Here is a 52,879-nt window from a genome sequence, read left to right on the forward strand (position 1 = left end):
AACGACCTTCCTCCATCAGTATCTATTGCTTTTCCTTTTATCATTTTCTGCTCCTGAAACTCTGCTGATTCCTCTGTTCTAGAGAGGAAGGGAAAGACCCAATTACTATGTGAACTTCTCTATGTGGAACTGTTCTACACAGCATTTCCACAGAAGGCCTCCAGTAAGTGTGACACACACCTGTGAAACATGTCGTTTAGACAGTGCACACTACTCGAAGGGGCTCTTTCCTGTCAAATGTTCCAGACACGAGTTCCCCAGAAAGCCTACAAACTCATGGAAGCTGGACAGTCAACTACTGAACCACCCCTGGGTCAGGGAAGAAATAAAGAAAGAAATTAAAGTCTTCCTTGAATTCAACGAAAATAAAGACACAACATACCCAAACCTATGGGACACTATGAAAGCAGTGCTAAGAGGAAAGTTCACAGCTCTAAGTGCCCACATTAAAAAAACGGAGAAAACTCACATTGGAGACTTAACAGCACAGCTGAAAGCTCTAGAAAAAAAAGAAGCAGACTCACCCAGGAGGAGTAGAAGACTGGAAATAATCAAACTGAGGTCTGAAATCAACAAAATAGAAACACAGAAAACAATCCAAAGAATCAATGAAACAAAGAGCTGGTTCTTTGAGAAAGGCAACAAGATTGGCAAACCTTTATCCAAACTAATCAGAGAGAGAACATGCAAATTAACAAGATCACAAATGAAAAGGGGGACATAACAACAGACACTGAGGAAATTCAGAGAATTATTAGGTCTTACTACAAAAACTTATATGCCACAAAGTTGGAAAATGTAAAAGAAATGGACTTGTTTTTAGATAAGTACCATTTACCAAAATTAAATCAAGACCAGGTGAACAATTTAAATAGACCTATAAGTCATGAGGAAATAGAAGTTGTCATAAAAAACCTCCCAACCAAAAATATCCCAGGACCTAATGGTTTTAATGCAGAATTTTATCAGAACTTCCAAGAAGAGCTGATACCTATACTCCTTAATGTGTTTCACATAATAGAAACAGAAGAGTCATTACCAAACTCTTTTTATAAAGCTACAGTCACCCTGATTCCAAAACCACACAAAGATCCAACCAAGAAAGAGAATTACAGACCAATCTCACTCATGAACATTGATGCAATAATTCTCAATAAAATTCTGGCAAAAATAATCCAAAAACATATTTAAAAAATTATCCATTATGATCAAGTAAGCTTCATCCCAAAGATTCAGGGCTGGTTCAACATAAGAAAATATATCAATATAATCCATCATATAAATAAACTGAAAAAAAACCCCATATGATCATTTCATTAGATGCAGAAAAAGCATTTGACAAAATTCAACACCCCTTTGTGATAAAGGTTTTGAAGAGGTTAGGGATACAAGGATCATACCTAAATATAATAAAAGCAATATATAGCAAGCCAACAGCTAATATCAAATTAAATGGAGAGAAACTCAAAGCCATTCCACTAAAATCAGGAACAAGACAAGGCTGTCCACTCTCACTATATCTCTTCAACATAGTTCTTGAAGTTCTAGCAATAGCAATAAGACAACATAAAGAGATCAAGGGGATTTGAATTGGAAAGGAAGAAGTCAAACTTTCGTTATTTGCAGATGATATGATAGTGTACATTAGTGACCCCAAAAACTCTACCAAAGAACTCCTACAGCTGATAAATACCTTCAGTGATGTGGCAGGTTACAAGATCAACTCAAAAAAATCAGTAGCCTTCCTATACACAAAGGATAGCAGAGAGGGAAATCAGAGAAACTTCACCTTTTATGATAGCCACAAATAACATAAAGTATCTGGGGGTAACTCTAACCAAGGAAGTGAAAGATCTATTTGGCAAGAACTTTAGGCATTGAAGAAAGAAATTGAAAAGGACACCAGAAAATGGAAGGATCTCCCATGCTCTTGGATGGGTAGGATCAACATAATAAAAATGGCAATTCTACTAAAGGCAATCTATAGATTCAATGCAATCCCCATCAAAGTCCCATCAAAATTCTTCACAGATCTTGAGAGGACAATAATCAACTTTATGTGGAAAAACAAAAAACCCAAGATAGCCAAAACAATCTTATACAATAAAAGAACTTCTGGAGGCGTTACCAACCCTGACTTCAAACTCTATTACAGAGCTACAATAATGAAAACAGTTTGGTATTGGCATAAAAACAGAGAAGTCGACCAATGGAATCAAATTGAAGACCCAGATATTAACCCCAAACCTATGAACACCTGATTTTTGACAAAGAAGTTAAAAGTATACAGTGGAAGAAAGAAAGCATCTTCAACAAATAGTGCTGGCATAACTGGATGCCAACCTATAGAAGAATGAAAATTGATCCATATCTATCACCATGCACAAAACTCAAGTCCAAATGGATTAAAGACCTCAATATTAATCTGAACACACTGAACCTGATAGAAGAGAAAGTGGGAAGTACTCTACAACACATGGGCACAGAAGACCACTTCCTACGTATAACCCCAGTAGCACAGACAATAAGGACAACATTGAATAAATGGGACCTCCTAAAACTGAGAAGCTTCTGTAAAGCAAAGGACACTGTCATTAAGACAAAGAGGCAACCTACTGATTGGGAGAAGATCTTCACCAATCCCGCATCAGACAAAGGTCTGGTCTCCAAAATATATAAAGAACTCAAGAAACTAAACTTTAAAATGCTGATTAACCCAATTAAAAAACGGGACACTGAACTGAACAGAGAATTCTCAACAGAAGAAGTTCAAATGGCCAAAAGACACTTAAGGTCATGCTCAACCTCCTTAGTGATCAGGGAAATGCAAATCAAAACAACTTTGAGATACCATCTTATACGTGTCAGAATGGCTAAAATAAAAAAAAAAAACACCAATGATAGCCTATGCTGGAGAGGATGTGGAGTAAGGGGAACACTCATCCATTGCTGGTGGGAATGCAAACTTGTGCAACCACTTTGGAAATCAGTGTGGCAGTTTCTCAGGAAATTCGGGATCAACCTACCCCAGGATCCAGCAATACTTTTGGGAATATACCCAAGAAATGCCCAATCATACTACAAAAGCATTTGTTCAACTATGTTCATAGCAGCATTATTTGTAATAGCCAGAACCTGGAAACAACCTAGATACCCCTCAATGGAAGAATGGATAGAGAAAGTGTGGAATATATATGCATTAGAGTACTACTCAGAGGTAAAAAACAATGACATCTTGGATTTTGCATGCAAATGGATGGAAATAGAAAACACTATCCTGAGTGAGGTAACTCAGACCACAAAAGATGAATATGGTATGTACTCACTCATAAGTGGATTCTAGCCATAAAAAAAGGACATTGAGACTATAATTCGTGATCCTAGAGAAGCTAAATAAGGTGAATCCAAAGAAAATCATATAGTTATCCTCCTGGATATTGGAAGTAGACAAGATTGCCAGGCAAAAATTGGGAACTTGGGGCTGGGGGGGTGGGACTTAGGGGAAATGGGGAGAGAGAAGTGGAAAGGGGAGGATGGGGAAAGATTGGGGGAATGGGATGGTTGGGATGGAGGAAGGGTGGATATGGGAGCAGGGAAGTAGATATCTTAATTAAGGGAGCCATTTCAGGGTTGGCAAGAAACTTGACTCTAGAGGGGTTCCCAGATGTCCAAGGAGATGTCCCCAGCTTGTTCTTTGGGCAGCTGAGGAGAGGGTGCCTGAACTGGCCCTATCCTATACCCACACTGATGAATATCTTGCATATCACCATAGAACCTTCATCTGGCGATGGATGGAGATAGAGACAGAGACCCACATTGGAGCACTGGACTGAGCTCTCAAGGTCCAAATGAGGAGCAGAAGGAAGGAGAACATGAGCAAGGAAGTCAGGACCGCGAGGGGTGCGTCCACCCACTGAGACGGTGGGGCTGATCTAATGGGAGCTCACCAAGGCCAGCTGGAACTGGGACTGATGGTGCATGTGATCAAACCGAACTCTCTGAACATGGCTGACAATGAGGGCTGACTGAGAAGCCAAGGACAAAGGCACTGGGTTTTGATTCTACTGCATGTACTGGCTTTGTGGGAGCCTAGCCTGTTTGGATGCTCGCCTTACTAGACCTGGATGGAGGGGTGTGGACCTTGGACTTCCCACAGGGCAGGGAACCCTGACTGCTCTTTGGACTGGAGAGGGAGGGGGAGGAGGAGCGGGGGAGAGGCAGGGAAATGGGAGGAGGGGGGAGGTGAAATTTTTTTTTTCTTGCTGATTTTTTTATTAATTAATTAATTTAATTATTAAAGATTTCTGCCTCTTCCCCACCACCACCTCCCATTCCCTCCCCCTCCCCCAATCAAGTCTTCCTTCCTCCTCAGCCCAAAGAGTAAGCAGGTTTCTCTGCCCTGTGGGAGGTCCAAGGACCACCCACCTCCATCCAGGTCTATTAAGGTGAGCATCCAAACTACCTGGGCTCCCACAAAGCCATTACATGCAATAGGATCAAGAACCCATTGCCATTGTTCTTCAGTTCTCAGTAGTCCTCATTGTCCATTATGTTCAGCGAGACCGGTTTTGTCCCATGCTTTTTCAGTCCCCGGCCAGCTGGCCTTGGTGAGTTCCCGATAGATCATCCCCATTGTCTCAGTGTGTGGGTGCACCCCTCGCCGTCCTGAGTTCCTTGCTCGTGCTCACTCTCCTTCTGCTCCTCCTTTGGGATCGTGAGACTTCAGTCCAGTGCTCCAATGTTGGTCTCTGTCTCTGTCTTCTTTCATCGCCTGATGAAGGTTAATATTCAGGGGGATGCTTATATGTTTTTCTTTGGGTTCACCTTCTTATTTAGCTTCTCTAGAGTCACGAATTATAGTCTCAATGTCCTTTATTTATGGCTAGAAACCAAATATGAGTGAGTACATCCCATGTTCCTCTTTTTGGGTCTGGCTTACCTCACTCAGGATAGTGTTTTCAATTTCCGTCCATTTGTATGCAAAATTCAAGAAGTCATTGTTTTTTACTGCTGAGTAGTACTCTAATATGTATATATTCCATACTTTCTTCATCCATTCTTCCATTGAAGGACATCTAGGTTGTTTCCAGGTTCTGGCAATTACAAACAATGCTGCTATGAACATAGTTGAGCATATACTTTTGTTGTATGTTTGGGCATCTCTTGGGTATATTCCCAATAGTGGTATTGCTGGGTCAAGAGGTAGGTTGAACCCGACTTTCCTGAGAAACCGCCACACTGCTTTCCAAAGTGGTTGCACAAGTTTGCATTCCCACCAGCAATGGATGAGAGTGCCCCTTTCTCCACAACCTCTCCAGCAGAGGCTATCATTGGTGTTTTTGATTTTAGCCATTCTGACCGGTGTAAGATGGTATCTTAATGTTGTCTTGATTTGCATTTCCCTGATTGCTAAGGAAGTTGAGCATGATCTTAAGTGACTTTTGGCCATTTGAACTTCTTCTGTTGAAAAGTCTCTGTTCAGCTCAGTGCCCCATTTTATAATTGGATTGATTAACCTTTTACGGTCTAATTTCTTGAGTTCTTTGTATATTTTGGATATCAGACCTTTGTCAGTTGCGGGGTTGGTGAAGATCTTCTCCCAGTCAGTGGGTTGCCTTTCTGTCTTAGTGACAGTGTCCTTTGCTTTACAGAAGCTTCTCAGTCTCAGGAGGTCCCATTTATTCAATGATGTCCTTAGTGTTTGTGCTGCTGGGGTTGTACGTAGGAAGTGTTCTCCTGTGCCCATGTGTTGTAGAGTACTTCCCACTTTCTCTTCTATCAGGTTCAGTGTGTTTGGACTGATATTGAGGTCTTTAATCCATTTGGACTTGAGTTTTGTGCATGGTGATATATATGGATCTATTTTCATTCTTCTACAGATTGACTTCCAGTTTTGCCAGCACAATTTGTTGAAGATGCTCTCTTTTTTCCATTGTATACTTTTAGCTCCTTTATCGAAAATCAGGTGTTCATAGGTTTGTGGGCTAAAGTCAGGGTTTTCTATTCTATTCCATTGGTCGACTTCTCTGTTTTTATGCCAGTACCAAGCCGTTTTCAGTACTGTAGCTCTGTAATAGAGTTTGAAGTCAGGGATGGTAATGCCTCCAGACAATCCTTTATTGTATAAGATTGTTTTGGCTATCCTGGGTTTTTTGTTTTTCCATATAAAGTTGATTATTGTCTTCTCCAGATCTGTGAAGAATTTTGATGGGATTTTGATGGGGATTGCGTTGAATCTATAGATTGCTTTTGGTAGAATTGCCATTTTTACTATGTTGATCCTCCCAATCCAAGAGCAAGGGAGGTCCTTCCATTTTCTGGTATCCTCTTCAATTTCTTTCTTCAAAGACTTAAAGTTCTTGCCAAATAGATCTTTCACTTCCTTGGTCAGAGTTACCCCAAGGTATTTTATGCTATTTGTGGCTATCGTGAAAGGTGATGCTTCTCTGATTTCCCTCTCTGCTTCCTTATCCTTAGTGTATAGGAAGGCAACTGATTTTTTGGAGTTGATTTTGTATCCTGTGAAAATTTTTAATAAAAAAAAAATAAAACCCTGACTAACACAGAAAAAAAAGGGCAAATAGGTTGAAAGGGGCTTAATAAAATGAGAATCAAGCATAAATGTTGAAGGTAACATGGATATTGCTCGGTAGCGTGTGTTGTTAGTTGTCTGGGTCATTTTGATATAGGAGAAGCTTGAAGGAGAAGCATTGATGCTGTAAAGAATTTACAAATAAACATTCTTCAGGAAATATTAAGTTCCAGGAAGTAGAATTGAGTTGAAGGAGCGCTGCCTCTGATATGACCTCAAGGTTAGTGTACTGACCACACTTGTTAGAAACACAAAAGAAAATTTTGTGCCATAATTGAAATGGTAGTGTGTGCTGCCATTGTAGGGAAACCTACCCATGTGGAGGGTTTGACTAGTTTAACCGTGCACTGATACAGAGGATGTGAAATAGCAATGTAATTAATATAACAGTAATTGTACCTATTGCGTAGCAGGTGAAGGGCTGGCTCCAACAAGGAGCAAGCAAGCGTTACATCTCTAATGCTCAGACTTTCTTTGATTTCCCATAATCACAGCTTTGTATGCTACTCTTATTTAATAGAACCTCTGCTGAATTGATTATGTCTGTGTTTTCCTTCGGGGTTTTGTAAGCCAGATGATTTGGCCACAGGTTGGAAGACAAGTCACATGATTGAGACACGAGCAGACAGTCTGCAAAAGATTTGAATAACTGCTTAGACTTGACGGCCTTAAACCTGCTGTCCTAGCTTCAACAAGATCCTTTTACCCAGGAGATATACGCCGGCTCCACCCTGACTCCTGCGACTCCAGCATTTTCCAGCCCTTGCTGAAGCCAGCTCTTCCTCAGGTGTGCAGTCATAGGGCAGTCCTCTTTGTTGGAGACATGAATGGATGGACATGCACACTGGCTATTTCATTCCCCTTTGTGCTTTTGTAGAAGTGCAGTGGATTTGTGTAACCTTTTACAATACCTGTATTTATTTTCCCATTAGAAATTTGATAACGTACCAACCAGGAGCACATGTCTTCCTACACAATGTGCCCATAAGCGCTGCTTTTGTAGAATAGTCTACATTCTTGAACTAATTAGGGTCCATGCTGGACTCTTTACTCATTCAGCTAAAGAACTGAACTTTTCTTTTTGTTATTAATATCCATGACTTTTGCTGGCTTTGTACAATTATGACATGACACTTAGGCTTATCTTTAGCTCTGTGCAGAACATCTCATTCTGACGTCCACAAAAATTACAATACATATAATTTATAAAAAACCTTCTAACTGTAGAATCTTTGCTTTCACGCTCAACTTAGTCTGCTTCTGAACATGCCGACATCCTGTTAGTATGCTTCTTTCTGTACACATCAATTCCCGTTAGCCTGCTTCTGTACACACTGACATCCCGTTAACCTGCTTCTGAACACACTGGCATTTCATAAGTAATGCTGTGTGGGAGGTTTGTACATTGTCCTCATGTTCACAAACATAGAAACCATTGTAATTGGTCCAGTAACATTTGAGGAGACTAACAGAATTGGTTGTTGCTTTTAGCTCCTCTTTTATTGGTTTCTGCTCTAATTCATTAATGTTGTGCAATGTTTTGGAAATGGGCTCTGCCTTCCCACATTCTTTTCAAAGACGCTGGTCAACAACCCATGTGTTGCAATGTTCCAGCCTGAAACCTGCTTGGACAGCTAACCAAGTCCTATTTGTTCTCTGGGAAGAGGGCAGACAGCCTGCGACGGCAGGAATCCAAATAGGGTCCCAGTGGTCAGGCAGGGAGAAAGGAGGACTGGACAGAATAGAGAGGCTGCTAAGAGCAGCTGCTGAATTGGCTTCCAGTTCTTGTCAAAACGACCCCTCCGATTCTAGAGGGAAACTCGAATCATGAAGCTAATTACTATACTGTTCCTCTGCTCCAGGCTGCTCCCAAGTTTAGCACAGGAAGAAACCACCCAGAAAATCGACTGCAATGATGAGGATGTGTTTCATGCTGTGGACGCTGCTCTGAAGAAATACAATGCTGGGAACAAAACTGGCAACAAGTTTGTGTTGTACCGAGTGACAGAGGGCACTAAAATGGTGAGTGACTGCTTAACCCTGAGATCACTTGTAGTTCGTGCTCTCTGGCATGGGAGTAGAGGACGGGAGGTGGCCAGTCCTTAGGTAAGCAAGAGAGGCTTCCTGAGTGACCCTAAAAGCCATTTCCTGGGAAGAGAGAAACAGCAGCAGGTGGAGATGTTTGAATGGGACAAGGCACAGGGCAACCCAGCAACTTAATCAGCCTTGGGTCTGTGAACTCAATGACCTCCCAGTCTTGAGTGAGAGTTCTGCATGGGCAGAATAAAGGGAACAGGAAGAGAGCTGCCATCGTTGCCTTGGACCAAGTGAATACCACCGAGTGTGTGCAGCTGATTCTTCGAGGTTTATAACAAAGTGTCCATTAGTTTTCTTCAGTCTGGGGGGATGCAGGGAGGTTGAGGCAGGGTGTCAGGCAGCCTCAGACTGACCACGAGCTTGCTGTGGTGCTGATGATAAGTGTAAACTTTTCATCTTCCCGTCTGCATCTCCCTAGTGCTTTGATTACAGGCGTGTGCCTCCATGCGAGGTTCATGTGGTGGCAGAGATTCAAACCCAGGGCATGCTAGGTAGGCAAGGGCTTCACCAGCTACCCCCTCCCCCAGTTCGTTTCAGCTGGATTTGACTATGCTTTCGTTTCTGCCTTAGTCCACTCAGGCAGGAGGCAAATGCAGACAGGATTTATAAATCAGACAAAAACAAAATCATTAAGAGTTTTAAAAATGGTTGGGTGAAAGCCGGGCAGTGGTGTGCATGTCTTTAATCCCAGCACTCAGGAGGCAGAGGCAGGTGGATCTCTGTGCATTTGAGGCCAGCCTGGTCTATAGAGCAAGTTTCAGGACAGTTAGGGCTGTTACAAAGAGAAAACCTGTATGGAAAAAATCAAGATAGATAGATAGATAGATATTGATAGAATAGATAGAAGATTGTTACATAGGTAGGTAAATAGATGAGATTGATAGATTAGATTAGATAGATAATGATGGATAGGTAGAGATTGATAGATATAGATAGATAGACATAAAATAGATAAATAGATGATAGATGAATGGATAGACAGATAGATGATAGATGAATGGATGGATGGATAGATAGATAGATAGATAGATAGATAGATAGACAGATAGATAGACAGATAGATAGACAGACAGACAGATAGACATACAGATAGAGTTCACAGACTAGAGAGGTGGTCGGTGGTTCAGGGCACTGACTACTCTAGTAGGAGACCTGGGTTCAGCACCCATGATCATTCAGAACCATCTATAACTCGGGATCTGGGACCTCTTTTGGCCACGATAGGTACCAGGAACACACGTAGTAAATGTATGTATACTCAGGGAAATACTCACACACTTTTAAAACTTTTTAAAAATGTAGAAGTTTTAAAAAATATATAATACAATAAATTTTACTTTTAAAGACTCTTTCTTTGGATTGGTCCAGTACTTCAGCAGGAGAAAAATCCAATAACTTGACATGAGAATAAAAAGAAAATCCCAATGGACGTAGACTTGTTTGTTTGTTTTCTGAAGGTAAAACGAAGCCTTTTGTTTCTCGCTACAGCACAGCTCGCATTCTCCCCCCAGACGCTCTGGGCCACTGTGCACTGCTGTCTCCATTGGATGATGGTTGGGTACACGGGAGTCTGTTCTACGATGTCCCTGTAGCCGGCTACCCTCCCGGACACTGGGGATTCAGCCCAGGGCACATGTCGCCCGAGCTCTAAGCTGGACCCTGGCCTTTGGGTTTTTTGAGGCAGGGCCTCCTTATGTTGTAGCTCTGCTGGCCTTGAAGCCAAGGCCCTCCTGTCTCAGCTCCCCAAGTGTGGTACCTGCATTACAGGCTTCGCACTATGCCCACCTTCAACCAGACATTTAAAGACCCAGATATGTACATGTAAACTAGATTTCACAAAAAGAGGGCAGGGCTAATACTATGGGTGCTGCTTGGGAACTGCGAAGAGTATAAGGATATTATGAGCATTCTTCCAAGGAGTATTTATGCAAAGGTTTATATTTTAAGAAACACAATGCTCCTTGAGTCTGAGATGGTCAGGTATTCATAATGCATCAACTCCCACATATTTGCTGCCGGGTCCACTGAATGCCGCCACGTGTTACCCTTGCTTTCCTCAGGTGGGTTCTGACACATTCTACTCCTTCAAGTATGAGATCAAGGAGGGCAACTGCCCTGTTCAGAGTGGCCTCACCTGGCAGGACTGTGACTACAGGGACGCCGAGGAAGCCGTGAGTCTGCTCTTCCTTCCAAAGTCCCCAGCCTGCTGCGTGGAACCCCCAGGGCTCTGTAACATTTAAATGAGAGTGTCAAACTGATAGATCAAACATAAAACTTGTACACATGGTGGGGTACGTCTGAGGATTTGATCCCTATGGGCTTGTTTAAAGCCGGGGTACCTGTCTCCTCAGGCAGCCATCAGTCCTTTATGGTGACAAAATTCAAAACCTTCCAGCCGTTCTGCAAGAACAATATAAAATCCTTGTCTGTATTCACTCGGTATTCTCGCCAGCCCTGTCCTGTCCGCAGCCTCCGGTGTTCCGCTCCTAGCTTCTGTGACATCACCTTTGCTGGCCTTGCTGGCCTGTGCCTGATGCTTTCACTAACCTGCTGGTTCCAGTCCCTTCCGTGCTGCAAGTGACAAGGTTTAATTCTCTAGAATTCTTCCATTATGTATACATACCAACTTCCTTGCCCATTATCATCGACAGACTTTCTTAAATACAAGGGCATGCTTTCTATTATTGAGTTTGTTTATGAAGGATGCACATAAACCTCTCACTATATAGAAAATTTAGCCTCATTCTGTCTAAATTCTTGTGAGGACAGAAAAACCAGGGATATGTCAATCAAAAACAGTCTTGTTGTCCTCCCATGAGAAGATGGTCCTAATAACCAACCAAAGCTTGTGTGTCAGACCCCACAGAGACAACAGATAGACATTTGGGCTGAGCCCAAGGTCTAGTGAAGAAAAATATGGGAACTCCAACTATACTGGGCCTAAGTACAAATCTTGACTTTGCCTCCTAGTGGTAGGAAGTCACTTGGCCTTCCTCAGTAGGTGCTCTAACCTTACTAAAATGAGACAACCTTGGTCTCCCGGGCTGGAGGAGGCTGAAATGAGATAAACTAAACAAAGGATTCTGTTGACAACAGGCATCTTCAAGAAACTCTAGATCTAGCAGCAGATGGATGCCTTGCATGGGTGAGAGGGAATGGCTGGCAGTCATCTGCCTGAGAAGCAGATAATTCTCATAAGCTTGGACTCCCCTCCTAGATGGGAGGTCAGCATCCTCCCGAGTGTGCTCACACTGTGGTCCTCCATGGTTGTAAAAGAGCACAGGGAACCCCAGATTAGGAGACCAGGATTGCCGTGCTGGCTCTGCCCCTCACTGAGCCTGTCTGGCATCTATGCCCTGCAGAATCTCTCAGAGCTGCAGGGAGGCATGGGGTGAGTTCTAGCCTCACATTATAGCTCCTGATACTCAGTACAGTGGATAAGGCTGAAGAAGAAGACAAAGAGCACAGTTCAGCACCATGCCTGGACACAGCCACCATGGAAGACTGACTGTGTGCTGCTCCACTGGGCTCTTTCTGTGTGTTTGCATGTTTACTCATTGCAATGACCTGTTACATGCATGTGGTGTATTTCTACAAGATGGGAAAACACAGGCACTGAGAGGCACCAGGGCAGAGGGCACGCAGCAGCATGGAGGGGGATATTCTAAGAGGTTTAACTAAAAATTATGCAGAGAACATGAACCCACTGACAGTAAAAGGGACATCAAGGAGGAGGCTTAGCCTGTTTTCCTGAGGCACAGCGTCTGTCTTGGCAACAGAGAAGCCTCTCTAGGACTGCACATCGAGGCTCAAGTACAGAAGCCTTACTCTGCCTCTCCCTGACCCTTGAAGATCAGTGGCCTGTGGGAGCAGTCACTAAATATTCATTCCTATGTCTCTAAACTTTGTTAGAGGACTGGAGAGATGGCTCAGGGGTTAAGAGCTCTTGCAGAAGACCTGGATTGGTTTCCTAGCGCCCAGATGGATTCCATAACTGTCTGTGACTCTAGTTCCATGGGATCTGATGCTGTCCTCTGGCCTCTACAGGCACCAGGATACATCCAGGCAAAACATTCACGTACATAAAATCAAATAAATCTAAGAAAAAAAAACTATTAGAAAAAAACCATTAAATCACAATTAGCAACAAACAGTACTAGCTAGATGCATCCATGAGAAAGAAAGACTCGACCAAATGGCCTCTCTCTTTTCTTTTAGGCCACTGGAGAATGTACAGCAACAGTGGGGAAGAGTGAAACTGAGAAATTCTACGTAGTTACCCAGACTTGCAATATTACTCCAGGTGGGTGATACATCAGGGGGACTTCCCTAGTGGTGACAGAGGGTAGGAGCCTGCACTGGGCATTAATTATGCGTATGTACCAGGAACACAACCCAGACCAGACTGCTTTACCTTTGCAGACGGTGACAATGCAATGCCATCTGCCGTGTTTGCACTGTGGCAGATGTGTGGGCAGAGTAGCCCTACATAGGTTTTTGGATTGGGTCAGGCTGTGTCAATCATCCCCTCAGACCTATCCTAACTCCTGTGTTGTGTCAGCTGGGATGGTGTGGGTGGAGGCTGACAGAGGATGAGGAGACTTGGACTTGCCTCCAGTCCCACAGCGCCCCCTACAGGGAGGAGGCTTGGACTCACCTCCAGTCCCACAGCGCCCCCTACAGGGAGGAGACTTGGACTTGCCTCCAGTCCCACAGCGCCCCCTACAGGGAGGAGACTGTGGGCTTTGGGGTCGGCTCTGATCTGAAATCAGTCCAGGTTTTTATCATCTGCACTTCCTGTTTTCCTTGTCTAGAAACGGAGAGAGTAGGACTGCACACTTCACAGGACTGGTGTGCTAGGAAATGAGATGATGAAAGACGCAATGTCTGGGCATCATCAGACGTAGACAGCAGATGCCAGCGAGAGCTCACGCTCACCAAGCACTTGGGTGCTGCTGTGGGTCTAGGGACTTTACATGTATTAATTACCTCACATGGATCATGTGTTACCTCATTCGACCATTACAGCTCCCCAGCCCCCACACAGCATACCGACAGCTCTTGCCAGCTTCTTCCTTCCAGCTCAGGCAGCTTCAGCATTTTCATAGACATCCTTTCTGATCTCATTTTATCCTCCTGGTTTTCCTAGCTCCTGCCAACCTCCATGAAATGCTGTCTACACTCTTTCTGTTCTACCTGGTTGTCATTCCTTCATGGAAGTGACAATGTGTCCCTACACCCTAGTTCAGCACCTGGCGTGTGATAGCAGGGGCAGATGGACTTCAAGGAAAGGCTCCTCTTGAGCTGACTAACAAGAAAACCTCTGGCCTTTTATGCTGGTTGTCTTAATTAGAGTTTCTATTGCTGTGATGAGACACCATGACCATGACAATTCTTATACAGGAAACCATTTAGTTTGTGCAGGTTCACTTACAGTTCAGAGGTTCAGTCCATTATCATTATGGCCGGGAGCATGCAGTGTGCAGACAGACATGGTTCTGGCTACATCTTGAGCAGAAGGCAGCAGAGAATGGACCGTGACACTGGAGGGTCATGAGCTTAGGAAACCTCAAAGCCTGTCCCCACAGTGATGCACTTCCTCCAACAAGGCCACACCTACTCCAGCAGAGCCAAAACTCCTAAGAGTGTCACTCTGAGATTGTGGGGACCATTTACATTCAAACTACCACACTAATCATAGGAACACAGAGACGAGTGCTGTCCTGCCAGCTCACAGCCTTTCACTTTCTACCTGCCAATGATTTCTTTTAGATGATGTATGACAAAAAAAAAAAAAAAAAAAAAAAAAAAGGAAAGAAAAATCTGTTTGGTATGGTTTTCCTCCAAGAGTTAAAGATCAGGTTGACTTTGTCAGGATTAATGACAGGAAGTAAATGGAAGGAGGCATAAAGGAGATTTAATTAGCACAAAAGATTATGATATATCTGTAATGCTTCCCTTTTATAAAATGGTGAGTTAATACATTACTGTGATCATTAAAATAAAGGCCTAATGATGTAGCTCAGCTAGTGTTCACCGTCCTGGAGGAGGTGGGACCTGTGAGCATGGAGTTGTTAAGTGAGGCAGACTAAAGTCTTCTGCAATAACCAACTTCATTCAGAGCCTCAGACGACTTATACCCTGACGGTGAAGAAAGGTCCCATGAGGGCCTTGAGACGTGGCTCAGATGTTCAGAGCCCTGGCTGCTCTTCCAGATTCCTATGTTCAACCCTCAGCTCACAGTCATCTGCAATGAGATCTGGTGCCCTCTTCTGGCAGGCAGGCATACATGCAGCCAGAACACTGCATGCATAATAAATAAGTACATCTTGTTTTTTTTAAATCCATAGAAAAGAGAAAGGCCACATCAGTAAATTTCCCATGAGCACATGCTGTATATAGTCACAAGGACAAGCCACACTGTGGCACTCATGTGTTTCTCGATAGAGACATACCAAGGAGAATTTCAATATTTAATTGACTAACAAGAACAAGCAGTAATTTGCTCGTATTTGCTATGGGAGCCCAAAACACATTGCAAGAACAATTCTGTGTTTTGAAGCAACTGAGGTCACAAGACCCTTGTCTTGTTTCTTGTTGTGTTCTCATTGACACTCAGAATTCTCCTCACACAACTCTGTTCCTGTACCTTTTTCTGAAAAGCCAGTATGTATGCCTGAATGCCTGGGTTCAATCCCCATCACATAAGTCAGGCACAGAGGCCTGCAGAGAAAAGTAGAGGAATGAGGATCAGACTTCCCAGGCCATCCTTAGTGTTCTTCTCTTCTGTTGTCTTGTTCTTCGTCTTCTTAGTCTTCTTAGCAGCGAAAAGGAGGACACAAGACACAACAAAACCCACGTGGCGTGCGAGGTTTATTGAGGCGTGCAGGAGAGAAGGGGAAAAAGAGAGCGAACAGACAGTGTTTCAGCCTTTTTAAAGGGTCCCCCACGTGCGTGCGTCAAACTCCATGTTCTGCACCTGTGCAGCCTTTGCGTGGAACGCTAGGGGCTCCTGGGAAATGTAGTTCCCCAGGCAAGCTACGCTCAGGGGCCTTCTGGGGAATAACACTTAGCTACACAGATAGTTCCAGACCAAGATTGGGGTATATGAGACCCATGTCTAAGAAGTTAAATAAAAAATATAACATAAAAAACTATTCTTAATATTCTTCACTTTCCATCTGACTACACAGGAGTCCTAGACTCTCATCTTGTTTAACTCATGTAGGAGTAATTTGAAAGTCAGTTATCAGGAGCTTCTAAATGTTTTGAGTTTGGGATGGTGCATATGAGAGATGGAACAATTGTATTCTGTCAATTATATTTTAAATAAATGCTGATTGGTTAGTAGCCAGGCAGAAAGCATAGGTGGGACAACCACACAGGAAGTAGAGGCAGGTCAATGAGAACAGGAGTATTCTGGGAAGAAGGAAGCTTTTTCTGTAGTTGTTAGCCTGCCAAGAAGAAGCAAGATATGACTGCCTTGCTGAAAAAGTTATCAAGCCATGTGGCTAACATAGATAAGAATAGTCAGTTTATATAAGAGTTAATAAGAAGCCTGAGCTAATGGGCCAATCAGTTTATAACTAGTGTAGAACTCTGTGTGATTTCTTTGGGACTTAATGACTGCAGGAACTGGGCAGGACAAAAAACTCAGACAATAAATGGCATCCAATGTAGGTCAACTGCATCCACATAAAGCCTGACAGAGTTTGGGAAGTAATTTTAGACAGCAAAGAATAGAGTTAAGCACAGCTCATTGAAACAGCATTTTCCCAGGGGTCTCTGCTAGCTAGAGGCGAGTGCTCTCATTTAAGAAAGGCTTCCTGACTCAGCTTTAGTTGCAAAACCTTGCAGCTCTTTTAAGAGGCCACCAAACACTTAAATGGTGTTGATGAAAAGCTGACCGCATGCTTTTTGGTTTTTAGCTGTAGCAGGAAAAAAGCTGCACCATTTTAAAATGACGCTTTCTGGGCCGTTCTGCCTGCACAACACTGACTCTTTCAGGCTGGAGGCCTGCTACAGAGCATTTGAGTGTGGTTTGTGAGCACTGTTGCAGCTTGCTTGGTGGCAGAGACCTTGGAACGTCATAGATTTGGGGCAATATACATGGCTACAGCTGGTACATCTACCATAAGGCTGGAATCTCAGAAAGCTAAGGAATGAGCTAGATCCAGCTGTCAAAGCCATGGCTTTAATCCTCTCCATATTGATTAGCAAATTAAAGACTCATGTGGTCAGAAAAAGAGAGAGAGAAATATAGTAAAGAGAGATTCAAAGACAAAGAAAACCTCTAAATGTTTTGCAGCTTGTTAAAAATATTTGCAAGCTTGGGAGGGTAAATAAAAAAGGTTAAAGACCTTAAAATAAAAAAAGGAAGTAGTTGGGTATGGTGGCACATACCTTTAGTCCCAACACTTGGAAGACAGAGGCAGGCAGACCTCTGTGAATTCAAGGCGTAGTGGCACACGCCTTTAATCCCAACGCTTGCTTGGGAGGCAGAGGCAGAGCGATCTCTGCGAATTGAAGGTGTGGTGGCACACACCTTTAATCCCAGCACTTGGGAGGCAGACAGATCTGTGTGTGTTTAAGGACAGCCTGTTTGACAGAGTAAACTCCCGGACAAATTTTGACACAGAGAAATTCTGTGTCAAATAGCCAAAAATGAAAAATGAAAATAAAAGAAATCGAAGTTAAAATAAAGCCACATAAAGATGAAAAATACACATAGAGTCTGGACACTGTATGTTATTATATTCTCATTGAATTGTTTGAATGCTGAGGAAGGAGCAACTGCTGCTAAAAGATATTTGTTTATAAATGCTGCTGAATTAACCCAAGATAGGCATTTTGAAAATACCTTGACTTCAAAATTGAAGTCAAAAGGTATGTTACTTTGGAGAAGAGATTTTGCTTTTGTTTCCACAGGAAATGAGAGGCTATGGATTCATTCTGAGTTAAGAAAAATCAGGTTCAATCAAGGAAGAGCACTTGAGAAATTTCTGGTAGGAACAGATGGCCCAGATGTCAGAGTTCTACATCCAGAACAGATTCAAGATGCTGCCTGAGACGATCAAGCTTCACAGGATACTCTAGTCAGGACTTGATCATAATTCTAAATTTTCTTTAGGTCCCTATAAGATTATCAGTGCCCCCAACCAGCAGGAAGTAGCCCGGAAAACTATGCCCATATTCCCAAAAATGGACCATGGATATCTTCCTTTATTTTTAAAAAAACGGGGGGAAGTAGTGTGGGACAATTGTGTACTGTCAACTATATTTTAAATAAACGCTGATTGGTCAGTAGCCAGGCAGGAAGTATAGGTGGGACAACCACGCAGGAAGTAGAGGTGTGTCAATGAGAACAGGAGTATTCTGGGAAGAAGGAAGCTTTTTCTGCAGTTGTGAGCCTGTCACAGAAGAAGCAACATAAGACTGCCTTGCTGATAAATTATCAAGCCATGTTGCTAACATAGAAAAGAATAATGGGCTAATATAAGTTGTAAGAGTTAATAAGATACCTGAGCTAATGGGCCAATCAGTTTATAATTAATGTAGATCTCTGTGTCATTTCTTTGGAACTTAACAATTGCAGGAACTGGGCGGGACAGAAACTCAGACAATACAGAGGCCTGTAGACAGTAGAGGAAGGAGGATTAGACTTCCCAGGCCATCCTTGGCTACACATAGTTCCAGACCAACACTTCTTAGACATGGGCATATGAGGACCATCTCTAAGAAGTTAAATAAAAAATATAACATAAAACTATTCTTTCTTTTCTCCACTTTCCCTCTGACTACACAGGAGCCCTAGACTCTCATCATGTTTAACTCCTATGGTAGTAAAACTCCTATGGAAAGTCAGTTATCAGGAGTTTCTAAATGGTTTGGGTTGGGGACAGAGTATATGAGAGATGTTTTCAGTTGTTAACGCTGTCTCTTTGTCTGCTCTTTGTCAAGGTAATGGACCCATATTGACAGCCCAGTACACCTGTTTGGGCTGTGTACACCCCATACTGCCTGATAGCCCTGAACTGGAGCCTGTCCTGAAACACGCAGTCGAGCATTTCAACATCGACACCAGGCGCTCCCACCTCTTTGCTCTTAAAGAAGTAAAATCAGCCAAGAGACAGGTTTGTTTTTTCAGTGTTTCATGACATGATATGGTTAAAAATTTGTTAGATTAGCATCTTGTCACATAAAATAAACCTGTGTGGTTCCTGCTGTTCCCCCTGCCAGGAGGAACCTGTTTGGTCTCATGCTTAGTATACTGGAGTGTTCCTCTGCATTTTCACAAGAATAGCTCTTAAAACAAGGGGCTTTCTCTAGGGCCCAAGTGAGCAGAGTGACCCATACAAAGGGAAGGGTGACTCACATATTCTTCCCTTGGAGCTTGCTTGTAACAAATAGTTCAGCATTCCATGAAATTATCATTCTGGTTTTAGGATTTTAAAAATCCGTATTACTATCTTGTTGTTATTAATTAAATACTGCCTCAAAGTATTAAATTGGTCCTAAAAAGATGGACATGAATTCCTGGGTACACCCTAAATTATACTTGACACTCGCTCATGGTGGTGAGGTGGAAAAGCTGTCTATTCCACAGTCATCTGATTATCTATCTATCTATGTATTTGGGTTTTTGTTTGTTTGTTTGTTTGAGGCAGGGTGTCTCTACAAAGCCCTGATTGTCATGGAGCTCACTGTGTAAACAGGGCTGGCCTCAAAATCACAGAGATCTGCCTACCTCTGCCTATGTATCATTCTCTACCTTCAGTTTAACTTGCCACAGCAAGAGATTTGTATTTTACCCATCTGTGTCCATGGACAGAGGTCAGCATGAGGGTGGTATGTGGTCAGTATTGAGAAGGTAGTCAGCATGAAGCTTGTGGTCAGCATAGGAAGGGTGGGTGGTCAGGATGAGGAAGGTGGGTGGTCAGGATGGGGAAGAGGGGTGGTCAAGATGGGGAAGGTGGGTGGTCAGGATAGGGAAGAGGGGTGGTCAGGATAGGGAAAGGGGTAGTCAGCATGGGGAAGAGGGGTGGTCAGCATGGAGCTTGTGGTCAGCATAGGGAGGGTGGGTGGTCAGCATGGGGAGGTGCTCACCATGGAGATCGTGTATATTCAGCATGTAGTTGGCGGTCAGTGTGGGGCCTGTCAAGAACAAAGCAGGAGAATTTCACTACCTGGTGATCTGAGACCAGTAGACTCACCAAAAAAGGTCATTCCCATTTCTCATTCCTCCTGTATAGCCAATCCTATTGTTTCACAAAGCTGGGGGAAACATGCCCTTTTGGCAACCTGGAAAAGGAAAGATTGTGGGGCTTTTATTTCAAGAAATATAATGCATATATGTATATATAGGTGTGTGCTTAAATATATATGTATGTATATATATACAATTTACAATTACATTGGAGTGTTTGTGTGTATTTTGCAGTTACATGGAAGTGTGTATGTGTGTTGTGTGTGTGCACACATGTGCGAAGATACTTAATTTTTACTCAGTAATCCCTTTGCCTGGTAGCAATGATGGTGTGTATTCCCTGAGCTCAATCTAATTCAATGTTTAAAGATGTTTATAACTTTTGCTCACTGTGATTAATGTTCATGCTGAACTTCAAGTTCTCACTCAACCTAAAATCATTTCAGGTGGTGGCTGGACTGAAATATGAAATCACTTACTCAATTGTGCAAACTAATTGTTCAAAGGAGCAGTTTCTATTCTTATCTCCAGAGTGCAAATCCCTTGCGGATGGAGTAAGTAGGCAAAAGTTGAATGATCGTCTTTAACATTTTGTTAACAGCATGATGGGACTGTCAACCCTGTGGTAAGACTGTCCCTAAACCTGAGATATGGTTTGGTAGTTCGCATCCATGGTCACAGAGGATCTCTGGGCCCCACGCTGCTGGGTTGAGACACTCCACACGTCACACTGAGTATTTACCGTCACCAGGGATGAGGCCAAGGGCTTGGGCTGCCATCCTCTCGTTGTCTCCTCTGACGTCATGTGTGCTCAGTGTTCCACAGGCTCCTCCAGACCCCGGCTCCTTACTTCAGCTCTTCCCTTCCTGGTTCTTCATCTTCTCAATTCTACATTCATGTTAGTTAACACATTCTGGGATTCTAGCCCTCTGTGGATGACATCATGGTACTCACTGGCCTTAGCTGAATGGGAGAGCTCCAGGGTTAGTGAAAGACTCCATCTCAACCAATAAGGTAGAGAGAAACTAAGAAAGGCCTCTGACATCAACCTTTGGATTCTGAATTTGTGTACAAACACGTTCACGTGCATGCACACAGATGAAGGTATGCACACCTAATATACAAACAAATAAATCAAGCTACACTAAACAGAAAATTAGTAGGTGTCCTTGCAATTACACTTCTAGATGTCTCCCCAAAGGAACTCAAAAGGAAGTTCAAACAGAAAAAGTCGTGTTCCCAGCAGCACTACTCATAGGATCCAAAAGTATGAATGACCCATGTGCCCATCAACAGGGGTTCTACTCAGTTCTGTTGCTGTGATTAAATACTGACCAAAAACAACTTGGGAAGGGAAGGCTTTATTTTATCACAAGTCACAGTCTCTCACTGAAGGAAGCCAAGGCAAGAACTCAAACAACAGCCCGGAGGAATGAACTGAAGCAAAAGCACAAAGCTGCTTACTGGTTTGTTGACCAGGCTGATTCTTGTTCCTCTGAGGGGCTCCTTTCCAGGGGGTAGGACCATCCACAGTGGGCTGGGACCAGTTATGCCAATCATTAATCAAGAAAATGCTGGGGCTGGAAAAAGGGCTCAGCACTTAAGAGCGTTTATTGTTTTCCTGAGAACACAGTTTGCATTCTCGGCTGAGCCAAAGCCTTTTGGAACTTCAGTTCCTGGGTTTCTGATTCCCTCTCAAGGTCTCAAAGGGCACCAGGCACATGGTAGACACACGCATGTAGGCAAAACACTTGCACATATAAAATAAAATTTAAAAAGAAAGAAAAAGATATTCCACAGACTTGACAACAAGCCAAACTGATGTAGGCATTTCCCAGTTGAGGCTCCCTCTTCCCACGTGATTCTTGTTTGCGTCTAGCTAATAAAAAACTAACCAGGACAGCAGGTGAATGGATGAATGACATACTGTGTACATACACCAAAGGATGATGCACCTACAACATGTGTCAACTCTGAAGCATGGGATAAATGAAGTGAGTCAGACACGGAAGTATAAATATTGTATGAAGCCATTTATATGTAATATATAAGGTAAGCAAATTCATAAAGACAGAAAGTAGATGAACATTCAGAGGGGCCAAAAAAGGGTAGGATGCTTGTCTATTGCTTACTGGACTTAGAATTTCTGTTGGGGTAAAATTACTTTTCAATGCAGCAGTGAAGATTTTATAGCATGGTGAATTTTAATCAACAACAGCTAATTTTACAACTTTCAATGTTTTAAGTGGAAAAATCTACATTTTATATCTAGACATCCTATCTATCTTTATATCTTATTTCATATTCACACAATTTATTCCCCCAGGCTAAGCGAGAAACCTTAGTGCAGAGTCTGGAGAGGTGGCTCAATGATTATAAGGAAGCCCTATCTTATAGAGGACCTGAGTTTGTTTTCTAGCACCTCCATCTCACATCAGGAAGTTTACAAACTTCTTTAACTCCATTGTCAAGAGATTCATCATCCCACACTTGTGAACACACAGAAACACACACACACACACACACAGAGAGAGAGAGAGAGAGAGAGAGAGAGAGAGAGAGAGAGAGAGAGAAAGAGAGAAACCCACTCACTTATACATTCACCATGTAGTGAACATTCTTATTTCATGTCCCTCTGTGTTTTTTGGTTTTTTTTTTTTTTTTTTTTTTTTTGGTTTTTTGAGACAGGGTTTCTCTGTGGTTTTGGAGCCTGTCCTGGAACTAGCTCTGTAGACCAGGAGTGCGCCACCACCGCCCGGCTCCTCTGTGTTTATTTGTAGCCATAGATACTCTCATGTGCTTTTGGTTTTCTTTTGCTTTCAGCTTCTATTTTTTCCCCTTTTCCCTATGCAAGAATTTCTTAAGCAAGACTACTGTCTTTGATTTTTATTAGTTGTTTGTTTTCAAAATTGATTTTAATTTCTGATTTTGAACCACCAGGATGTTTGGAAGTGTAGAGATAACGCCTTTGTGGATATCGATCAAAAAATTGTTGACTTCTCTCAGGACTGTAACATCTATTCAGGTGAGACAGCACATAGGGGGCCATGGGGAAGCAATGGGGTCTGCCTTCTGACCCAGCTGCAGCATGTCTGTAAATGGCCAAGTCAACCCAGGACAGAAGGAACAGTGTGTGCTCTCTGGGTCAAGGCTATCTTCAGGGGCAATGCCAGCTGGCTTTCTTTTCCTTTTCTACAAATTGTTCTTAAATGTGGGGTTTTGAGTTGGAGAAGACTCATTTTAAGCCATCCACAATGGAATCCCTCCAGATAAAGATGGATTTCCCAGCATGTTAGAATGGAAGTTTGTCTGTGAAAAGCTTATGGCTAAATTGGCATTTCTCAAAAGAGAGCTGACTTCTCTCACAGTTAAAACAGTTCTGCACATGTCATAGCCGGAGGCAGCGCTGTGCACAGATCGTGATGTGAAGTACCAAGACACCGCTGTCCACTGCAGCCGTGCTGGAGGCTCATTTATTCATTCCTTTACTTCACCACTGCCTTCCTCTAAGTTCCACATTTCTCCCAAGCTTACACTGAAGACGCAAAATTTTAAGCTGGATGCGGTGGCACACCCCTGTAATCACATCTCTTGGGAAACTGAAGCAGGGGAGCAGAAGTTCTAGGCCAATTTTTGTTCCATATAGACTTCAAGGCTGGTTTGGGATGATGAATTTTCTTTCACTCTAACCTCACGTTGGGCACCAAAGGTTGTTTCTTACTCTTTGATTCTTTTTTTTTTTTTTTTTTTGGTTTTTCGAGACAGGGTTTCTCTGTGGTTTTGGAGCCTGTCCTGGAACGAGCTCTTGTAGACCTTTGCGGTGCCTGCCACCCAGCCCCAAATAAATCACACACGGAGTCTTATTCTTCCTTATAAATGCCTGGCCTTAGCTTGGCTTGCTTCTAGCCAGCTTTCTTTAATTCAAATGCTCCCATCTATCTTTCCCTGCTATGTTTTTTTCTTTTCTTACTTCTGTGTCTTACTTTCACTCTTCCTCCATGGCTGGCTGGGTAGCTGGTTTTGTTTTCTCACTTTTTGATCTCTCCTGCTCCTTCTCTCCTCCCAGATTTTTCTTCCCTTTTATTCTCTCTGCCTGCCAGTCCTGCCTATCCTTCCTCCTGCCTTGCGCATGGCCATTCAGCTCCTTATGAGACCATCACATGTTTTAGACAGTCAAAGGATCAGAGCTTCGCAGAGTTACATACATGCAATGTAAAAGACTGCAACAATCTTTGTATCACAGCATAAACAAATGTAACACATTTTAAATTAATATTCACAACATTGGGACACATCAGAATATGTCTGGAGGGGGAGGGGATCAAAAGAAGAAGAACATATGGCTCAACATGGTCAAAGACATGCTTCCCTAAGCATCTGAGCTGCAAGGACAGAGAGAGAGAAAAAGAGAGGAAGAAAATGAGTGTCTCATGAACCACCATCCCTTAACTCTGCTCTGCTCATTTCCCACCTTGTGAAAATGAGGATGCTGGGCCTCTGTGTGAGAGGATCCTGACTAGACTACTCTTTGGGTATACCTACTTACTATAAATCTGTTTTCTTTTTCAGGACAGTATTTGACACACCCACTTCCTGCGAAATGCCCTGGATGCCCCAGTACCATACCTGTAGATAGCCCAGTGTTGACAGAGCCTCTCGGTCATGCCATCAAAAAGCTTAACACAGAGAATAACCATTCTTTCTATTTCAAGATCCACACAGTGAAAAAAGCGACATCCCAGGTCTGTAAACACACAAAGATGGGGAGGTGTAGTCTGTGTGCAGATTGATTGCTAGTTTGATTGCTGGTCTTCACTGTGGTTGGGGAAACTGTACTTTGTAATAGGATTTCATGGTTCAAATTTCAACTCCCAACTCTGCTCTGTGCTTGAGGGTCTCAGACAAGTATTTTTCAAGTTCTCTGTTTGTCAGAAGGTGATATCGCATGTCTTTAATCCCAGCATTCAGGAAGTAGAGGTAGGCATATCTCTGAGTTTGAGGCCAGCCTGGTCTCCAGAGCTAATTCCAGAACAGTGAGGGCTACACAAAAAAACCCTGCCTTGAAAAACAAAAAGCAAAACAAAACAAAGCAAAAGCTCTGTTTTCTACCTGAAAATGTCTGGGGCGAAGCTCAAATTAGGCAAAGTGTGCCAAATGACTTTCAGACTCCAGAAAACGGTACAAACCCTGGAAACCACTATAGAGTTAGCAAAGTCCTGGGGAGGAAGAGCGAGGCTTTTACTTTCACTCTTTGCAGGCTCTTGTCTCATAAGAACATTTGTGTAAGGTGTTGTGGTGCACACCCATTATCCAAGCTCTCAGAACCTGAATCAGGGGGATTGCTACAAGTTCTAGGTCAGCTTGGACTACATAGCAAGATCTGATTTAATACACACACATGCACACATGCACACGTGCACATACACACACACAAAGGGGGGATGGAGGCGTGGGGAGGGGGAAGAAATGCTAAACCCCTTGGACTAAGCCACATCACTAGTCATTCACTAAGAACCTATAACTCTCACATGGCCCTGTTCTTTCTCCCTCCTCTCCCTTTGCCATGGATGCCCTCATGTCTATATCTCTAGGGCCTCAGCTCCACTTTCTCGCCCTATCATAAAAGCTAGTTACCTTCATCTGGGATCAGAGGATCAGCTATAAAACAGCCTCTATCCTTGGTGACTCTGTGTGGTTATGAAAATCTCAGCCTTTGTGGCACCATCTGTAAAATGAGTAGCTGGATTAAAAAAGCCAGACCCTCAAACAGTGCTGGTAGTCTATAATCGTATTGTGCAAGGACAGATTCCTACTCTAGAGACTCGAGCTGCCTTACCTAGATACAAGGTAATCAAAGTAGAGCCAAACTGTTAAAGAAGCCAATGTGATCTTTGTAATCTAGTAAGAAAATGCCCACCATTTGGCTTAGTAGTTGGATTTCTAGGCATCTGAAACAAGAGGCTTCATACATAGCCATAGTCATTCTCGTTTCGGTTATAGGAGCAAAAGATGTGGTAAAATGTCACACTCTCCAGGTGAGTGTGGTGGCTCAGATGGCAGGCACTTTCTGTACCCGCCCGACAGACAGCCTGAATCCCATCCCTGGAACTCACGTGGGTGCAAGGAGAGAATCAATTCCGCGGAGTTGTCCTCTGACTTCCACACATGCCATGGCACACACAGACTCACTCCACCCCACCACATCCCTACTGATAATAATAACAGGACCAACAATATGGGAATGATTAAATGAAGAATACCTTAGGCAGAGACTTAAAGGCATCTCTGTAAGGAGTGTTCGGTGCAGGAATGTCTTGTGATTAGTAGCCAACAAAAAGCAGACTGTAAAAAGGAATCCATGAGTTGGGGTTGTGGTGGTGCTCGCCTTTAATCCCAGCACTCAGAAGGCAGAAGCAGGTGGATCTCTGTGACTTCATGGCCAGTCTGGTCTACAAAGTGAGCTCCAGGACAGCCAGAGCAGTTACAAAGAGAAACCCTGTCTCTTAAGAGAGAGAGAGAGAGAGAGAGAGAGAATGCACTGATGCCACAGCTGCGCCTACAGAAAGCGACACTGAAAAGAGATGATTCAGTGGAGAGCTGTGTGCCTCCCCTGTCCACAGTGGTGGATTTTAGAATGTGGCATAAGGGTCTACTCATTCTCATCTTTCTAGTTTCCTCAGTGTTTTCACCAAAAAGAGTAGACAAAATTTATTAAAATGAATCTCAACTGACATTTGACCTCTGTGTGATGCTCACAGCACTGAGACTCACTGATGTCACAGGCCGGCTCCCTCAAAGGGGCTGCTGCTTTATACTGTTCCTCTTTGTGCTTGCTTTATTCTTGTCTGATGGTTCTGCTGTCCGATGAAATTTCTTTATTCTTAGTGATGTCAGAATTGTGTGTCATGTACTGCACATATGAGGCTTGGGTCTAGGAGCCCTTCATTCATCCGCCTTCTTCTACGTCACCCCTGCATGTGCGTGTGTGTATGCGTGTTTGTGTGTGTGTGCATGTGTGTGTGTATGTGTGTTTGTGTGTGTGCATGTGTGTGTATGAGTGTGTGGGAGTGTGCATGTGTGTATGAGTGTTTGTGTGTGTATGTGCATGTGTGTATGAGTGTGTGTGTGTATGTGTGTGTGTGCATGTTTGTGTGTGTCAAGAATGACAAGGGAACATTATGAGATAATACTGCAAACAGGAAGCAGACAACTGATTACCCTCTGTATGCTGTAAATATGTTTTATTAGTTTGGTCAATAAAGAAGCCGCTTTGGTCTATGGCAGCACAGAATAGAACTAGGCGGGAAAACTAAACTCAATGCTGGAAGAAAGAAGGCAGAGCCAAGCAGATGCCATGTGTCTGCCAAAGGAGAAAGACAATGGAAACTTACCAGTAAGCCACAGCCTCATGGTGATACATAGATTGATAGGAATGGGTTAATTTAAGATGGAAGAGCTAGCTAGGAATATGCCTGAATCATTGCCCAGTGTTGTAATTAATAGAGTTTCATGTGACTATTCAGCTGGAAAACAAAAAAGCAGTCTCTGTTACAGACAAACCTTCAGTTAGCTGCTAAATCTACTAGAATATAGTATGAATTTCATTTGAAAGCCTCTGTTTGACTTTAAACTGGTCATCAAAGCAGCCTTTGAAGTAGCAATTTACAGGGACTCAATTAGCTGATAGGAACTTGTTTTGATGCAGACTCTTGACCAAGATCTTGCTAAGTTGCTAAAGATATTTTATATAGTTTTAACCTTGTCTTAGCTTTATTTGTTTAGTCTTATTAGAGTGTGCATCCACTCCAAACTGGATTGATAGTTGGGACACCAAGCTCTGAATCCAAATCTCCCATGAGTGAGGTTTCTGCTGCTTCTTGTCAATTGTTCCTACCCCACTGCTTATGGCCCTGGGGCTGTGAATGATGATTCTCTGGAGCTGTGGACGGTGTCCCCTGGGGCTGTGGAAATTGTCCCTGTCTCTGCACAGATGAACAAATGCTGAAAATCTGTGTGCACAGTTTTGAGAATGTTCTTTTAACACAAGTCCTAAGAAGAAATGTAAAAAAAAAAAAATTGTAGATATCTGATTTTGAGGGATTTGTTTATGTGTTCATTTGTGGTGCTGGGGACCAAACCCAAGGCCTAGGGCTTGCTGCACTGAACTAAACCCTCAATTCAGTTTGCATGTACCTGTGACTTTTGAAGCAAACTGTCATAGTAGTGTTATGGAAACAAAATGGAGAGGTAGGTAGGTTCAAGAAAAGAACTGAGGTGAGTGATGCTGGCACACATCCTTAATCCCAGAACTCAAGATGCAGGTGGATCTCTGGGAGTTTGAGGCCAGCCTGGTCTACAGCTTGAGTTCTAGGAAAGCCAGGGTTACCCAGAGGAACTCTGTCTCAAAAAAATCAAGGAAGAAAGGAAAAAAGGAAGAAGGAGAGAGAGAAAGTGAGAAAGAAAAAAGGAGAGTGTGTGTGAGAGAGAGAAAGGAAGGGAGAGAAAGACAGAGAAAGAGGGAAGGAGGGAGGGAGGAAGGAAAATATGGAGGGAAGGAGGGAGAGAGAGAGAGAAAAGAGAGAGAGACAGAGAGAGAGAGAGAGAGAGAGAGAGAGAGAGAGAGAGAGAGAGAGAGAGAAGGGTTTTTTTTTTTTATTTAGGAATGAACTATGTGCTTGGAGAGAGGACCTCATGACATGGGCACTAGGATCCAGCCCTTGAGGCAGGAGACCACTAAACAGGATGTAGTCTTGATTCTCCTCCTCCCAGCATGGACCAAGTGTGCACTTGCTCAACAGTGGGTGTCTGCATGTCCTCATCCTCGCTGGTCTGGAAAACTGCGGATGATGTTGCTCTCCTTTCCCAAAGCACCCCTCTTTGCTTATTAGTAACATTAAACCTTTTTAATGACTGGTACACATTGTAAATTTTTTTCTCAGATACTCAGCCCAATGTCTAATTTTCAACGTCGGGCTTTATGCTCATGACAAACTTTATCCTGCATCTCAGTTTTACCCGTTTGCCTTTTCACTTTGCTTATTGTTCTATCTTATCATTTTTAATAAACTTGAATAAACAATAAAACATCACACAATAAAATTAACCACACCCAAAGTTCTTAACGAACTTATGCTAATATAATTGGCATCGAAAGAGAGGCTGTGAAGCTTCATGTTGTTCTATATTTTCAGCATCAAATGTATTTTATGTACTTATTTATCCCCCAAATCAATAAAACAGATAGATAAAAAGATAGATAATAGATAGATAATTGATAGATAGATGATAGATAGATAGATAGATAGATAGATAGATAGATAGATAGATAGATAAACAAAATTTGGCACCGTGGCTTCAGACTTCGTGCGGTGCAAACCTTGATCAGAACACCAGTGGTGGTGGCAGAGTGGGTGCGGTCTTGAACCCCTACTAGCTGTGCTGCATCCCCCACCCCCAAGCTCTGAGTTAAGTTGAGCTGTCAGCACCAGGAAGCCAGAATGGCAACTCACACCTGTAATTCTAGTACTTGGAAGGCTGAGGCAGGAGGTTTGTGATTTTGACAGTCACTAGCTACAGACCACTCTGAATTACATAATGAGATTATTTCCCAAATAAAACAATAAAAATTTAAAACGTTGAGGATAATACTCAGTAGTAGGTCCCTGGTAAATGCTAGCACCCCTCTCTAGTACAACAAAGATAAAACCATAAAAGCATAAAAAACTGTAAAAGGTTTCATATGTTTTTTATGAAATGGGATTGTCATATAAGTGTGTAATTCTCCTTTTTTTTCCAGTAAGAACTGTCCTTCCAAGTAAGTATGTACAGATGCATTCTTTGCAATAGCTGTGTAATACTCTAAACAAACAAATATACGGTTCAAACCTATAATAAATAATTGGATCACAAAATTGGGCTACTGTTTATAGACAAGATTGTGTTGTGTTTAAAACTGTTACCAAAGACAATGAGAAGGACCCTAAGAGGGACAGATATGAATGTACACAGAAGGAGAAAAAGACAAGATCCCCTGAGTAAATTAAGAGCGTGGGGATCACAGGATAGGGTAGAAAGGGAGAGAGGAGGAAATGAGGGGAGCAGAGAAAATGTTTAACTCAATAAAAAAATTAAAAAAACTGTTACTAAATACTTACTGGAAGGGATGCTGAACAGCTCAGTGGTTTAGAGGACTGACTGCTCTTATGTAGGACTGAAGTTCAATTCTCATGACCAACATGGTGGCCCTCAACCCTTGTAACTCCAGATGTTCCTCTGAGCTCTGAGGACACTACTACACCAATGTGTTGTACAGATGTACATGCAAGAACGCCCATACAGCCAAGTGGTAGTAGCACATGCCTTTAATGCCAGCACTTAGTGGAGGCAGAGGCAGTTGGATATCTGTGAGTTTGAGCCAAACCTGGTCTACAAAGCAAGTTCCAGGACAGCCAGGAGAGTTTCATGGAGAAACCCTAACTCAAAAAAAAAAAAAAAAAAAAACACAAATTAATAATAATAATAATAAGAAGCTATAGATAATCTAAATATTTTCCGAATTGCATATTAATCTACATAAGAATTTACTGATTCAGTATTTGGCAGCAAGACAACAAAAAATGTTTAAAGAAAATATTTTGAGGTTGCTCTCCCATACCTCGGATTGTATTGTAACTTAAGTCCTGAGTCCCTGGTGAACGCGGTTTGCAGTTCTTGAGTCTTAAAATTGATACGTGTGGATGAAAGTAAATACTGTAGCCAGTTTTTCTTGTACATAGTAAAGGACTCTACCCAATTAATATCTAGAAATCCTAGATATGCATACAAACCTAAAGTGTGTATCAGATACTGGTAGCTTGGGGAGTATGACAATTAAAATGATGAGTACATAATCAAAATGTCAGGGTTCTAACTTTAAACTCATCAGAGTAAAAAAGGATAGTTTGTTACATTAATCCTTATTAAAAACTTATATTGGTTTACCCTGTAAAGATTTGTTTCTTATACCCGTTTAATAGAATGCTGATTGGCCAGTAGCCAGGCAGGAAGGAAGTCTAGGTGGAATGATCAGGCAGGAAGCAGAGGTGGGGCAACAAGAACAGGAGAAATTTGAGAAGAGGAAAGCTCAGTCTGTAGTCGTCACCCAGACGCAGAGGACACAGATGAGAACGCCTTGCTGATGACAGGTACCAAGCCACGTGGCTAACACAGACAAGAATTATGGGTTAAGATGTAAGAATTAAGTAATAAGAAACCTGAGTTAATAGAACAACCAGTTTATGATTAATGTAGAACTCTGTATTTCTTTGGGACTGAATGGCTGGGGGACTGGGTGGGACAGAAACCTCTGTCAACATTGTTCTAATTAACTTTACAGGTGGTAGGTGGAATGAGGTATTTTATTGACTTCATAGCCAGAGAAACCAACTGTTCAAAGGCGAATAACATGGAACTGGGACCAGATTGTGAGGTCAAGTCCTCTGGTGTGAGTAGCAGGGGGCCTGGGTGATGCTTTAAAATTCATTGCTCATGGGCCTCATGACTAACGATTTTCCTCTTGGTTTCTGCTTTCCTCATCAGAATGGTCTCAGCTGTAATGCTGACGTATACATGAGACCTTGGGAGAACAAAGTCCAACTGACTGTCAAGTGCCAAGATATACAAATGGTAGGAGCTCAGTTGCGGTCAACTTGGGGTCAATTCTACCTATGATTCCAAAAAGTCATATCTGGGTATTCACAATGAATCATTACTGAAAATAAACTGGGGGAGGGGTATCTCTTTTAAAATAGTAAGAAGTTCTACATTTTTATGCTGATCTACCCTGTGTTTTAATAGGTCTTCAAGGGGCTCACACACATGGTTCATGTCTGTAAGGGTGACTCTACATCATCCTTTCCAGTCTTTACAGAGTGCCCCAGGCAAACAGTGCTTTGTGAGTTGTCAAAGATGGGACACTAAGATTTGAACTGCCAGCCAGGTCATGGTGGCTCATGCCTTTAATCCCAGCACTCAAGAGGCAGAGGCAGCCTGGTCTCCAAAGTGAATTCCAGGACAGCTAGAGCTGTTACACAGAGAAACCCTGTCTCTAAAAACAACAACAACAAAAACAACAACAAAAACAGGACAAAGAAAAAGATTTGAAAAGCTGTGAGGCTCCAGAGTGAATTACATCACTATATCCCTTGTCCCTGGCTCTGCAAAGCAAATGTCTTGCACATTCTCACCAGTCTTTAGGGCTCTGGGAGGCAGTCCTGCTATTTTTATTTTACAGAAAAGTGAAGGTAGTTTGTACAGCATCGAGTGCAGGTCAAATCAGAGATTACCCTTTCCATCCTGATCCTCACAGCTAGAAGATCTGACTTGAACATTGACTTCACCTGTCTCCTCTCACAGGTGGATTGTATTCATGAAACCATGCTTTTGTTCAAGTTGCCACCTCTCTTATTTAAAAGAAAGAATCCCTGAAATGTGAATGAAAGGAAGGGATTCCCACACCATGGAACAAATGGTATCAAGGGATTCCCGTACTGCAGAGCTGCTATAACATTGGATTTAGAAAAAGCAAAATATCTACAGGCAGGAATAAAGTCAAGAGTAGGAAGGGAAAGTAAAGATACGATTTTACAACCACGCCATGCTGTGAATGCATGCATTGCTGCTGCTGGTGTTTACTGGAAGCATTGCGCTCTGAGTGTGTCTTTCATTTCAATATTGTCTACATTTTAAAATAAAGAACCAGTGACACCAGGAAACATTCTCACCTTGTCAAGCAGTTCATCATTTTGAAAATATTGAGCATGAATATCAAATTAACAGTTTTTCTATACTTACAGAGGCTTACAAACACCTGTGAGTACAAGGGCAGATGCTCAGCTGAAGAGCCAGTGCCTGGGAGTGATGAAAAATCTTCACAATAGCCCCAGCACGACCCCAAGTGGACAGAACAGAAGAATCATGGGATACATGTAAATGGAAGAATGTCCCTTCATCACTCTGCCTCTGGGTGAAATAAAATTCAGACTTGATGAGTTCACAGTGGTCTCCTTTAAGCCACACCTGTACTGTAGCAAACTGAAGCCGTCAGCCACAGAAGCTTACAACCCCACTTTGGAATATTCCCTCTAAATTAGACAGCCATGCATCTAATGGACTTCCTTCTCACTGATACTCCATGTGTGCTAAGGGAAGAATTAGGGAGTGCCATTCTGTCAGTATCCAAAGCTTAGCTCTTTGTTCTTCACCCTGCTCCTGCTCCCCAAGCCCATGCTAGGAATGATTAGACTTGCTCAGTAATATTTCTAAATCTGGGCATTTCCCAGATAGAAAATAATCTATGTCAATTTGATATCTACTAACTTCTCATAATCATAAAATGTCCAGTGACCATGATGGCATATACTTGTAATACCGGCAGCACTGGGGAGACTGGGAAAGAGAATTGCTGAAAATTTGAGGTCATCCTGGGTTACATAGTGTAAACCAGCCTGGGATATATAGAGGAACATGGTCCTGCCACTCCTCCGCCCAAAGGAAAAAAAAAACTAAACCCAGTTGTGTAACTTTCCCATAATCCCAGAAACTGGGAGAAAGAGGCAGGTGGATCTCTGAGTTCAAGGCTAGCCTGATCTACAGAGTTCTAGGACAGTCGGGGCTACACTAGAAACCCTACGTGCCCTCTGAGGACCTACTTGAAAAAACCACTCTCTCCACAAATAGAGTACCCCACTTTCCCTTTGCACATGAACCCCACCCTTGGAGGACCTACCTGAAACACCTGTTCCTTCCACAGATAAAGCCCTCACCCCAGCTCCATCTGGTGTTTCAACCTGAGCCCAGCACAGCAATAGCCAATATCTCTTAAAACAAAAGCCCTGTAGAGAGACAGACATGATAGTACATGCCTTTAATCTAGCACTCAGGGGGCTCTCTCTGAGTTAAAGCCATCCTGGAAGTCTGCAAAGCAAGTTCCAGGCCAGCCAGAGCTGCATAGTGAGATCCTGTCTCAAAAATCAAACAAACAAAAAACAGCTCTGGAAAGAATATATCTCAGTGTAATAAAGGCCACATATGACAAACCCAAGGCCAGGATCATACTAAATGGAGATAAACTTGAAGCAATAATTCTTGCTTGGTTAACTGTTTTGTATATATAATTTTACTATGTTAAAGTTAATATCTTCCTTTTTATTTAGGCAGACAAGGGGAGGTGATATGGAATTCCCCTCTGTATGCTGTAAATATGTTTTGTTTCTATTGGTTAATAATGAATATGATTTGGGCCTATTGCAGTGCAGAAAAAAACAAGGCAGGAAATCAAGCAGAGATAAAGGAGAAAAGAAGGCAGAGTCAGGTAGATGCCATGTAGCTGCCAAAGGGAACAGAAGCACCTCCAAACCGCGCCAGTAAACCATGAGCCTCATGGTAATACACAGAATAATAGAAATGGGTTGATTTAAGATATAAGAGCTAGCTAGAAATATTCCTAAGTTAGTGGCCAAACAGTAATATAATTAATATAGTTTATGTGTGATTATTTCGGTTCTGAGAAGCCAGGAACAAATGAACATCCTCTGCCCTCATACAGCCATTTGATTTTTATTTTTAAAGATGCCAAGGTTACACACTGGAGGAAAGATATTTCTTCAAAAATGGTGTGGAGAAACTGAATTTCCACACCAAAAAACTAAAATGATATTCTTATCTCTCACTCTACACAAAATTCTGCTCCAGATGCCTCAAAGATCTCAGTGTAAAACCTGAAACTTCAAGAAGAAAGAGAAGCGCATACACAACAAGATACAGGCATGTGGAAGGGCTCTCTGAGTAGGACCCATGGTGCTCAGCAAAGAAGGCAAATGGGACAAAGGGGACTTCAGCTTCTGTAAACAAAGGAAACACTCATGTGAAGAAGTGGCCTTCAGGATGACTAGTTACACTTAAACAGAGGGTGAACATGGTGGCATGCAGGCAGACATGATGTTGGAGAGATATCTGACAGTTCTACGCATTGCACAGGCAACAGGAAGCAAACTGTATCATTGGACATGGCTTGTGCATATATAAGACTTCAAAGCCAGCCTCCACAGTGACACACACAAGTATTGTAGGAGCTGCGGGCTGCGTTCCTGCCACCAGCTCCCGGCCGCCTGGCTAGCTTATGCCCCAAAATAACAACACACAAACTGTATTCTTTTAAACACTGCCTCTTCTAGGTTATATCTCACATATTAATTTAGCCCATTTCTAATAATCTGCGTAGCACCACTAGATGCGCTTACTGGGAAAGATTCAGCATGTCTGACCTGGCGGCTGGCTGCATCACGTCTGGCTCTGAGAGGATCTGCCCTGCATCTGAGCTCACTTCCTCTTCCTCCCAGCATTCTGTTCTGTTTACTCCACCCACCTATGTTCTAACCTATGAGGCCAAGCAGTTTCTTTATTAATTAACCAATGACCTTCCTCCATCATTTCCTTTTTTCTGTTTAAACAAAAAGGAATGGCATTCACTTTATTATAGCAAAATTACATATAACAAAACAGTTATCAAGCAAGAATTACAGTTACAATATTTACATCTATTTTATCTTTTATCATAACAAAGGAAAACAGCTATAACTATCTATCTATTCTTCAACTCCATCAAAGACTCCAGAAGGATATATTACCTAAGTAAATGAGAAGTAAGCAAATTACAAAACTCTAGAAATCACAGAGACATCTCGCTGCCTGGACAGTCACCCAAAGTTCCTCTGTACTGTTGGGGCATCCATCTTCGGCCTACAGGTCCATAGTATCCAGAGACATTTCCATGAAGCAGGAAATTTCAAAGGCAGTTCAGTCACTATCTGCTGTGTCCTGTAGAATGTCTCGCAGACTTCTTCATGAATCAGGAACCCCGAAAGATCATCTCACCTTTAGGCAAGTTCAGTAGTCCTCTCTCTCTGCGGGTTCTCTGTGTCCAGTTTATACAATAGTCCAGGCAAGAACAGTTTCTTGCCCAAATGGCTATCAAACTCCATAAGGTGCCTCTTTGATGCCCATCTTCTTCTCAAAGTAGATTGGTGCTGCCAGGAGCAGACGTGTCTCATTGTCAGAAAAACCCTAAGTTATTAAAACACTTAAAATGCCATATTTTATAATCTTTAAAAGATATGAAGAATTCCTATCTAAAATATATCTATGTACATCTAGAAAATCTAACTAACATGACTACAAGCTTGACTATTATTGATTATTATCCATTAACAACCTATATACATTACATTTTTAAATGAACTACACAATCACAATACTTTAATCAAGGTCAGAAATACATATACCTATAACAAAATTGACCTTAAAATCTATAGCAATGCAAATTATTCATACCTATATCATCTCCCTCTTTAAATGTAAAAGAACATTTTTAAACAATATTTGGGAACATGGGCACAGTTTTTTCTCTCCAAACTGCTTCCTGCTGAATGGGGGTGCTGTTAATCAGATCTTTCATTGTATAACCTGTGTGCTAGGTTCCTCTCAGTCGGCAGTTGAGAAAAGTAATTTTTTGAAGGTGTTCACTGCAACCTTTCAGGAGGGCATGGTCTATCATACCATATTGGGATGGAAGCAATCCACAGGGTCTCATCATCTTGTGAAAACAAAAGAAGAATCTCTTTTCCAAAGTATCGTATTCTTAGATCCAAATTCTGAAGTCATTTTCAAAATATCTATGTTGAATTAGTTCAGCAGCATTTATAAACAAATATCTTTTTTTTCAAACTTTTTTTTATTATTATTCTTTTTTAATTAAAATTTCCAACTGCTCCCCATTTCCCATTTCCCTCCCCCTCCTCCCACATATTGCCCCCTCCCCTCACTCCCCTCCCCCATCCCCACTCCTCTTCTCCTCCCCCCAGTCCATTCCCCCTCCCTCTCGATACTGAAAAGCAGTCCAGATTCCCTGCCCTACAGGAAGACCAAGGTCCTCCCACTTCCATCCAGGCCCAGGAAGGTGAGCATCCAAACAGGCTAAGCTCCCACAAAGCCAGTTCATGTATTAGGATCGAAACCTAGTACCATTGTCCTTGGCTTCTCATCAGCCTTCATTGTCCGCCATGTTCAGAGAGTCCAGTTTCAACCCATGCTTATTCAGTCCCAGTCCAGCTGGCCTTGGAGAGCTCCCAATAGATCAGTTCCAATGTCACAGTGGGTGGGTGCACGCCTCGTGGTCCTGATTTCCTTGCTCATGTTCTCCCTCCTTCTGCTCCTCATTTGGACCTTAAGAGCTCAGACCGTTGCTCCAAATTGGGTCTCTGTCTCTCTCTCGATCTATCGCCAGATGAAAGTTCCTGTGCCATTCTCCTTGGCCTCTCGTCAGCTCTCATTGTCCGCCACATTCAGAGAGTCCGGTTTTATCCCATGTTTTTTCAGTAGCAGTCCAGCTGGCCTTGGTGAGCTCCCAATAGATCGGCCCCACTTTCTCAGTGGTTGGGTGCACCCCTCATGGTCCTGACTTCCTTGTTCATGTTCTCTCTCCTTCTGCTCCTCATTATAACCTTGGGAGCTCAGTCCGGTGCTCCAGTGTGGGTCTCTGGCTCTATCTCCATCCATCGCTAGATGAAGGTTCTATGGCGATGTGCAAGATATTCATCAGTATGATTATAGGATAGGTTCATTTCAGGTTCCCTATCCTCAGGTGCCCCAATGAACTAACTGGGGACATTGCCCTGGGCATCTGGTAGCCATTCCAAGTTCAAGTCTCTTGCCAACCCTTAGGTGGCTCCCTTACCTAAGGTATGAGTTTCCCTGCTCCCCAATCCAACCTTCCTTTATCCCCAATCACCCCGATTCCCCCAGTTCCCCTCATCTACTCCTTCGCACTTTTCTCTCCCCATCACCCCTCATCCCCATCCCACCCCAACCCCAAGATTCCAATTTTTTGCCCATCAATCATGTCTATTTCCCATAGCTGGGAGGATATCTATATGTTTTTCCTTGGGTTTACCCTCTTGTTTAGCTTCTTTAGGATCACAAATTATAGACTCAGTGGCCCCTATCCATGGCTAGAAACCAATTATGAGTGAGTACATCCCATGTTCTTCTTTTTGGGTCTGGGTTACCTCACTCAGGATCGTATTTTCTATTTCCATCCATTTGCATGCAAAATTCGAGAAGTCATTGTTTTTTACCGCAGAGTAGTACTCTAATGTGTATATATTCCACACTTTCTTCATCCATTCTTCCATTGAAGGGCATCTAGGTTGCTTCCAGGTTCTGGCTATTACAAATAATGCTGCTATGAACATAGTTGGACAAATGCTTTTGTCATATGATAGGGCATCTCTTGGGTATATTCCCAAGAGTGGTATTGCTGGGTCCAGGGGTAGGTTGATCCCAATTTTTCTGAGAAACCACCACACTGATTTCCAAAGTGGTTGCACAAGTTTGCAGTCCCACCAGCAATGGATGAGGGTACCCCTTTCTCCACAACCTCTCCAGCAAAGGCTATCCTTGGTGTTTTTGATTTTAGCCATTCTGACAGGTGTAAGATGATATCTCAAAGTTGTTTTGATTTGCATTTCTCTGATCGCTAAGGAGGTTGAGCATGACCTTAAGTATCTTTTGGCCATTTGAACTTCTTCTGTTGAGAATTCTCTGTTCAGTTCAGTGCCCCATTTTTTAATTGGGTTAATTATCCTTTTAAAGTCTAGTTTCTTGAGTTCTTTATATATTTTGGAGATCAGACCTTTGTCTGTTGCGGGGTTGGTGAAGATCTTCTCCCAGTCAGTAGGCTGCCTTTTTGTCTTAATGACAGTGTCCTTTGCTTTACAGAAGCTTCTCAGTTTCAGGAGGTCCCATTTATTCAATGTTGCCCTTAATGTCTGTGCTGCTGGGGTTATACATAGGAAGCGATCTCCTGTGCCCATATGTTGTAGGGTACTTCCCATTTTCTCTTCTATCAGGTTCAGTGTGTTCAGATTGATATTGAGGTCTTTGATCCATTTGGACTTGAGTTTTGTGCATGGTGATAGATATGGGTCTATTTTCATTCTTCTACAGGTTGACATCCAATTGTGCCAGCACCATTTGTTGAAGATGCTTTCTTTCTTCTATTGTATACTTTTAGCTCCTTTATCGAAAATCAGTTGTTCATAGGTTTGTGGGTTAAAATCCGGGTCTTCTATACAATTCCATTGGTCGACTTCTCTGTTTTTATGCCAGTACCATGCTGTTTTCATTACTGTAGCTCTGTAATAGAGTTTGAAGTCAGGGATGGTAATGCCTCCAGAAGTTCCTTTATTGTATAAGATTGTTTTGGTTATCCTGGGTTTTTTGTTTCTCCATATAAAGTTGATTATTGTCCTTTCAAGATCTGTGAAGAATTTTGATGGGATTTTAATGGGGATTGCATTGAATCTATAAATTGCCCTTGGTAGAATTGCCATTTTTACTATGTTGATTCTCCCAATCCAAGAGCAAGGGAGATCCTTCCATTTTCTGGTATCCTCTTCAATTTCTTTCTTCAATGCCTTAAAGTTTTTGTCAAATAGATCTTTCACTTCCTTGGTTAGAGTTACCCCAAGATATTTTATGCTGTTTGTGGCTATCGTGAAAGGTGATGATTCTCTTATTTCCCTCTCTGCTTCCATATCCTTTGTGTATAAGAGGGCGACTGATTTTTTGGAGTTGATCTTGTATCCTGCCACATTACTAAAGGCGTTTATCAGCTGTAGGAGTTCTTTGGAGGAGTTTTTGGGGTCGCTCATGTACACTATCATATCATCTGCAAATAATGCAAGTTTAACTTCTTCCTTTCCAATTTGAATCCCCTTTATCCCCTTATGTTGTCTTATTGCTATTGCTAAAACTTCGAGAACTATATTGAAGAGGTATGGAGAGAGTGGACAGCCTTGGCGTGTTCCTGATTTTAGTGGGATGGCTTTAAGTTTCTCTCCATTTAATTTGATATTAGCTGTCGGCTTGCTGTATATAGCTTTAATTATATTTAGGTATGACCCTTGTATCCCTAATCTCTCCAAGACTTTTATCATAAAGGGATGTTGAATTTTGTCAAATGCTTTTTCAGCATCTAATGAAACAATCATATGGTTTTTTTCTTTCAGTTTATTTATATGATGGATTACATTGATAGATTTGCGTATGTTAAACCAGCCCTGCATCCCTGGTATGAAGCCTACTTGATCATAATGGATAATTTTTCTAATGTGTTCTTGGATTCGGTTTGCCAGAATTTTGTTGAGGATTTTTGCGTCGATGTTCATGAGTGAGATTGGCCTGTAATTCTCTTTCTTGGTTGGGTCTTTGTGTGGTTTTGGTATCAGAGTTACTGTAGCTTCATAAAAGGAATTTGGCAATGACTCTTCTGTTTCTATATTGTGAAATACATTAAGGAGAATAGGTATTAGGTCTTCTTGGAAGTTCTGGTAGAATTCCGCATTGAAACCATCTGGTCCTGGACTTTTTTGGAAGGGAGTTTTTTGATAACAGCTTCTAATTCTTCACGACTAACAGGTCTATTTAGGTTGTTCACCTGGTCCTGGTTTAACTTTGGTATATGGTATTTATCTAAAAAAGCGTCCATTTCTTTTACATTTTCCAGTTTTGTGGCATACAGGCTTTTGTAGTAAGATCTAATGATTCTCTGAATTTCCTCTGTGTCTGTGGTTATGTCCCCCTTTTCATTTCTGATCTTATTAATTTGCAAATTCTCTCTCTGCCGTTTGATTAGTTTGGATAGGGGTTTATCAATCTTGTTGATTTTCTCCAGGAACCAGCTTTTTGATTCACTGATTCTTTCAATTGTTTTCTGTGTTTCTATTTTGTTGATTTCAGCCCTCAGTTTGATTATTTCCAGTCTTCTACCCCTTCTAGGTGAGTCTGCTTCTTTTTTTTCTAGAGCTTTCAGGTGGGCTGTTAAGTCTCCAATGTGTGCTTTCTCTGTTTTCTTTAAGTGGGCAGTTAGTGCTATGAACTTTCCTCTCAGGACTGCTTTCATAGTGTCCCATAGGTTTGAGTATGTTGTTTCTTTATTTTCATTGTCTTCAAGGAAGAGTTTAATTTCTTTCTTTATTTCTTCCTTAATCCAGGTATGGTTCAGTAGTTGACTATTCAGTTTCCATGAGTTTGTAGGCTTTCTGGGGGTAGCATTGTTGCTGAATTCTAGCTTTAATCCATGGTGATCTGATAAGATACAGGTGGTTATTAATATTTTTTTGTAACTGTGGATGTTTGCTTTGTTACCGAGTATGTGGTCGATTTTTGAGAAGGTTCCATGAGCTGCAGAGAAGAAGGTATATTCTTTCCTATTTGGGTGGAATATTCTATAGATGTCTGTTAAGTCCATTTGATTCATTACCTCCATTAATTCTCTTATTTCTCTGTTAGGTTTCTGTCTAATTGACCTGTCCATTGGTGAGAGAGGAGTATTAAAGTCTCCTACTATTAATGTGTGCGGTTTGATGGCTGCCTTGAGTTTTAACAATGTTTCTTTTACGTACGTGGGTGCTTTTATATTAGGGGCATAGATATTCAGGATTGAGACTTCATCCTGATGAATTGTTCCTGTTATGAGTAGAATATGTCCCTTTCCATCTCTCCTGATTGATTTAAGTTTGAAGTCAACTTTGTTAGAAATTAGTATGGCCACCCCTGCTTGTTTCTTAGGTCCATTTACTTGATAAGCCTTATCCCAACCCTTTACTCTGAGTAGGTGCCTGTCTTTGTGGTTGAGGTGTGTTTCTTGTAAACAGCAGAATGTTGGATCCTGTTTTCGTATCCAATCTCTTAGTCTGTGCCTTTTTATAGGAGAGTTGAGTCCATTGACATTAAGTGATATTAATGACCAGTGGTTGTTAACTCCGGTCATTTTTTAAGTTGTAAATTTTGTGTGTTCCCCTTCTTTGTGTTGCGCTGGTGAAGGGTCTCTAGATGTCTGAGTTACTGTGGTCATTGTTGGACTCCTTGATTAGTGATTTTCCTTCTATTACTTTCTGTAAGGCTGGATTTGTGGCTACGTATTGTTTAAATTTGTTTTTATCCTGGAAAATTTTGTTTTCTCCATTTATAGTGAACGAAAGCTTGGCTGGGTATAGTAGTCTGGGCTTGCATCCATTGTCTCTTAGTTTCTGCAGTACATCTATCTAGGACCTTCTGGCTTTCATGGTTTCCATAGAGAAGTCAGGTGTAAGTCTGATAGGTTTACCTTTATAAGTAACTTGGCCTTTTTCCTTTGCTGCTCTTAGTATTCTTTCTTTATTCTGTATGCTTTGTGTTTTGATTATTATATGGTGAGAGGATGTTTTTTTTTTGATCCAGCCTATTCGGTGTTCTGTATGCTTCTTGAACCTTCATAGGTATATCTTTCTTTAGGTTGGGAAAGTTTTCTTCTATAATTTTATTAAATATATTTTCTGGACCGTTGAGCTGCACTTCTTCTCCTTCTTCTATTCCTATTATTCTTAGGTTTGGTCTTTTTATTGTGTCCCATATTTCCTGAATGTTTTGTGATGAGAATTTGTTGGCCTTGCTGTTTTCTTTGATCAGCGTGTTTATTTTATCTATGGTATCTTCAGAATCTGAGATTCTTTCTTCTATCTCTTGTATTCTGTTGGTTATGCTTGCTTCTGTAGTCTCTATTCGTTTACCTAGATTTTCCCTGTCCAGCTGGCCTTCTGTTTGTGTTTTCTTCTTTGCCTCCATTTCAGTTTTTAAGTCTTGAACAGTTTCCATTATCTGTTTGATTGTTTTTCCTTGGTTTCCTAGGGTATCATTCACTGATTTACTCAATTCTTCAAACTTTCTGTTATACTTCTCATCCATTTCTATAAGGGCATTTTTTACATGCTGTTTAAGGGCGTCAATCACTTTCATATAGTCAATTTTATCTACTTCTTCATGATTGAGGTGTTCATGTCCTCCTGTTGGGAGGTCGCTGGGTTCTGGTAGTTTCATATAGTTTTTCAGATTGTTGGGTGAATTCTTGCATTGGCGCCTGCCCATCTCTTTCTCCGAATGCTCCCCTATGGATCTTCTTTTACCGGATCAGGTCTCCTTGCCTACTGATGTACCTTCCCAGTGATGGCTCTCTGCAGTGATAGCTCTCCTGGTGCTCCAGTGATGTCTCTCCTTGCTTGTTGCAGGCAGGCCAGTGAAACAAAGGAAGTCTCCTCTGCCTACTTGCCCTGAGGATTTGCCCCCAGCGCCAGACAGACTGAGCTGGATGGTGTTATATGCCCAAAGAGGAAAGGGGGCAGAAGGAAGAAGGGTTCTGGATGCAAGCTGGGTGGGACAAGAAGAGAGAGGCAGTATGCGGGGTGTAGAGCAGGGAGCCCAGGGAGTATAGGGAGGGGGATGAGGAACTTCAGAGTTCCCTGTCCAGGGCTGCTTCCGCCGCCGCTGGTCACAAACTCACCCCACTGCTGTCTCTCCTGGTGCCGAGATCAGATCTCCATGCAGGTTGGGTAGTTCGTAAACAAAGCGCCTACCTTGGTTGGTGCAGGCAGGCCAGTGAAACAAAGGAAGTCTCGCCTGCCTACTTGCCCTGAGGATTTGCCCCCAGCACCAGACAGACTGAGCTGGATGGTGTTATATGCCCAAAGAGGAAAGGGGGCAGAAGGAAGAAGGGTTCTGGATGCAAGCTGGGTGGGACAAGAAGAGAGAGGCAGTATGCGGGGTGTAGAGCCCCTGCAGGGAGCCCAGGGAGTATAGGGAGGGGGATGAGGAACTTCAGAGTTCCCTGTCCAGGGCTGCTTCCGCCGCCGCTGGTCACAAACTCACCCCACTGCTGTCTCTCCTGGTGCCGAGATCAGATCTCCATGCAGGTTGGGTAGTTCGTAAACAAAGCGCCTACCTTGGTTGGTGCAGGCAGGCCAGTGAAACAAAGGAAGTCTCGCCTGCCTACTTGCCCTGAGGATTTGCCCCCAGCGCCAGACAGACTGAGCTGGATGGTGTTATGTGCCCAAAGAGGAAAGCGGGCAGAAGGAAGAGGGGTTCTGGATGCAAGCTGGGTGGGACAAGAAGAGAGAGGCAGTATGCGGGGTGTAGAGCCCCTGCAGGGAGCCCAGGGAGTATAGGGAGGGGGATGAGGAACTTCAGAGTTCCCTGTCCAGGGCTGCTTCCGCCGCCGCTGGTCACAAACTCACCCCACTGCTGTCTCTCCTGGTGCCGAGATCAGATCTCCATGCAGGTTGGGTAGTTCGTAAACAAAGCGCCTACCTTGGTTGGTGCAGGCAGGCCAGTGAAACAAAGGAAGTCTCACCTGCCTACTTGCCCTGAGGATTTGCCCCCAGCGCCAGACATTCTGAGCTGGATGGTGTTATATGCCCAAAGAGGAAAGGGGGCAGAAGGAAGAAGGATATAAACAAATATCTTTTAGCATCTGTTGCTCCTTCCTCAGCATTCAAACAATTCAAAGAGAGCATAATAGCATACAATATCAAGATTCTCATTGTATTTTCCATCTTTGTGTGGCTTTATTTTAGCCTCTATTTATTTTACTTTTACTTTTTGAGACAGGTTCTCTGTATATCTTTGTCCTGGAATAACTCTGCAGACCAGGCTGTCCTTGAACTCTCAGAGATCCATCTATCTCTGCCTCCCAGGCATTGGGATTAAAGGCATGTGCTACCACACCTTGAAGTCACAAAGTTCAACTCCGAGGTCAATCTACCTCTGCCTCCCAAGTGTTGGGATTAAAGGTGTGTACCACCACACCCAACTACTCTCTTTCTTCCTTTTTTTTTTACTTTAAGAACTTTAACTTTTAGTCTGGATATATTTTTAACACACTGTAAATCATTTAAAGATTTTCTTTGTCTTTGAATCTCTTTTTACTGTATATCTCTCTTTTTCTGACCACAGAAGCCTTTAAATTACTGAGCAATATGGGTAGGATTAAAGCTGTGGCTTTGCCAGCTAGATCCAGCCCATTCCTTAGCTTTCAGCCTCATGGTGGAGGTACTGGCTGTAGCCATGTTTATTGCCACAAGTCTATGGCATTTCAAGGTCCTTTCCTGCAAACAAGCTGCAACAGTATGTCCACAGACAACACTCAAGTCCTCTCTCTGTAGCCAGCCCTCCTGCCTCAAACAGTCAGAGTTTGTCCTGGCGGGAAGGCCCAGAAAGCCAGCATTTTTAAACGGCACAGCTTTTTTCCTGCTACAGCTGAAAACCGAAAAGTATGCGTTCAGCTTTTCATCAACACCATTTAAGTGTTTCATGGCGGGACCTCTTAAAAGAGCTGCAAGGTTTTGCAGCTAAAGCTGAGTCAGGAAGCCTCAGCGCTTGCTTGCCTCTAGCAAGCAAAGCAGACCCAAGAAATTGCTGCTACCATGAAAACATGCTTTACTCTATTCTTTCCCAAGCTTTCTCAGGCTTTCTGTGGACTCAGTTGTCCACACATTGGGCAGCCATTCTGTTGTAGGAGTTGCGGGCTGCGTTCCTGCCACCCAGCTCCCGGCCGCCTGGCTAGCTTATGCCCCAAAATAACAACATACAAACTGTATTCTTTTAAACACTGCCTGACCCATTATATCTAGCCTCTTCTAGGCTAATTCTCAAGTATTAATTTAGCTCATTTCTAATAATCTGCGTAGCACCACTAGATGCGCTTACTGGGAAAGATTCAGCATGTCTGACCTGGCGGCTGGCTGCATCGTGTCTGGCTCTGAGAGGAGCTGCCCTGCATCTGAGCTCACTTCCTCTTCCTCCCAGCATTCTGTTCTGTTTACTCCACCCACCTATGTTCTAACCTATGAGGCCAAGCAGTTTCTTAATTAATTAACCAATGACCTTCCTCCATCACACAAGTTCACACCTACTGCAAAAAAGAACCTCCTAATAGTGACAATTCCTTCAGGAGCCATTTCCTTTCAAACCTTCACATACCCTATCACCTAGTTATACCTACTACTCCCTGCATATAGTCAAAGGACCCTGTATCCTAGATAGAGATCTGTATAACCAACCATGTTCATTGCTGCCCTGTTGACAATACCTAGGAAATGGAACCAGCCTTGATGTCATCCAACAGATGAATGGATGATGAAAATATGGCATAATTACACAATGGAATTCTATTCAGCACTAAAAAAATTGCAGGAAAGTGAGTGAAACTGGAAAATACTGTACCAAGTACAGTAACCAAGGCCTGGAAAGACATGCTGTAGGACTTTCCACATATGTGAGTCCTAGATTTAAAGTTTAAACTTCTGGATTTAAATTGGAGTGCATATTATAGAGTCCAGGAGTCAAGAAAGCAACCATGAGGTAGAGGTGGTGGCAGTGCAGGAAAAAACACTAAAATATGAGAAGAGTAAAATGTGTATCACAAAGAAATAGAGGGGAAATGATGTGGTGCTACTTGGGAGGCAGAGGCAATATAATCTCTGTGAGTTCAAGGCGAACCTGGTCTGCAAGGCAAGTTTCAGGACAGCCAGGGTTGCTGCACAGAGAAACTTTGTCTCAGAACCCAAAAAGTGAGAGAGAGAGAGAGAGAGAGAGAGAGAGAGAGAGAGAGAGAGAGAGAGAGACAGGAATGCTGAGGTGGTGATTAGAAAAGAAACTCTTAAGTGAGCTCCATCAAATTGGCCTATGGCCATGTCTGTGGGCATTGTCTTGATTCATGATTGATGTGGGAGATACCAGGCCCTTATGGGTGGGGCCATTCCTGAGCTGGTAGTCCTAGGTTATAAAACAAAGCAGACTGGCAAGCCATGGAATGCAAGCCAGTATAGAACATCCCTGCATTGTCTCTGATTCAGTTCCTCCCTCCAGGTTCTTGCCTTGAGTTCTTGTCCTGGCTTCTCTCAATGAGAGACTATAACCTGTAAGCTAAAATGAACCTTTTTTTCACCAAGCTGCTTTCCATCAATGCATTATCACAGCAACAAAAAGCAAACTCGTGTATATAATAAGACCGACTGTTGAAGAGAGCACACTTTGTATCAGAACACAGAGAAATTAAGTTATAAGTGGGCTGCACGCTTCCTCCCAGTGTTCATGGTGCTCATAAATGCTATGCAAGATATTAGGAAGAGAAGTCATCAACCCTCTAATACAGATATTGACCATTCATTGACTTGCCAGCTGAAATATGTTCATGGGTACAATAGTGCCATGTATGTTCCAGGGGTAACCAACTGCTTCCTGGTGTGATCTGAGTCATGCTTCATGGGAGGGAATACATGTGTCATATTATAAACATGGTCAAAATCTATGACTAGGGGTAAAGTCCTAAGGTGGAATCTAGTACTAATGTTTTGCTAAGTGGACAATTAATCAGGTCTGGTAGCATATACCTTTAATTCCAGCACTTGGAAAGAAGAAGCAGGCTGATCGCTATGATTTTGCGGCGATCCTTGTCTACACCGTAGGTTCTAGGACAGCCAGTGCTATATAGAGAGACCCTGTAACAAAACTCAAACACTAAATGGGCAATTAAATTATGTTCTAAATACTTTCATTCATAGCTAGAGACTGGCACAACTATCAGAAAAGCCCTGTGGGGATATGAGCAACAGTTAAAGCAGAAACTCACAACACACCAGAGTTCTAAGACTATAGTACTCTTGAGAACTACACACTAACAGGGACATCTCTAGCACTCCAAGAACCAGGAAGAGCAAGGTGTAATGACCATGAGGGCTGGAGTGTTGTAGAAAATTATTTTAAGATGCATTACATTTGCTTTTGCTGTGGAATATTTGTTTAATGATACAAAGATGTGTTGCATTCTTTTATGTTGTAGTTCTTTAACTCTGTGAAGCTGTAATTGTTTGCCTGTCTAGGACACCTGATTAGTCTAATAAAGAGTTGAATGGCCAATAGTGAGGCAGGAGAAACGATAGGTAGGGTTGGCAAGCACAAAGAATAAAGAGGAGGAGAAATTTAGGAAAGGAAGATCAATGAGCCAGAGAAGGAGAGGACTTCAGGGACTAGCCATCCAGCTACACAACAAGCCACAAAGTAAGAATAAAAGAAATACAGAAATAGAGAAAGATAAATGCTGAGAGGCAAGTGGTAGATAGAATAATTTAAATTAAGAAAAGCTGACAAGAAACAAGTTAAGCTAAGTCTAGGCATTCATAAGTAAGAATAAGAATCTGTGTGTATTTATTTGGGAGCTCAGTGGCAGGCACCTAAAAGAGTAAAAAGTAAAACAAACAAACAAACAGAAAAGCAAAAACAACTAACACTACTGGAGAATTGGCAGGACAACTGTGAACTGGTCATGCCGTCATGAACATACAGAAGGTGTGACTACCTTGCCAAATAGCACACGCAGAAAGACGTTGCAGTAAAATGGTGATCGATATGGAAAAAGAAAGGGTCACCAGGAATGGGAGAAACATTAGATAAGGCAATGGGGATGTGACCAGGATACAATGTATGCAAGTAAGAAGCTGGAAGTTGAAAAGAAAAAGAAAAATGTAACTTTTCAAGAGTTTAAGGAAAATCTGAACTATCTTTTTTTGATCCAGATGATAGAGGAAACAGAAACATAATGAAGTCAAAAATAGCAGATAATTAAAATTTTTTTTAACAAAATCTTCATCCAATTCCTGTAACATCCACTTAGGGTATCAGACCATGTATTTGGTCACTTAATTCTTACAAATGCCCTGAGTTCTTGTGCTCCAGTTTCTTTTACAATGAGGAAACTTTTATTCTCAGTACCTTGACCAATGGGATAAAAGACAATGTTGAAGAGGTCAAGGGACCAATGCCAAAGGCTAATAAATGACAGAGCTGGTACTCCAATTCAGACCTTTAAATTCCAATATACTTGATACTTTCTTCAAGGTTATTATTACAAAAGACACACTATGGGGTTGGAAAGAGCAGGGACTACCCTTCCAGAGAATCTGTGTTGTATTCCCAGGACCAACATGGCACCTCACAACTGTCTGTAAATCAGGTCTCGGGGAACCTGATGCCTCTTCTGGCCTCATCAGGCACTGTACACACACAATGCACATACACATGTGCAAGAAAAAACCCATACACATAAAACAAATAATGTTTTTAAAAGACATACCAACATAATTTATGACTCTGAGATGATCATTATTTCAGCCAAAAACTGTTAAATATCTCTGACTGACTCTATTCTCAGTACTAGAGCAAACTGTAATTGAGTAGGTTAGGTCCTGAAAGATGAATTTTAGAAGATATAAATCTTTCCCAGAGAGGGCTTTCAATTTCACTGAAAAGTCAAGACAAAGGCATGGGGGGTGGCTAGAGAGATGGTACTGTATGGAAAGGTACCTGTGGTCAAACCAACAACCTGAGGTCAAGCCCTAAAAACTTTATGGAGGTGCTGCGGGAGCTCCTTCCGCTCCTTCAGCCAATAGCCTTTAAGATACCAGCCCACTTGGGCATGGACTCTTTTGCTTTAAAAGCAGCCGTAGCCATGTGCTTGCTGTCTTGCTTTGGACTCCACTTCTGGCTTCTAGACTCCTTTCATGGTCGCATAGAGGGCTGTTGTCTAGGACGGTGATCTGGAAGTTTTTCCTTTAAATAAATAACCCTTTTATTAATCATAATTCCAAACTGGTGTGGGATTGTTTTATGACTTATGTCTTCAATGGAGGAGCAGCAACTTCATGGGAGCATTGTCCTGTCTTCATGCTCCACATTATCCTCTGGCCTCCATACATGACTGTGTAGGCACACCTATACTAAATAAACAAATAAATAGAAAATTAATTGCTTTAAAGCATATGGAACAGAGACTTAATCAATCTATGGTCGTTTTTGATCAGTGAACAGACGTGATCAATAAAGTAGGAGGATGTTGGAGAAGGCTGGGAACCAATGTGTGAGATAGAAGGCCAGGATATGAGCTGGAGTAGAGTAGGCAGGAGGTCCCTGTTACAGCTCTTGGTGTGTCCAAGAGCTTAAGACTGTTTATTATGATGGTTGGGAGGGGGGTGGGAGGACACATGAAAATGAATGACAGGCGGCGGCGGAACCCCGGCCCGCACAGTTAAATCAAGTAGGTTTTTTTGGGGCCTGGCCTGTAGAGAGGGAGGCCTTTTATTGGCGAGGTCCACGGGCGAACGGGGAGCTGCGTCCTGTCCCTGAAGACCCTCCTGAGTGGGGAGAGTGTTCTGGGCCCACGCCTGGACGCAGGAAACGGAGCGGGAGCATTCTCAGACCCCTTCACCCCCCTGGTAAGCCTGCAAAGGCTGATACCCTCTGCGGGGGCTGCTCCTCCTCTGCTGCGACCTCTCTATTTCTGGCACATTCCAGCTTGTGCCCAGGGCCCTCTTCCACTCCCCCTCCCTTCTGCGGGGCTGTGGGATCACCCAGTATAGCCTGTTTGGGCACTGGGTCAGGAGCTCGGGGCAGAGGACAGCGGGAGTTTCTCTGTCTTGGTGGCTGGTCTACAGAGGGGTAGGCCTTTTGTGGACGAGGTCCTGGGCAAACAGGGAGCCTGGTCCTGGTCCTGAAGATCCTTCTGAGTGGTGAGAGCGATCTTGGCCCATGGCGGGAGCCAGGAAACGGAGCGAGGGCACTTTGTAAGTGGAGCCCTTGGCCAGCAGGGAAACCTGTTCTTGACTTAAAAGACCTATTAGATAGCATTGTTAGGAGGAGATGGGCAGGCGCCAAGGCAAGAATTCACCCAACAATATGAAAAACAACATGGAAACACCAGAACCCAATGATCTTACAACAGAAGGACTTGAACACCCTAACAAAGAAGAAGTGGAAAAATTGACTTTATGAAAGCAATAGAGTCCCTTAAACAACATGTAAAAAACACCCTTATAGAAATGGATGAGAAGTATAACAAAAAGTTTGATGAAATGAGTAAATACGTTAATGATGCCCTGGGAAACCAAGAAAAAACGATCAAACAGGTAATGGAAACAGTTCAAGAATTGAAAACGGAAATTGAAGCAAGGAAGAAAACACAAAATGAGGACCAGTTGGATATGGAAAATCTAGGCCAATGAGCAGAGGCTACAGAAACAAGCATAATCAACAGACTACAAGAGATAGAAGAAAGAATCTCAGATTCTGAAGACAACATAGAGAAAATAAACGCACTGATCAAAGAAAACAGCAAAACCAACAAAGTTTCGTCGCAAAACATTCAGGAAATATGGGACACAATAAAAAGACCAAACCTAAGAATAATAGGGATACAAAAAGGAGAAGAGTCACAACTCAAAGGTCCAGAAAATATTTTTAACAAAATTATAGAAGAAAACTTTCCCAACATAAAGAAAGATATTCCTTTGAATATTCAAGAAGCATACAGAACACCAAACAGACTGGATCAAAGAAAAACATCCCCTCGCCATATTATAATCAAAACACAAAATATACAGATTAAAGAAAGAATATTAAGAGCTGCAAAGGAAAAAGGGCAAGTTACTTATAAAGGTAAACCGATCAGACTTACACCTGACTTCTCTATGGAAACCATGAAAGCCAGAAGGTCCTGGAGAGAGGTACTGCAGAAACTGAGACCATGGATGCAAACCCAAACTACTATACCCAGCCAAGCTATCGTTCACTATCAAGGAGAAAACAAGACATTCCAGGATAAGAACAAATTTAAACAATACGTAGCCACAAATCCAGCCCTACAGAAAGTAATAGAAGGAAAATCACAACACAAGGAATCCAACATAGCCAACACTGCCTACAATAACTCAGGCATCTAGCGACCCTTCACCAGCATGACTCAAAGAAGGGAGACACACAAACTCTACTACAAAAAAAAAAACAATAGGAATAACCAAAGTAATCAACCATTGGTCATTAATATCACTTAATATTAATGGTCTCAATTCACCTATAAAAAGACACAGACTAAAAGATTGGATACGAAAACAGGATCCAACATTCTGCTGTTTGCAAGAAAAACATCTCAACCACAAAGACAGGCATCTACTCAGAGTAAAGGGATGGGAAAAGGTTTTTCAAGCAAATGGTCCTAAGAACAAAGCAGGTGTGGCCATACTAATTTCTAACAAAATGGACTTCAAACTAAAATCAATCAGAAGAGATCGAGATGGACACTTTATACTCATAACAGGAACAATTCATCAGGATGAAGTCTCAATCCTGAATATCTACGCCCCTAATATAAAAGCACCCACTTATGTAAAAGAAATATTACTAAAACTCAAGGCAAACATCAAACCACACACACTAGTAGTAGGAGACTTCAACACACCTCTCTCACCAATGGACAGGTCAATCAGACAGAAACCTAATAGAGACTTAAGAGAATTGTTGGAGGTAATGAAGCAAATGGACTTAACCGACATCTATAGAACACTCCACCCAAATAGGAAAGAATATACCTTCTTCTCTGCAGCTCATGGAACCTTCTCGAAAATTGACCACATACTCGGTAACAAAGGAAACCTCCACAGATACAAAAAAATATCAGTGTCCTCCTGTGTCTTATCAGATCACCACGGATTAAAGTTAGAAGGCAACAACAATGCTACCCCCAAAAAGCCAACAAACTCATGGAAACTGAACAGTTAACTACTGAACCACACCTGGGTCAAGGAAGAAATTAAGAAAGAAATTAAAGTCTTCCTTGAATTTAATGAAAATAAAGAGACAACATACTCAAACCTATGGGACACAATGAAAGCAGTGCTCAGAGGAAAGTTCATAGCACTAAGTGCCCACTTAAAGAAAACAGAGAAAGCATACATTGGGGGACTTAACAGCACACCTGAAAACTCTAGAAAAAAAAGAAACAGAAGCACCAAGGAGGAGTAGAAGACTGGAAATAATCAAACTGAGGGCAGAAATCAACAAAATAGAAACACAGAAAACAGTCCAAAGAATCAATGAAACAAAAAGTTGGTTCTTAGAGAAAATCAACAAAATTGACAAACCCCTATCCAAACTAATTAAACAACAGAGAGAGAACACGCAAATAAATAAGATCAGAAATGAAAAGGGGGACATAACCACAGACACAGAGGAAATTCAGAGAATCATTA

At 42.3% G+C, this 52,879-nt stretch overlaps 1 protein-coding gene across 1 annotated transcript; it reads left to right on the forward strand.

Moving 5' to 3' along the window:
• The first annotated feature begins 8,243 nt into the window (after nucleotides 1-8,243).
• LOC130871957 (T-kininogen 2-like) lies at nucleotides 8,244-32,928 on the forward strand. Its single transcript, XM_057765689.1, has 10 exons — nucleotides 8,244-8,614; nucleotides 10,750-10,860; nucleotides 12,908-12,992; nucleotides 18,650-18,822; nucleotides 20,342-20,449; nucleotides 22,836-22,920; nucleotides 24,465-24,637; nucleotides 31,270-31,377; nucleotides 31,473-31,559; nucleotides 32,729-32,928. The coding sequence occupies exons 1-10, from the start codon at nucleotides 8,420-8,422 to the stop codon at nucleotides 32,810-32,812; spliced, it is 1,209 nt and encodes a 402-aa protein (XP_057621672.1). The 5' UTR covers nucleotides 8,244-8,419; the 3' UTR covers nucleotides 32,813-32,928.
• The last annotated feature ends 19,951 nt before the right edge of the window (nucleotides 32,929-52,879 follow it).

The sequence above is a fragment of the Chionomys nivalis genome, chromosome 3 (assembly GCF_950005125.1).
Source record: "Chionomys nivalis chromosome 3, mChiNiv1.1, whole genome shotgun sequence".
Classification (NCBI taxonomy): domain Eukaryota; kingdom Metazoa; phylum Chordata; class Mammalia; order Rodentia; family Cricetidae; genus Chionomys; species Chionomys nivalis.

What these genes read in the sequence shown, in the direction of transcription:
- LOC130871957 (XM_057765689.1), top strand. Translation starts at nt 8,420, where the DNA reads ATGAAGCTAATTACTATACTGTTCCTCTGCTCCAGGCTGCTCCCAAGT. An exon ending in TGACAGAGGGCACTAAAATG is followed by an intron (nt 8,615 to 10,749) that starts GTGAGTGACTGC and finishes TGCTTTCCTCAG; the next exon opens with GTGGGTTCTGACACATTCTA. An exon ending in AGTGCCAAGATATACAAATG is followed by an intron (nt 31,560 to 32,728) that starts GTAGGAGCTCAG and finishes CTATACTTACAG; the next exon opens with AGGCTTACAAACACCTGTGA.